Here is a 72,089-nt window from a genome sequence, read left to right on the forward strand (position 1 = left end):
TTACAGAGGGGTAGGGTGTGACATGTTTAAGTGGTGTCAGAGCAATGGTTTTAAAGTGAATTTCGAACTGTGAATTTGAAATCTTTTTGTCAGAACTACAACTGCTCAAATGTTTGATACATATAGTACATTTACATCATAAATGTGAACTAATGGAGAGGAATCTCCTTGTGTTGGTTGTACAGGAATAGAAAATTCTGTGAAAAAAAAATGGAAGAGAAGAATGAGACAATAGAACAGTCTGTGATGGCAGAAGAACAAGTTGAGGCCCTAGCTCCACAAAATGTCGAAGGCTGTTGCACGATTTCTTGGTACAAATTCTTGCACAAATGGCCCAACAAATGGCCACTTTCTTTCAACAAGCGGTGATAATCTGCCCAAGCCCAATCTGAGACCCAACCCCACAGGGCAAGGCGGTGTGAAATGGAAAAGAGGGAGAAACCTATGGGTCAGAGTTCGAACAGTAATTTGGGGAAGAGAAAAGAATTTGAGGAACCCCGAGCTCAGAAATATGATAGAGGCGGATCATCAGGGCAGAGACCACTAAGATCTAGTCGTCGAACAACCAGAAGTTCCTATTCTGCCCGTTTTTGCCATGTTTGTGGTAAGCTACATGGAGGTATTTATCATAAGGCCTCTGGAGGCTGTTACAATTGTGGAAAACTTGGACACTTTGCTAAAGATTGTGCTAAACCACCTCGATCTGCTCTCTGGAGTTCACAGACCGTCAGTCAGAGTCAAGATAAAAATAAAGTTGGTACTCCTCACCACTATAACACAGTGAATCAACCCGAATATAGTAGCACACCAGTCGGAGTGTCCACTATGCGCCAAGTAAAAGGAGCAGAAACTTCAGATGTAGCTGCTGGTAAGTTCTTAATTTTTGAAAGAAACAATTAGTTATTATTTGATCCCATCACTACTTAGTTGTGTGTTAGTGTCAGAACTATATGTTCTGTTGTTATTCCTTTGCATGGAAATGAATTTTGATGTATTAGTGACTAGTCCTTTAGGATAATAACTACAATAACAAGTATGGTTGACATTAATTTTGGAAGAATTGTTAGCTAAAAGTATTTTCTAACATACCGTAAATTATAAAGCTAATTGGCGAGCCTACTTAATGTAAGGCAAGAGGACCTAAAAGTAAGTTACAGTAATAGAATTGCTCTAGATGAGGGCAAAGATGTTACTGTTAATAATTGTCAAAGGAAATTGTAATCAGAATCGGTTTGGGATATTAGTGGATTCGAGAAAGATAAGATGTTAGAAAACCTAGTCCATGAGGTTATAACGTAGTGACTATGTAATGTTCTCGATGTTTGTATTGTAAGCTACAGATTACAGTACCGACACGGGATTATTGTGTAGAGCTACGTACTTCCTCGTGATACAGTAAATTAAGAATATTTGTAAGTGCTACGTACTTCCTCGTGATACAGTAAATTAAGAATATTTGTAAGTAATCTATAAATTGATACAGTTGCACCCGAATAGAGTACTATTACTGGAAATAAATGTGAAAATTTTAGTCAGAAATGTAAAACTTTAGAACTAGCCTATCAAACGACTACACTTGTAAGGTAGCTAGAGTCGTGACTTCGATTATATTAATGTGAATTACCTGTACCACAGTAATTGCTATAAGCTTAAAGATATCAGTACGACTTATCATCCTCAAACGGATGGACAGTCGAAACAAGTGATTCAGGTAAATTTTGAAACTCGTTGAGTTTCTATAAATAATAAAATGAAATGATAATAATAACCTGTAAAATGGCATAAACCCTCGAGAATATACTGAGAACTTCTGTCCTTGAATCCGAGAGATATGAGACAGATACATCCCATTAACAGAATTTGTATACAATAATATGTGTCATGCTAGCATACAAACGGCACCCTATGAAACATTGTAAGGAGCGAATAACTATGGATTTTGTTATGAAACTTCCGAGGACACAGAATAGTCAAGATGCAGATAGGTCATAATTGACAGACTAACCAAGTCTGCTCACTTTTTGCGATCCGATGGACTATAGCACAGAAAGATTGGCGGATTATGCGTATATGAGATTGTAAAACCGCATGGAGTGCGGTATCAATTGTGTCTGACAGAGATCCTAGGTTCACTTCTAGATTCAGGGTAGTCTTGAGAGAGCCCTAGGAACTAGATTGAACTTCAAAGACAAAGATTCCACCCACGCAGACGGATGGCGATCTGAAGGGTAATTCGGATATTGGAGGATATGCTATGGGCTTGTGTGATTGAATTTGAAGGTAGTTGGGATACACACTTGCCTTTGATTGAGTTTGCTTATAACATGACTACCAATCAAGCATTGGAATGCCTCCATATGAAGCATTGTATGGCGGGAAGTGCAGAACTCCCTTATGTTGGGATGAAATAGGTGAAAGGAAGATGATTGGGCGAGAAATTGTTCAGACAGAGGAAAAGATCAGTTAATTAGAGATAGACTCAAGGCTGCATCAAGCGATCGAAGTCCTATGTTGATTTGAAAAGAAGAGATATTGAATATGCTGGGTGATAAAGTATTCCTTAAAGTTTCTCCTTGGAAGAGGATTATGAGATCCGCAAAAGGGGAAAGCGAGTCCTCGTTCATCGGACCATATGAGGTTCTGGAAAGAGTAGGTCCTTTGGCATATCGGTTGGCATTACCTCCAGAGCTAGCAAGGATACACAGTGTCTTCCATGTGTCCATGTTAAGGAGGTACAGATCTGACCCATCTCATGTACTATCAATTGAAGAGATTGAGGTAAATCCAGACCTCTCATATGAGGAAGAACCCATAAAAATTCTGGCTTATGAGGTGAAGCAGCTGAGGAACAAACAGATACACCTGGTTAAAGTACTGTGGAACCATCATTCAGGCCAGGAAGCTACTTGGGAACGTGAAGAGGATATGAAGAGACAGCACCCACAGCTATTCAGAGACTAATACCAGGTAAAATTTCGAGACGAAATTTATTTAAGGGGGGGAGAATTGTAACACCCCTAAGTTCGGTAGTGCGTTCTACTATTCCGGTGACCAGTGTTGTCCGGACAGCTAGGATGCCTAGAACTACACTTCGTTATGAGTGAGGAGACATAAAATAATGAAAAACGAGAAAAGAAAATACAAGAAAAAAAAAAGGAAAAATAATAACAAAGAAATGTAACCAAGTTAAGCGAGCCAAGAACCCTAGCGATGGGTGACCGCACTGGGAAGTCACGGCGTGGACTGTTGACTAGCCCTGGACCGCGGGGAACCCTGGAAAATATTTTTAGGACTTAAAGAGACATCAATTGAAGTATAAATATCATTATAAATATCAAAGAAAAATTAAATAATTAGTACAAAGAAAAGTGAGAAATCGAAAAACGGACAAAACCCGGTGTTACCGAAAAATCGGAAATGCAACCCGAACAGGGGCATTATGATCATTTGACATCCCGAATTGCTTTTGACCTAAATGTCCATTAAAAATAAACAATATTACACTTAGAAAATAAAATGAAGAATTAATTTGGTGGTACCTAATGTAAATAGCCAAAAGTGGAGTGAAAATTTTGTAAATAACACATTTAACATATAAAATGATTAAACTAAAGTGAGTGGACCACTAAGGAATAAACTAAGGATTATAAAATGTGTTAGTGGGCAGATTTCTCCACTAAACACTTCATCTTCAAGCTTGAGAATCATCCATGCCGTAAATGAAAAGCTCCCAAAACCTCCATGGCCATTTTTCTTTAAGCTTCATGCACTCCTTCAATTTACCTCCAATCACCTAGGTAGCTTCACAAAAAATTGTCCTCACATCACAAGGAAGAGCTTGATACCAAAATCAAGAAGTTTAGTGAAGGTTTAACAAGTCCCAACCAAAGGTAAGTTTGTATTTTTGAACATTGCTTTGTTAAACTTTGTATACTTGTTATGGGTGTTTGAATTATGAAGAAAATTTTCAAGTTTGAGGAGTTCTTGATATATCAATTTTGGGCAGCCATGGAGTTGTATATTTGATGATTTATTTTACATATGTTTGATGGGAATTCATGTTGAATAGGGTGAATTGATGTCCTAGTAGTTAATTCCACATGTAAATGGTGATTATGCACTTGGAATGGAAATTGATGAATTATGGACACTTTGGCATGGTGAAGCTTTTCTGTAGCCTTGAGGCTTCTTTGATAAATGTATGTGTTCATGAAGATATGGGCAGAATTGTGACATTGAGGATTGATGAGTGTGTATGTAAATTGGTTGTGTAAAGTATGTGTAAGAATTAGAAATGTCCATGTGTATGTATTGTTTTATTTGGACTTTATGAATTGGAGTTTTATTTGGTTTATTGAGGATGTTTGTAATCTACCCAAAATGACTTTAAGGTAAGGTGGTATATGGTTTTGGTAATGTACCAAAACAGAATTGGTAAGGGAAGTGGACATATAGTAAGGTAAATGTGTCATTGATGTATGTTTAAGCAAGGTAATTAAGGGCAGTATGCATTTTAGCCTATAACTTTAAATGTGTAACTTCAATTGGTATGAGACCAATTGGAGGTGAAACTAGGCACAAAATGTGCCAACTTTCATTAAGAAAGCATACCAAAATTCTGCTTGCAAGGTGACATGAAAAATGACCAATTCGGATTAAGTGCAAGTGAAACCTGAAAACTGACCAATTGGGCAGCAGTTAGTGTATAGGCCATAACTCACTCAAAACAGGTCCAATGGACCTGAAATTTTAACCATGAATAGTTAAGATCCATACCTACAAGTCTTATGAAGACACCAAAGCCCAGAAATGACCATAAGCAAGTCAAACAGCTTGCACAAGTTCGGGTCCAAAAACTGGCCGAACCAAAGTTGACCAAATTGACCTAAAATGACCAAATTTGATGCCATTTGACCAGCAATAGTAAAATGACCATAACTTGGTCTACATAACTCGGATTGACCTAAAATTTTTCCCCGCGTTCTGTAAAACATAGATCTACAAGTTTGTAGTTTTGACCAAAACCCGAAAACCGAGGAAACTAGGTCGTCCGGCTAGGTCAAACTAGTATACCGAAATCTAGCAAGTTGCATTAAAATGCACTAAACAAGGAAATGAGTTTGGTAAAACGTACCAACCCTAAAACCCTATCGAATGTGACATATTAATGACACTAAAACCTAAATTACCTAGAACACATCGAGGGTCGGTATATTAGGTAATTAAGCAAATAATAGCTTTCAGTGAATTATTTGTCAAACATTATCGATAGAGACAGTTTAACTTAGTACTGAAACACTTCAAATTGTGTTTCTCAGTTAGTAAAGACTCAGGGAAAGGGAAGGAAACACTGAGTCCAGACCAGGAGACAGTCATCAGAGGTTTGTGCACAACTAGTTTTTAACTGATTTTGTTTTGAATATTTCATATGATTAAATAACATATTTTCTTATGTATTATGTTTAACAAGCATTAGATTTAATTCAATGATTATTGAAAATTGTTATAGTATGTATGAATTTAGCTTTGTGAAATGGTATTTTCATAAGTATTAAGCATTATTATGGATTGAAATAATTATGTTTTAAAAAATTGTGATAGAACATGTTTTGAATTGTGATGGTAATTTTCATGGAAAAATGCAAATTTATGATTTGAATTGTGATGAGCATAAAAATTATTGGATATTGGAATTGACTTTGAATCGAATTGTATTGTGATTTATGCTCACTGAAAGGATTGTGATATTGTTTTATATCTCACTATAGATGCTTGACTAGGTTATTACCCGTCCCTCTCATTTGTTGAGAAGACAATGGAGTTAGTTGTGTTTTGATTACCATGGTACGTGCACAGACTTAGATTTTCCTCTAATTTGAGGTTAGATCTAAGTTTATTTTATCGTTATGGCCCTTGCGGAAGATTCATTACTGTGATGGTACTGTGCACGATGATTCGACCTCCCCGACCATAGGGAGTTAGAATCACATCGAAGATGGCCCTATCGGATTAGTCTTGCATAGTTAGTGAGATAAAGAATGATTTGTGAGATACAGCATGGGTTTTGAGCTACAGCGTGGTTTTTGAGATATAACATGGTTTTGAGATAAAGATTGATTTTTGAGATACATAATGATTTTTGAGATACAGAATGGCTTTTGAATGGTAAAGAATTGTGATTTCAATTATGGTTTATGTATAATTGATTTTGTTGGAATTACTTAAATGGTTAGTCATGATTTGATAAATTGAATTTTGTGATCAAAGTCATTTATACAAATGATTTACATTATTGGCAATGAATATTTTGAGTTTTAGAATTTGATGAGTATTCAGATTTTCAAATTAATTACTATAAATTTTGTCAATGTATATTTTACTATGTTTTAAATTATAGTTGTGCACCACTGAGTTCACCACTCAGCGATAGCTTTGTATGCTGTCGCAGGTAAGAAGAGCATAGAGCAGTGAGTAAGTTTCTTTGAAGACACTTTTAGACCAGCTCCAGGTATATTATAGGTATACTCATGTACATAGGTCTGATGTATGCATGTAATAATATGTATGTAAATTATTTGAGCAGTTGTAAATTAAAATTGTACATTGAAGTTGTAAAGTGAATTATGAGTTATTTTGACTTGTAAAATTTGTATTATATTTCTTTTATCTCATCCTTTGAAAATACTGAAAAACTGTTGTGGATTGAGTTGAGAAAAATATTGTGTTGAATTTTGTTGGAGTTGAGATTGGGAAAAATATTGAAGTGCTTTTTACAGGTTTTCTGAAGAACTGTTTTATCCAAAATACTGATGGCACTCTGCCAAAATTTTTACAGAAATTCCAAATAAGTCAAATGTGTTAGTTCTATCACTTCAGTTCACAAAAGTTTTTAACACCTGTAAATAGTGCTCACCACTGTGAAAGAAGTAAGAAAAGTTTTTAAAATCCCTTTTAGTGTATTTAATGGGTTATCAGTAGACGGAGTTGATAATTCATTAGGTATACTACGGGATCATGTCATGCCTTACAGAGGGGTAGGGTGTGACAGACAAGCTAGAGGGACAACAATTGGGGCCCTAAAGGCATCAAAAGCAAGTGGGATTTATCAATTGTGCATCAAGAGGTTAGTAACCAAAAACCCCATTTTTAGTTAGGGTTTAATTGAATTAAATGTTAATTCACAATCTTAAATGGAAAATGAAAGTTTAAAGCATGCTATAATGTGATTTAGTATGCAATTGAGCATTGAAAATATGATTAGGACATTAACACACTTGTATGATGCATGAAACCCTAGAAAGGTTTTTGAAATTTCAATGCTTTAAATGCCCCAAATCAATGCTTCTATTCCTATAATTGGTATCAGAGCCACTATATTTGCCATTTAGATTGATTTTGAGGCTTAATTATGTGATTGGGTTGAGTTTGGTTTGATTTGAAGTTGGTTCAAATCAAAGAAAACCAAGAAAACCAAACTGCAGCAAGAAACACGGCCTGGATCGTGTTCTGGGCATTTACACGGTCCAGGGTGTGTTTTCCAGCGCCCACAGGCGTGTTGTCATGCGCCCTACCCCATGTTCCTCTTCGCCCTAAGCCATGCCGAATGTAGCGTTTACAAGGCCCGGGCCGTGTCGGTCCTCGCCCCAGGCCGTGTTCTTTGGTTCTGGTCATGTTGGGTCGTGTTGGGCTTGGTTTTAGGCCCATTATGCAATTGTTGTGTATTTTAAAGCCTAAAATTAAGCCCATACCTAATTAAATTGTTTAATTAGGAATTTTAATTACACAATTAATTTATGAAAATTGTTTTCATAGAATTAAATTTGGAAAAGGGTTTCTAAATTTAAATTTATTTAAATAAGATTCAAATTTGAAATTTAGTTGAATATGTGATATTCAATTTAATTTTAAGCATGTATATTTTTATTTAATTGCTAAATTTTAAATATGTATGATGGATGATCATGGACAATAAAAGACCAATGTGATTGGATTTATTTATTTATTTTAATTTTTCTTTGGGTCGTAAAATAATTAATTTATTTTAATGGCTTGTATCATAAATGTTATGATAACTTAGGATGTAATTTCATTTATTTAAGGACTTTAAGTCCATATTCTTGTAAATTCACCTTGGTATGCCAAGGGTTACAATGTAATTGGATTGCAAGAAGAACAAGTAGGTCAAGAGCATTGGTGGGACCAGTGGGAGGAAATCAAGATCAATGGTTGATTATGTACTCCTTCAGCAACTCTTGTAAAATGAATAAATGAAATACACCTAGGAATGCCCTGATTCAATTCTTGGTGGCTCAGAATTGAATCCCTTAGAAAGTCCATGATCATACCATATTATTTGTTTATCCATGTATGCATGAGATGTGTGTGAATGTATGCAAGTATGTGATATATGCATGCCAATTGGATAATGTGCAAAGTGAGACCATAATAGTAATTAAGCCGACCACAAAATCTTCCAAACAAATAATAAAGTTGGAAATGGTATAATTAAGGTAATTATATCATGACCCTCCATTGAGGCAATTATTTTAAGAAATTTTAAATACTTGCATTATTAGCTTTATGAGCTTGGATATGATGCATTTATTTAAGAGATTTTCTTAAGAATAATTGTTAAGCATAGGATGTTGTAAGTATGTAAATGGTTGGTGGCTAATAATGGATGTGCCTGAGGTCATTAAAATTATTTGCATGCCTACTAGCTCAATGGGATTAACTTAACTAATGCAAGATAAATCAATAATTGATGTGCCTGAGATTTTGAGCATTAGGGGCCAAATAAATGATTGAACCTCACATTAGATGTGATGGGCAAGTAGTTGCTCACTTATAGTTTATTGTAATTCCAATAATGGATGTGCCTGAGGATGATTAATAAGACTGTAAGAATTCAATCACCCACTAGAAATCCATCCAACTAGGATTTTCGTTTCCTATTTTGGAAGTGTAGGATTTGCCAAGTTAGTGGGAGGACCAATTTGATTAAAAGATCATAATCATTTTGGTTAATTACTTGATACATTTACTAATTAATCTTCTTATTTTCTGTAGTTTATTTTCTGATAATCATGAACACACAACAACCACCACTATCCAATATCCTTGCGAGCATACTTGATCACAATAGGTTGACTGAACTTAACCTTTCTGATTGGCTTAAAAATTTAAAACTTGTCTTGAACCTAGAACGTATTGGATATGTTTTAGATTCAAAGATTCCTAGTCCCTTGCCTCCAGGGGCCACTCCAGAGGAATCAGAGACTTTGGACAAGTGGAAGGAGCATAATATGAGAGCCAGATGCTACATGTTAGCTTCTATGACTAATGAGTTACAAAAGCAATATGAGAACATGCAAAGTGCGAATGAGATCCTTCTTCACCTGCAAGAGTTGTATGGTGAGCACAGCAGGAATGCTAGATATGAGATATCTGGGTAGCTATTCCGCATGAGGATGTGAGAGGGACAGAATGTAGAAGATCATCTCCACAAGATGATTCAGCTCATTGAGCAGCTGGAACATCTTGATTTTCACATGGATTTCCAACTGCAGATGGATTTGATCCTTCAGTCCCTATTGGAGTCATTTGGGAATTTTGTGATAAATTTCCATATGAACAAGCAAGAGTGCACTCTGGCTGGGTTACTTAACATACTGGTTATTGCCCAAAAGAATATACCGAGCAATAAAGGAAAAGATGTGGCTTTGGTTGCATCTTCCTCTTCTGGAAAGTCCAAGAAGAAGAAGGGCAATAAGAAAAAGAAAGCTCAAGTTCTTGGACCTTCAAAGAAGATAGCCAAACAAAAGGGCAAGAACAAAGCTGACAAAGGCAAAGGAAAGTGTTTCCACTACCAGAAGGATGGGCACTGGAAGAGAAACTGTCCAGAGTATCTTGCTTCTCTAAAGGACATGAAGAATAGACCTTTAGAGGGTATGTCTGTTTCTTGTTATTTAGATTCTGATGATGTTCATAGTTCATTTACAGGTTGGATTTTAGAAACTGGTGCTAGTTCTTACATTACTTTTGATATGCAGGAACTAGCAAGTTGCAGCAGCTTGCAGACACGAGATGTTAGACTCCGGATTGGCAATGGCTCAACTGTTGAAGCTTTAGCCATAGGATCTAAATCTTTGTGCATGTATGGACATGTTTTTTATTTAAATAATATTTTGTATGTACCTGATGCTTTTAAGAACATCATTTCTATATCTAGTTTGACTAGAAATGGTTATGAATTTCAGTTTACAAATGATGTTTGCAATATTTATTTTGGAAATGAATATATTGGCTTGGGTTATATGCATGATGGACTTTATTATTTGGATAATAATGTTAAATATAAATCTAATGCAAGCAATCTAAATGAATGTAATGCCTAATGAAAATCAACTCAAGTTCAAAATATATTTGGCACTTAAGATTAGGTCATGTTACTGAAGATAGGATTGCAAAGTTGGAGAAAATGGGGATTTTATCCTCATTGGGTTCTGAACCTACTCTAACTTGTGAATCCTGCCTTCAAGGCAAAATGACTAGATCACCTTTTGTTAGACAGGGTTTAAGAGCTGAAAATATTTTGGAACTTATACATAGTGATGTATGTGGTCCATTTAAAAAATAACTAGAGGCGGTTTTCATTATTTTATTACCTTTATTGATGATAAATCAAGGTTTGGGTATTTGTATTTGATGAAATACAAATATGAATCCTTTAAAAAGTTCAAAGAATTTAAATTTGAAGTAGAAAATCAAATAGGAAAAAGTATTAAAACTCTTCGATCAGATTGTGAAGGTTAATACTTAAGTACTGAATTTGATGAATACTTGAAAGAGCATGGCATTATCTCCCAGCTGACTCCTCTAGGAATGCCACAATTAAATGGTGTATCTGAAAAGAGAAATCATACCCTATTAGATATGGTACACAGTATGATGAGCTATACTGATATGCCAGTCTCTTTTTGGGGATTTGCATTAGAATCAGCTTTGCATATTCTGAATAGGATTCCATTAAAATCATTCTCTTCCACACCTTATAAGATATGGCATGAAAGAAAACCCAGTCTTAAAAATGTTAAGATTTGGGGTTGTCTAGCTTACATTAAAAAGCTGAAGACTGATAAATTAGAAACCAAATCAGAAAGGGGTCGATTTGTTGGGTATCCAAAAGAAAGTTTTGGATATTATTTTTATTTGCCTACATCATAAAAGGTTATGGTAAGTAGAGATGCCATATTTCTTGAACAACAGTTTATTCAAGAAGGTGCAAAAGAAGGCAAATAGAGTTAGAATTAGAGAATTCTGACCAACCAACAAATCAGATGGATATAGATCCATCTAGTCAACCTATGCCTGTTGATGAAACATCTATAATAATTCCTCGCAGATCAACTAGGATATCTCATCCACCAGAGAGATATAGTTTTCTTCATGAAGATAAACAAAAGTTGTTTGCTCATGAAGAAATATATCATAGAGATGATCCTTTTACCTATGAAGAAGCTATATCAAATATAGACTCTTCTAAATGGATTAAAGCTATGAAATCCAAAATTGATTCCATGCATTAGACCCAAGTTTGGGATCTTGTTGACCCACCTGAAGGTATTGTACCTATAGAAAATAAATGGGTTTTCAAGAAGAATATTGGTTCTGATGGAAAGGTAGAGACCTATAAGGCAAGGCTAGTAGCGAAAGGGTTTCGCCAAAGGTAAGGAATCGATTATGAGGAGACTTTCTTGCCTGTTGCCATGCTTAAATCAATTAGAATTTTATTAGCAATAGCTGCATACTATGATTATGAGATTTGGTAGATGGATGTCAAAACAGCTTTTATCAATGGAAACATTGATGAAAATATTGTCATGGAACAACCAAGGGGTTTTGAATCTCAGGATGGTTCCAAAGTCTGCAAGTTGAAACGATCCATTTATGAGTTGAAACAAGCTTCGAGGAGTTGGAACATCCATTTTGATGAAGCCATTAAGTCATTTGGTTTTATCAAAAATATGGATGAACCATGTGTATATAAGAAGATTAGTGAGAGTGCTGTCACTTTCCTTTTGTCTTATATGTAGATTACATTCTGTTGATAGGCAATGATATAGGTATGTTGACAACCGTCAAGGTATGGTTGTCAAATACATTCTCCATGAATGACTTAGGGGAAGCAACCTATATTCTTAGAATCCGCATCTATAGAGATAGAGCGAAAATAATAATTGGTTTATCTCAAAGTCTATACTTGGAAAAGGTGTTAAAGAGGTTTAACATGCTTGATTCCAAGAGAGGATTGTTACCAGTAAGATATGGTATCCATCTTTCTAAGGAAATGTCTCCAAAAACACCTGAAGAAAGAGATAAGATGGCCAAGATTCCATATGCCTTAGCTATTGGAAGTTTGATGTATACAATGTTGTGTACTAGGTCAGATATCACGTATGTTGTTAGTTTGACTAGCAAGTTTCAATCTAATCCAGGTTTGGAATATTGGATAGCTGTCAAGAATATTCTTAAGTACTTAAAAAGAACTAAGGATTTATTCTTGATTTACGGAGGTGGCGACCTATAATTGGATGGTTACACTGATTTTGATTTTCAGTTAGATATTAATGATAAAAAGTCTACCTCTGGTTTTGTATTCATTTGTAATGGAGGTGCAGTCAGTTGGAAGAGTTCCAAACAGAGTATGACTGTTGATTCCACTACATAGGTCGAGTACATTGCTGCATTAGATACTGTAAAAGAGGCTATTTGGATAAAGAAGTTCGTGAAAAAACTTGATGTAGTTCCTTCCATTGAGTCAGCAGTTCCTCTCTACTGTGACAATAATAGAGCGGTCACACAGGCTAAGGAACCCCGATCTCACCAGAAATCTAAACACATAGAAAGGCGCTACCATATTATTAGAGAGATAGTTGGGCGAGGCGATGTAATCATGCAGAAAATAGCATCAGCCGAAAATCTAGCTGATCCATTCACAAAGCCTATGTCACAAGCTCAGTTGGACCGACATCTTGAGAAGATGGGTCTAAGATATTGTAATGAATGGCTCTAGTGCTAGTGGGAGATTGTTAGTAGTATGCCCTAGAGCATATCATTTTGTATGTATCTTGTACATATTTTATTAATAAAAGGCAATTTTACTTTTCCATTTACATAATCTATTTATGTGTAATTGAAAAGGTCCATTGATATTTTGTTAGAAATTCTATTCTTAAGTTGTTAAGAATATGAGTGATAGTATTTCTAGAATAAAGTATCCTAAATTGGTTCACAATCGAGGATACTTCACAAAAGACATGACTTATCCAGAAAGATTGTAATCATGTTTGTTTCCAAAGTATTTATATGAGATATAAATAAGATGGAGTGGTGAGTCTCATGCCATATAACAAACATGATAGGCACTTATACATGATAAGTAGGCCAAACTAGTAACGCTTACGACAAGCACATGGAGTTTACTCTTGTCAATGCATTGTCATATATCATATCAATGCATATAATCTTTAGACCTGAGACAACACAGTTATCTTGTATATAGGTAGTTTGAGTTTGATACTGCTTTCATACTTGTACTATGTATGGGTATATGGGCATGTGTTGGCTCCTACTAGTTATATATGGAGATAGGTATTGATCAAGATGGAATCCATTACCCTTAGTAAATAGGGATGAGATCCTTTGTTCATTTAATTATTCTTGATGATTTAAGCTCCTGGCCAGGACAGATAGATTTTATCAGAAAAAGAGTTTCAGACAAGAAAATCTAATTAATCAAGAATTAGAATTAAAAGAGAATAAAATGTTCATAGCAAATGGACTTTGACGTTAACCATGACTCCAGTCAGAATTGAGATTTTATAACGGAGAGATTCTAGTGCATGGTAACATATGATTAAAGGTTCATTTAAGGTATTCCTTATTACTAATTAGGTGGTCATGGCATGCTATGCTTGGTGTCAACCATGGTCTATGATGTGCCTGAAATGATTTAGAGAAATCATTTAAGGTAAGAAATAGTTCTAATGATATTAATGGGATAATATCATTTATCATTGCCAATAAGTAATGAGCCTAGCAAGTCACACAACTACACAAGTTAATCACCAAGTAAAATGTGATTTAATTGATTAATTAAAGAGTTCAATTAATTAATTAAATAGGGTTTGGTTTACAATAAAATTACTAGCTCCCCAGCATGACTTGAAACCAAATCTAGGTTGTTGGATGTATAGTATATATTAAATTTATATTTAAATTGTTGAAATATGAATTTAATTGTAAGAAATTAATTAATAGAGATTAATTAATCAATTAATTTATATTTGACATAAAATAATTTGAAGAGGAGAGATTATTAATTTTGAGTTGAGAACTCAAATTAAAAATTTAAAAAGTAACATTAAATCATATGGTGACATGTGGCACCATGAGATGTTGACATATGGCGCCATATAATCTTGCCACTTGTCTTCCTATGATGGAAGACCACTTTTCATGATTTAAATAGAGCTTGACACTTGGTTTCATAGGATTAAGTCAACCAAAAAGTAAGTTGTGATCTTATGGTGACATGAGGCAAGGGTAAGTGAAGTTTTGACTTTACTATAAAAGGGAAAAAGGAAGAAAGAGAAAACAATTTTTCTCTTCTTTTTCTCACGGTGGATGGCAACATCTCTCTCCCCTTTCTCCTCACTTTTTCATTTTACTTCAAGAAGAAATCCTTGTTCTTCCTTGAATTAAAATTGCTAGAAAAAGTTTATAGTGTTCACTAAACCCTAATTTCAAGTGTTTGAATTGGCTTGGGAAGCCAACTTGGGGCTGCCATACTTGATCCTTGGTGTGCTTATGGTGGACAAGTTAGAGGGACAACAATTGGGGTCCTAGAGGCATCAAAAGTAAGTGGGATTCATCAATTGTGCATCAAGAGGTTAGTAACCAAAAACCCCCATTTTAGTTAGGGTTTAATTAAATTAAATGTTAATTCAAAATCTTAAATGGAAAATGAAAGTTTAAAGCATGCTATAATGTGATTTAGTATTCAATTGAGCATTGAAAATATGATTAGGACCATAACACACTTGTATGATGCATGAAACCCTAGAATGGTTTTTGAAATTTCAATGCTTTAAATGCCCCAAATCCATGCTTCCACTCCTATAATGGGAATGGTGAGATTGACATTAATTAGATTTCTATGGAAAATTAGAGACTTGCTAGGATAGAATTTATTTAAATTTTAAATCCCCAAGATGATAGAAAATCAATGAGAATCTCTTGGCTAAAATTATTGAAATCCAGTATCCTAACAAAGTTAATTATCCACATGGAATGAGTTAATCAGCCAATCCAAGTGCAAGAGGTAATTGTTTGTACCAAAATAATTAATTTTATTTATTCATTATTTTTAGGACTAAGATTAATTAAATTAATTTTTTTATAAAATTAATTTAATTAATTTTATTTCATTAATTTGATTAATTAAAGGCCTAAGGTAGTTATTAAATAAATATGAAGGGAGTTTTCAGGTGTGTGGATGGTTAATTAGAAAAGAAGTTAGTAGAAGTTAGCAAAAGTTATAGGCAGTTTTAAGGAGTTAGAAGGTGGTCGGTAGGTAACTGCCAACACTGACAAAACTTGAATGCGACTTCCAGACTCTCACAAAAGTATCTGCAATGAGAGATATAAATATCAAATACACAGCAACATGAAGACTCCCTAAAACTCAATCAAATAACATAAATCAAACGTCAACAGTTTATTTATCTTTTATTTTATCTGTCTTTAATTTTTCAACTATAACATTTAATTTTCAAAGCCTTGTATTTACTTTTTCAAGTCTTGTATATTCACTGTTCAAGCAATCAAATCAATCCTTTTCATTCAATTACCTGTGAGATTGATAAAACTGTATATAGTAGAGTTAGTTCTCACGATCATTTGATTTCAAAAATCAGAGTGCAATTAGGATGATATACTCCATATCTGGCACGCCTATAAAATGTAAAATGTGAGACAGCCTAGATTATTTTTCAAAGGAAACAATAATAGATATCAACATAAATATAATCATACACTTCAATTTTGAAAACCCCAAATCAAAATTCCTAATTTCGATTTAACTAATGTGCAGAGATTGCTTTTAAAGCAAATATTCTAAAATCACTAAACTTAATCAGCAAGACAGTTTTTGTTATTTCATACTCCATTAACAGCAAATTGAGTGGAAATTCGACAAAAGAACTAAGTTATCAACGAAATTAAACTACAAAGACATTTGTTTTATAATAATAATAATAATAATAATAATAATAATAATAATAATAATAAAGTTTAAAAAAAAAAACTACAGAGACATTTTTATGGTTTTTGCCAGACTTCAAAAGTCAAATTATAATTTATCCTATAAAATTTGAAGGTTTAAAAGTCTACAAATTATTTAAATTTAAAATATTTATATTTAGTACCCCTTAAATTTTACTTTTATGTTTAAACTTAACTCTATAAAATAATTTATTAGATTATCATTAAAAATTACTTCAGCAACTTCAAGTTTTTATCATTTAAAATTATAACATAAAATACATTTAAAATTATATACAAACTTAATAAGATTAACTTCCCATTCAAATTCAATTACAATTCAGTTAAAAACAATTACATTTTCGGAGCCAAATCAATAAAATATATTGAATGCAATTTAAATAACTCATTTACACTAGTCACCAATGCCCACTTCTCCTGCCCAATTTCTATTTAATTAAGTCCCAATTTTGGGTTACGGTTCTCAAAGTGGAACACAGTTTTGCGCCTGATCCAATTGCCAGAGAACCATCATCATTATCATGCCTCAAAATTATATTCTTCTTAACCCCAAATAGTAAAGAACAATTAACCTACAAATTGGTTGCATTAGAATCCTTTCAACCTTAAGCATTTGAATAATTGTGCTTTGAATAACTTTATTTGGGGTCCTAAATAACTGCAAAACTTTATTTTAATGGAAAGAAGTTAATATTAAATTTGATTGGCAGCAAAGAATGATCATCTAAGAATTCATATTATCAACCTCGACAATGTTTTAATAAAATATTAATTGAAAAAAGCCACCAGTCACTTGCATTTCTTTTTCAAGCAATGAAAAAGGTAATAAATCATTTTAAGGAAAATTGCTTCCTTTTTTTCAAAAGAGTTTATTATATGAACTTTGATAATTAATAAAGAGGCCAAAGATTTATATATACATTACATAAATAGATCTCATTAACACTACAACCAAATAATGAAAAATATTTTCATAGAAATTTCATGGAAAACATTTTCTTATAAAACAATTTCCATGAAAAACATTTTCCATTTTACAAAAACGACGGGTCTAGACGAACACTTGGAACATCCTGATAAAATGTTGTCACAAGCGGAACGGTATTAACAAAATAGAAGTATAGTTGGCACTGATACACCTTGGGATGTCTCATTCAGGTATTTTTGTCTCATAAACAGCTCCTATTTTATCTTCTCCATATGAGAATTGAAATTTCTAATACTTTCTGCCTTCGTTTGCTTTCCCTGCACATTTCTTGATGGCTTTGAAATGAAGACTACAACTAAACAAATCCCCATTTGCGGAAAATCCACTGATGCGTATTAGACAAAAATCTTTTCGACTTACAAAATAAACTAACATTTCCAAAGAAACTGAAAAGCTAACCCACTGTCATTCCATCACTTTAAGAGGATTACAAACTCTTGATGCCATTAATCTCCCTTCAAAATAATCTTCACTTAGTCCTTCCTGTAAAATAAAACAATAAGAAAATCACTAAGCTAAATAGTATTATTCCTCGCAAGCATTTCAAACCCAAATGAAAGCCTAACCAAAGCCATCACAAAACACTAGCAGAGTTTCGTCACATTAAAATAACAATATTAGTAAAACATAGGAAAATGATTCACATGGCACATATAATTGCAATGTGTATAAGCTTTGCTGAATCAGCATCCAAACGACTATGCAAGAAAATAGTATTTCAAGAAAACATTAGTGACGCACCATATCCGCACAACCACAATAAGAATTCAAGGACTATATTTTCACCAAGTTCATGATTTGTTCAGATGAAGCCTACTAGTTAGAACATTTGATGCGATCAAGAAGTCAGAACCAGCATTAAACAGAAGAAATATAATGATTCAAAATTAAAATTGTTTGAATAGTGCATTTAGGAAGTTGTGAGTTGTGACTCAGACAAAGCCAATGATGTCTACACTCAACAGTTGTAGGTTCAACGAGGCAGAATGTATTAATAGTATTACATGACAACATATGATGCATGCCAATTGTATTCTGTTACAGATGAATCTAAAACCCAGAGACAAAGTTAAACATAATTGGTCATATGACTCATACGTGCAAGGAAATCGAATAGAGCATATAACATGTTACTGATGAATATATAAAGCTTAACTTCAAAGAATAAGGATGCGTATTATTTGAAACATAAATCATATTAAAACAAGACTGTAACTTATAGTTTAGCATGCTTTGAGATAATAATTGGTTTGATTATTTATTGAGACAGACCAAACTATAAGGCTTACTAATGGGTGTTTTTGGAAAGCCTAATAAAGAAACCATTCAATTCAATTAAATTCAATTTGATCAATTCTCATGTTTGGAAAGATTAAAATTGCTAGAGTTCAATTCATTCAGTAAAAGAGTAGGAGATAGAATTATACTAGTAAAGCTAGTATTAGAAGGAGAAACAATAAATATAGTTAGTGCTTATACCCCACAAATAAGACTAGATAGTGAGAGTAAACAAAAATTTTGAGAAGATATGAATGATCTAATACAAAGCATGCCGAACGAAAAGAATGTTTTTGTTATGAAAAGTCAATCACTATATTATTTCTCTGTATATTCTGTATTCCTATTTAGGATTTCTTATTTAAGATTTATTCCTAATTAGTAGAACACAATTATAGGAATCAATTGTATATATATATACATGTACAGATTAATTGAAATTAAGGGGAATCATCTCGTTCTACATGGTATCAGAGCAGGTCATCTATCTAGGGTGACTATTTATTCTCACCACCCAGCTCAGGAGAGACCTTGGCCACCGACCGGCCGTTTCAACTCCGATCAACATCGCCAGCGTTGCCTCAACCCCCTCATTCCACCATTGTGTGCTGTTGCCTGATCCAGTACACCATTAAAGGACTTCTAAGGTTTGGCTTTCAGATCCTATTTTGGTATTTGCTTGATTTGTGATTTTGGGTTATTTTGCTGCTGTAAGAAGATTAGCTTTTTGGTTAGTTTTCTTTGTCTCAACAAATGGCAGACAATAAGAATGTTATTTCTGATGTGATTTCGGTGATAACTAAGATCACGGAACACAAACTTAATAGTTCGAATTACCTGGAGGGGAGTAAGACTGTTAGGGTCTATTTGCGTAGCATTGATAAGGATGATCACCTTACTAAAGATCCACCTACTGATGATACACGACAAACTTGGCGTCTGTTTTTGCAGCTTCGAAACTTGATTCATAGTGAGGTAATTAGTTTAATTAATCACTGTGAATTTGTTAAGAAATTGATGGATTACTTAGATTTTTTGTATTCTGGTAAATGGAATATCTCCTGTATTTATGATGTTTGTAAGACATTCTACCATGCTGAGAAAGAGGATAAGTCTCTCACAGCTTATTTTATGGATTTTAAACAGGTATATGAGGAAGTTAATGTATTGTTGCCTTTTAGTCCTGATGTGAAAGTTCAGCAGGCCCAACGGGAGCAACTGGCTGTTATGAGTTTTCTTGTAGGCCTTCCTTCAGAGCATGAGATTGCTAAATCTCATATTCTCTCCAATTCTGAGATTTCCTCTTTGCATGAAACGTTCACACGGGTCTTTTATACAGAGAGCACCCTATCTTCACAGCCTGCCAGTAGTGCTCTTATTAGCCGTAATCCAAATGGACAACAGGGTAATAGAAAAAGAAGTAGAGGAGAAATTACAAGCAACAAAAGTAATCAGCGTAATGGAGAGGCTAGTTCTAATCAGGACTCAAGAGGAGTCATTTGTTATTATTGCTATGAGCTTGACGGTACAAAATATAATTTTCCGCAACTTCAGAGGAAAATCAGCGATCACAAATGGCAAATATGACAGCAGAGGATTCTACAGTATCTTCCTCTGAGAAAACAGTTTTGGTATCTGCAGAGGATTTTGCACAGTTTTCCCAGTATCAGGCATCTCTAAAGCCTACCAGTTCCCTTGTCACTGCGATCGCTGAGTTAGGTAAATCCACTACATGCCTTGTGTCTTCCTCATCCAAATGGGTTATTGATTCTAGTGCGACAGATTACATGATAGGTAATTCTAGTCTTTTATCTCCTTTTCAGTCTAATCTCACTTCTTCTACTGTTACTTTAGCTAATGGTTCTACTTCTTGTGTCGTGGGTTCTAGAACTGCGAATCCAACTTCGTCAATTTCTTTGTCATCTGTTTTGTGTCTACCAAAATTCTCTTTTAATCTACTTTCTGTTTGTAAACTTACTCATACCTTAAATTGTTCTGTTTCCTTTTTTCCTTATTAGTGTCTGTATCAGGATCTTACGACGAAGCAGATTATTGACAGAGGACGTGAGTCAGGTAGTCTCTACATTCTAGAAAATCATATACCGCGGTCGCTTGTTTGCTCCAGTACCTTAACACCTGTTGAAGCTCATTATAGATTGGGCCATCCTTCTTTGTCTACCATGAAGAAGCTGTGTCCTCAGTTTCAACCTTTATCAGTACTAGAATGTGAGTCGTGTCAGTTTGCAAAACATCATCGTTTGCCTTCTGTGTCTAGAGTCAATAAACGGGCTTCATCCCCTTTTAAGTTAATTCATTCTGATATTTGGGGTCGTCGTTCTGTTACTTCTAAAACTGGATTTCGTTATTTTGTTACTTTTGTTGATGATTACTCTTGTGTTACCAGGTTATATTTAATGAAGAATCGTTCTGAGTTGTTTTCTATCTTTTGTAATGAAATTAAAACTCAATTTAATATTTCTGTGCGCATATTAAGAAGTGACAATGCCAAAGAATACTTTTCAGCACAATTTCAGTCTTATATGACACAAAAATGGCATTCTTCATCAGTCTTCCTGTGTGGATACCCCATCCCAAAATGGTGTGGCCGAAAGAAAAAATTGACATCTTCTTGAGGTAACTCGTGCTCTTCTTTTTCATATGAAAGTTCCTAAACACTTTTGGGCGGATGCAGTTTTTACGACATATTTTTTTATCAATCGTATGCCGTCTTCTGTCCTTAATGGGGATGTTCCTTATATTGCTTTGTTTCCTACAAAATCTTTGTTCCCTGTTGAACCCGTATTTTTTGTTGTACCTATTTTGTGCGTGATGTTCATCCATAGGTTACTAAATTGGATCCAACGTCTCTCAAATGTGTCTTCCTTGGGTACTCCCAGCTCCAAAAAGGGTACCGTTGTTTCTCTCATACTCTTAATTTTTATTTTGTTTCTGCAGATGTCACATTTTTTGAGTCCACTCAATTTTTTTCTTAATCATCTGTGTATGAGAGTCAGGAGGAGGAGGATGATCTCTTAATATATACTGTCCAACCAATGTCTAGTCCTCTCCCACAGCCTGTTCCTTCTGTCTCTAGACCTACTCGAACACCCGTTGTTCATATTTATTCCAGGAGATTGGAGATTCCTGACTCAGATCCTCCATTAGCTACTTCATTGGGAGATCCTGTACCTCATACTGATCATGATTCTGATCTAGACTTACCCATTGCTCTTTGTAAAAGTAAACGTTCATGTACTTACCCTATCTCTTCTTTTGTTTCTTATAATCAATTGTCTTCTTGTTCTCAGTGTTTTGTTACTTCTTTAGACTCTGTTCTTATCCCTAATACTGTTGGTGAGGCACTATATCCTGGCTAGTGTGCTGCTATGAAAGAAGAAATGGAGGCTTTAAATGCTAATGGTACATAAAAACTGTTGCCTTTGCCTACTGGTAAGAAAGCTATTGGCTGCAAATGGGTATTTACAGTAAAGGTAAATCTTGATGGTTCCGTGACTAGGTTAAAAGCACGCCTTGTAGCAAAAGGATATACTCAGACATATGGGGTTGATTACTCTGACACTTTTTCTCCTGTAACTAAACTTACTTCTGTTCGCTTGTTTATCCCTTTAGTAGCGACATATAATTGGCCCCCGCACCAATTGGAAATCAAGAATGCTTTCCTTCATGGTGATCTTCAGGAGGAGGTGTATATGGAGCAACCACCTGATTTTGTTGCTCAGAGGGAGTTGGGTAAAGTTTGTAGGCTTCGGAAGTCTCTTTATGACTTGAAACAAAGTCCTAGGGCCTGGTTTGGGAGATTCAGTGAAGCAGTACAGAAATTTGGTATGCAAAAGAGTAAGTGTGATCACTCAGTATTTTATAGGCAATCTGAGGCTGGTCTAATTCTCCTGGTAGTCTATGTGGATGACATTGTCATCACTGGAAGTGACTCTGCAGGTATTTCATCTCTAAAAACCTTCCTCCAAACCCAGTTTCAGACCAAAGAATTGGAATTGTTAAAGTATTTCTTGGGTATTGAAGTTATGAGAAGCAAGAAGGGTATTTTCTCGTCTCAAAAAAAATATGTCCTCGATCTATTGACAGAGACAGGAAAATTAGGTGCTAAGCCTTGTAGTGCACCAATGACTTCAAATTTACAACTGTTAGCAGAGGATAGTGAGTTGTTTGAAAGATCTAGAGAGATACAAGAGATTGGTAGGAAAATTGAACTACCTTACAGTCACTCGTCCTGATATTGCTTATGTCGTTAGTGTGGTAAGTCAGTTTATGTCTTCCCCAACTGTTACTCATTGGGAAGCCTTGGGACAAATCTTGTGTTATCTGAAGGGCGCTCCAGGAAGAGGTTTGTTATATGGTAATCATGAGCATTTGAATGTTGAATGTTTTTCAGATGCCGACTGGGCTGGATCTAAGGTTGACAGGAGGTCAACTACTGGATATTGCATTTTTGTTTGAGGAAATTTGGTATCTTGGAGAAGCAAGAAGCAGAGTGTAGTTTCTCGATCTAATACTAAAATCCGAATACAGAGCCATGGCACAATTAGTATGTGAGGTAATGTGGATACTTCAATTTCTAGATGAGACAGGTTTTAAGACCTCCCTGCCTGCGAAATTGTGGTGTGATAATCAAGACTCTCCATATTGCTTCTAATCCGGTGTTTCATGAACGGACCAAACATATTGAGATTGATTGTCATTTTGTTCGTGAAAATATTCAACAACAGGACACATCAAAACTGGAGAGCAGTTAGGAGATATTTTCACAAAAGCGTTGAATGGAGCTAGGATTGACTACATTTGTAACAAGTTGGGCATGATTAACATCTATGCTCCAACTTGAGGGAGAGTGTTATGGAAAGTCAATCACTATATTATTTCTCTGTATATTCTGTATTCTGTATTCCTATTTAGGATTCATTCCTAATTAGTAGAACACAATTATAGGAATCAATTGTATATATATACCCATGTACAGATTAATTAAAATTAAGGAGAATCATCTCTTTCTACAGTTTTCATCGATGAAGATTTGAATGGACATGTAGGAAGTGATAGGCAAGGTTATGAGAATGTTCATGGAGGTTTTGGTTTTGGCAGTCGAAATGAGGAGAGAAAAAGCATCATGAATTTTGCTATGGCATACAACCTAATACTAGCAAATACCTACTTTATAAAAAGAGTCACATTTAGTGACTTTTAAAAATAGGCAACATAGAAGTCAAATTAACTCTCTTAACCAGGAAGACAAATAGAGTTTTATGCAAGGATTGCAAGATCATTCCGGGAGAGGCTTTAATAAGTCAACATCGGTTAGTGGTCTTGGATGTCAAGTTTAGGAACAATTCAAGTAAGATTAGAAGAAATAGTGTAGCTCGAACAAAGTGGTGGGAGTTCAAAGGAGTAAAGCAAGTGAAGTTCAAAAATGAGCTTCTTGAGTCCAAAGCATAAAAGCTGGATATAGAGGCTAATAGTATGTGGATACATATGGCATCAAAGATTAGAGAAGTAACTAGAAAAGTACTTCGAGAGTCTAGAGGACATAGACCAACTTCAAAAGAGAGATGATGGTAGAATGAGAAAGTACAAAATGCAGTGAAAAGAATGAGAGAATGGTATGAGAAATTACCTAAGTGTGATAATAATGAAGTATATGAACAGTACAAGATAGCAAAGAAAGAGGAAAAAAAAGGTAGTTAGTCAAGCAAGAGCGCAGGTCTTTAAAAAGTTATATGAGAAACTTAGAACTAAAGAAGAGGAGAAAGATATTTATAGATTGATTAGCAAAGAGGACATAAAAGAAATTTCAAGATCTCAATCAGTGTTATTAAAGGCGAGTGAGGCGCCCAGGCGAGGCCCCAGGCGACGCGAGGCGCCCTTCTGTTACCTCGACTGGAATGCCTGGCTGGGCTTTGGAGAGGCGACGCCTCAAGCCGGCGAGGCGAGAGGCGACGCCTCATCAAAGCAACGGTAAGGTTTTTTTTTTTTTTTTTTTTTGATGAAAAAACTAATAAACCTACCACTCACCTGATGCCAACAAAAGAGCCGCACCGTGAAGACAGCAGCCCCGCTCTCTCCCTCAACCTCACGCTCGTGACAGAGACAACAGTACCAACAGGTACGCCCTCTCTCTCTCTTCTTCTTCTTCTTCTTCTTTCCTCTCCGATCTCTCTCTCTCACGTCTTCTTCTTTCCTCTCTCCAATCTCTCCCTCTCACGTCGTCTTCTTCTTCTTTCCTCTCTCCGATCTCTCTCTCTCTCACGTCTTTTTTTTCTTGGCTTTCTCCCTCTCCACTTATTCTGTTTTCCCTGCTACGTAGACCACCTGTTTTTTATTTTTCTTTTTTTTTTTTCCGTCTCCTCCCCTTCTTCTTTCAGCAGTCCCTTTTTATTTTATTTTTTCCCCCCTCCCCTCCTTATTATTAATTAGTTATTATTATTTATTTATTTATTGTTAATTTAATTATTTTATTTTTTATTCTTATTAATTAATTATTTAAATTTTATGGGTATTGCTAAATTAATTATTTTACTTTGTATTCTTGTTTAATTGGTTGATTAATTAACATGGGTATTGTTAATTTGTTGGTAATTAGTTTAATTTTTATTTGTTATTCTTGTTAATTTGATTAGTTTTACTTTTTGCCTTGTTAATTAGATATTAATTATTAACTAATTATTTATTTTATATAGGTATTATTAATTTATTATTAATTTGATTTTTTTACTTTTTATTATTGTTAATTAATTGTTTAATTTATATGGGTATTGTTAATTTGTTATTAATTAGTTTACCTTTTACTTGTTATTCTTATTAATTAGTTTTAGTTTGATTAATTTTACTTTTTTCTTATTAATTAGATATTAGTTGTTTATCTTATATGAGTATTATTAATTTATTGTTAATTTGATTATTTTCTTTTTGTTCTTAGTAAGTAATTGTATAATTTATATGGATATTATTAATTTATTGTTAATTAGTTTACTTTTTACTTCTTATTATTGTTAATTTTTTTTTCTTTTTAATATGCTTTTTTACTTATCAAGATGAATATATATATATATATATATATATATATATATATATATATATATATAATTTAAGCAATTAAGGTTATGGCGCCTTACTTCAAAAAGGCCCTCGCCTCGCCTCTCGCCTAAGGCCATAGAGTACTCTATCGCCTTAATGTCGCCTTTCGCCTTAATAACACTGATCTCAATCAAGTTAAATGCATTAAGGATAAAGAAGGAAAAATATTATTAAAAGATGAGGACATTAAAGAAAAATGGAGAAATTATTTTGATGATTTCTTTAATAATAGTCAAAATAGTAATAACGTGAATATAGACTACAAAGCAATAGAAAAGAATGTGAATTATACTATAAGGATTAGATCTTTAGAAGAAAATGAAGCACTTAAGAGAAAGAAAGTGGGTAAAGCTTGTGGACCCGATGGAATACCAATTGAAGTGTGGAAGTGTTTGGGAGATATGGAAGTGGCATGGTTAACTAAATCGTTTAATAAGATTCTAAACTCAAAGAAAATACCTGATAAATGGAGGAGAAGTATTTTAGTACCTATTTTTAAAAATAACGGAGACATACAGAGTTGCTCAAACTATAAGGGAATTAAACTCATAAGCCATACTATGAAGTTGTAGGAGAGAGTTGTGGAACATCAACTATGTCATGATACTTCTATCTCTCCCAATCAATATGGCTTCATGCCCGATCGTTCAACTATGGAAGCGATCTTTCTCATTAGAAGCTTGATGGAGAAATATAGAGATATGAAGAAAGATCTACACATGGTTTTTATCGATTTGGAGAAAGCTTATGATAGTGTTCCAATAAATGTTTTATGGAGAGTGTTAGAACAAAAGAGGGTATCTATTAGGTATATGCAAGTGTTGAAAGATATGCATGAAGAAGCAACTACTATTGTGCGCACAGAGGAAAGGGATAAGAGATTTTCCCATCTCAGTTGGATTACACTAAAGTTCATCTTTAAGCACTTACCTTTTTATAGTAGTTTTAGATGAATTGACGAAACATATACAAGAGAGTATCCCTTGGTGCATGATGTTTGCGGATAATATAGTTCTGATAGATGAGACGCGAGAAAGAGTCAATAGAAAGCTAGAACTTTGGAGAAGTACTCTAGAGTCAAAGGGCTTTAAGTTAAGTAGAACGAAAACAGAATACATGCATTGCAAGTTCAATGAAGGCTGAACCGGTGATAGGGAAGGAGTTAGTATGGATGGAGTGGTACTGTCCCAAAGTAATCACTTTAAATATCTCGGCTCAGTCCTTCAAGTAGATGGGGAATATGAGGAGGATGTTAGTCATAGGATTAAAGCCGGATGATTGAAGTGAACACGTGCCACGGGAGTTTTATGTGATCACAAGATTCTCAATAAGTTGAAAGGAAAATTTTACCGTACAGCCATACGACCGGCCATGTTTTATGGTAGTGAGTGTTGAGCACTGAAGAAGTCGCATGTGTCTAAAACAAGAGTTGCAGAGATGAGAATGTTAAGGTGGATGAGTGGCCATACTAGACTAGATAAATTTAGTAACGAGAGTATTAGAGAAAAGGTAGGAGTGGATCCAATTGAGGATAAGTTGAGAGATACAGAAGCTCCAGTTAGACAAGTAGAGCACATTAGGTTAGAGGATAGAAAGAAAAGAATGGGTAGACCTAAACTGACTTGGAAGAGAGTAGTACAACATGACCTAGAAGCATTACACATTTCCGAAGATTTAACCCAAAATCGTTTAGAGTGGAGAAAGAGAATCCATATACCTGACCCCAAATTTTTTGGATTAAGGCTTAGTTGAGTTGAGTTTATATCTTTAAATATATTAAATTTGACGAAAAATTATATGTTGTAATTAATTTAATTATTAACTTAAATAAAATAGGATAACAATTTAATATAATAATAAGCATTTAGAAAGTATAAATTGATGAAAAATGCTATTTAAGGGTCAAAATGATGAAACAATATTGTGTGTAAATTGGTTTATGATATTATATTCATTTGAACTTTGTTCTTTTATTTTAAATAAAATAAATTTGATTATATTAATCTTTTTCAATAACTTAAAACTAATGAATTTTTTGTGCATTGAGGCTGCATTAGTTAACATAAAAATTATTATTATAAAATTAAAACTTATTATATGAAAAGGTTTTGCAAGAATTTTTCTATAGAATTAGGAATATATTATTGGAAACACAATTCAAAGAAATAGAGAATAAATAAATTAAGTGAATAGAAGAAAGTGAGATTTATTAATTTTATAATAAAATATAATTTTATAATTTTATTTTTTAAGTAAATAAATTTAATTATGTTTCTTCTCAATTCATATATTCTCCTATATAATTTTATAAAACATAGGAGAAATGATAAAAAGCTAAACATAAAATAAATACTTTTAGTTTATACTTATTTAATTTATTGTAGTTTTCTATTTTAAATTTGCAATAAATAAAATTAATAACAAAGTTTAAATATTATTAAATTCATTAACAATATATATTTAATCTTTTTAACTTAAAAAACAAATAATCATATGTCTTTAATATAATTTTTAACTAAAATAATAACATTACGTAAAACATTATTATTATTATTATTATTATTATTATTATTATTATTATTATTATTATTATTATTATTATTATTAACTTCCATAATTCTATTATAAGCTTTATAATAATATCAAAATAATTCATTAAAATAATTAGTTTACTTCGTCTTTTTGCCATAGTTTGGGGAAATTAATAAAAAAAAAAACACTGAACTTTCAAAAAATTTGCAATGCTACCCTAAATTAAAAGAAAATTACTAATTAAACCTTGAACTAATGAAGATTGTGCAATTCTACCCTGAACTAAAAAAAATAAAAATAAATAAAAATAAATAAATAAATAAATTTGCCAACTAAACCTTGAAATATTGAGGATTGTGCAAACTAAAAAAATAGCCAATTAAAATCAGCTCTCGATTTTTAACTCCCCGTCCCCAAAATCAATAGCTTTCTTCCTCCCTTTCATTCTTCTTCTGTTGTTGCATATCGACTGCTTCTCCAACCAACCTTCTTCATCCCTTATTTAATTCAAACCTCAAAAAAAAAAAAAAAAATGTCTTCCATGTCTATAGATAATGTCTCCCCTGCTCAAAGTTAAGAAGTGACATCTAAAGCAATTGGCTTTTGCAAACATGGGGTGAGAGCTGCATTATATACATCATGGACAATTGAGAAACCAAGACGTATATTTTTCCCATGTAGAGCTTAGGAGGTAAATATAATTGTTTTTGTTTATGATTCTTTCATGGTTTTTAATAGTTCATATGATTAAGGTGTAATTGTGTAATTTTCAATAGTGCATAATTCAATTGGTAATTTTTTTTAGTTCAAGGTGGAATTGTGCAATCCTTAATAGTTTAAGGTTTAATTGGTAATTTTCTTAGTTCAAGGTAGAATTGCAAAAATTTTAAAAGTTCAGGTTTTTTTTTGGGTAATTTTCTCTAATTGTTTGTATATATATTATACATAAAAAAGATATATTAGAGAAATAGAATATATTTTTCCTGATAATAAATGAAAATGTATTTATAATGCTATTTTCTACACTTTTGTATGTAAAATGTATATTTTTTAACATCAACTGTGAATCTAACTGAAACAAACTGTATCATAAAAGATTGGTCCAGTCTGGATTCTATGTTAAATTGGTTTGTTTTGTGATGACAAAAAAGCAAAAAAATAAAGCCAAATTAGAATAAGCACATCCCCTACAACGGGTACTAATGTACACAACAAACACAAGCAAAAGCACAGACAAATTAAAAGGGGAGACTAGTTAAGATTACCCATAGAGTTCTTCCATTGTGTCCTTCAAGCGTCCAACATCTGCACCAACAATTTCAGCCGCGTTTTTGCCATTTTCAAAGAAATGAAGAGTTGGCTGGAGAAGAATATGGTACACATCAGAAAAAAACTTTTATCTTGTTTGCATTCCTCTAATGATAAAAATACTATGCATGTCTGGACAAAGCAATTATAATATAAATATTTGTTATGGAAAGTCAATCACTATGTTATGGAAAGTCAATCACTATATTATTTCTCTGTATATTCTGTATTCTGTATTCCTATTTAGGATTTCTTATTTAGGATTTCTTCCTAATTAGTAGAACACAATTATAGGAATCAATTGTATATATATACCCATGTACAGATTAATTGAAATCAATGAGAATCATCTCTTTCTACATGGTATCAGAGCAGGTCATCAATCTAGGGTGACTATTTGTTCTCACTACCCAGCTCAGGAGAGACCTTGGCCGCCGACCGGCCGTTTCAACCCCGATCAACATCGCCGGCGTCGCCTCAACCCCCTCATTCCACCACTGTGTGCTGTTGCCTGATCCAGTATACCATTAAAGGACTTCTGAGGTTTGGCTCTCAGATCCTATTTCGGTATTTGCTTGATTTGTGATTTTGGGTTATTTTGCTGCTATAAGCACTTTGGATTAGCGTTTTGGTTAGTTTTCTTTGTCTCAACAAATAGCAGACAATAAGAATGTTATTTCTGATGTGATTCCGGTGATGACTAAGATCACGGAACACAAACTTAATAGTTCGAATTACCTGGAGTGGAGTAAGACTGTTAGGGTCTATTTGCGTAGCATTGATAAGGATGATCACCTTACTAAAGATCCACCCACTGATGATACACGACAAACTTGACTAAGGGAGGATGCTCGTTTGTTTTTGCAGCTTCGGAACTCAATTCATAGTGAGGTAATTAGTTTAATTAATCACTGTGAATTTGTTAAGGAATTGATGGATTACTTAGATTTTCTGTATTCTTGTAAAGGAAATATATCCTGTATTTATGATGTTTGTAACCGTGCTGAGAAAGAGGATAAGTCTCTCACGGCTTATTTTATGGATTTTAAACTGGTATATGAGGAACTTAATGTATTGTTGCCTTTTAGTCCTAATGTGAAAGTTCAGCAGGCCCAACATGAGCAACTGGCTGTTATGAGTTTTCTTGCAGGCCTTCCTTCAGAGTATGAGACTGCTAAATCTCAGATTCTCTCCAGTCCTGAGATTTCCTCTTTGCATGAAACATTCACACGGGTCCTTCGTACAGAGAGTACTCAATCTTCACAGCCTGCCAGTAGTGCTCTTATTAGCCATAATCCAAATAGACAACAGAGTAATAGAAGAGGAAGTAGAGGAGGAATTACAGGCAACAGAAGTAATCAACGTAATGGAGAGACTAGTTCTAATCAGGACTCAAGAGGAGTCATTTGTTACTATTGCCATGAGCCTGGCCATACAAAATATAATTGTCCATAACTTCAGAGGAAAAATCAGCGATCACAGATGGCAAATATAGCAGCAGAGAATTCTACAGTATCTTCCTCTGAGAAAACTATTTTGGTATCTGTAGAGGATTTTGCACAATTTTCCGATGTCGTGCATCTCTAAAGCTGCGGTTCCACATCGCGATCGCTGAGTTAGGTAAATCCACTACATGCCTTGTGTCTTCTTCATCCAAATGGGTTATTGATTCTAGTGCGACAGATCACATGACAGATAATTCTAGTCTTCTATCTGCTTTTCAGTCTAATCTCACTTCCTCTACTGTTACTTTAGCTGATGGTTCTACTTCTTGTGTCATGGGTTCTGGAACTGCGAACCCGACTTCGTCAATTTCTTTGTCTTCTGTTTTGTGTCTACCAAAATTCTCTTTAATCTACTTTCTATTAGTAAACTTACTCGTAACTTAAATTGTTATGTTTCATTTTTTCCTGACCAGTGTTTGTTTCAGGATCTTACGACGAAGCAGATTATTGGTAGAGGACGTGAGTCAAGTGGTCTCTACATTCTGGAAAATCATGTACCGCGGTCGCTTGTCTGCTCTAGTACCTTAACACCTCTTGAAACTCATTGTAGATTTGGTCATCCTTCTTTGTCTACCATGAAGAAGCTGTGTCCTCAATTTCAGTCTTTATCAGTACTAGAATGTGAGTCGTATCAGTTTGCAAAACATCATCGTTTGACTTCTGTGTCTAGAGTCAATAAATGGGCTTCATCCCCTTTCGAGTTAGTTCATTCTGATGTTTGGGGTCCTCGTTCTGTTACATCTAAAACTGAATTTCGTTATTTTGTTACTTTTGTTGATAATTACTCTCGTGTTACCTGGTTATATTTAATGAAGAATCGTTCTGAGTTGTTTTCTATCTTTTGTGCCTTTTGTAATGAAATCAAAACTCAATTTAATATTTCTGTACACATATTAAGAAGTGACAATGCAAAAGAATACTTTTCAGCACAATTTCAGCCTTATATGACACAAAATGGCATTCTTCATCAGTCTTCCTGTGTGGATACGCCATCCCAAAATGGCGTGGCCGAAAGAAAAAATCGTCATCTTCTTGAGGTAACTCGTGCTCTTCTTTTTCAGATGAAAGTACCTAAACACTTTTGGACGGATGCAGTTTCTATGGCATATTTTTTTATCAATCGTATGCCGTCTTCTGTCCTTAATGGGGAAATTCATTATACTACTTTATTTCCTACAAAATCTTTGTTCCCTATTGAACCCCGTATTTTTTGTTGTACCTGTTTTGTGCGTGATGTTCGTCCACAGGTTACTAAATTGGATCCAAAATCTCTCAAATGTGTCTTCCTTGGGTACTCCCGGCTCCAAAAAGGGTACCGTTGTTTCTCTCCTACTCTTAATTGTTATCTTGTTTCTGCAGATGTCACATTTTTTTAGTCCACTCCATTTTTTCCTCAATCATCTGTGTATGAGAGTCAGGGGGAGGAGGATGATCTCTTAATATATACTGTCCAACCAATGTTTAGTCCTCTCCCACAGCCTGTTCCTTTTGTCTCTAGACCTACTCGACCTCCCGTTGTTCATGTTTATTCCAGGAGATTGGAGATTCCTGACTCAGATCCTCCACCAGCTACTTCGTTGGGAGATCCTGTACCTCATACTGACCATGATTCTGATCTAGACTTACCCATTGCTTTTCGTAAAGGTAAACGTTCATGTACTTACCCTATCTCTTCTTTTATTTCTTATAATCAATTGTCTTCTTGTTCTCGGTGTTTTGTTACTTCTTTAGACTCTGTTTCTATCCCTAATACTGTTGATGAGACATTGTCTCATCCTGGCTGGTGTGATGCTATGAAAGAGGAAATGGAGGCTTTAGATGCTAATGGTACATGGGAACTATTACCTTTGCCCACTGGTAAGAAAGCTATTGGTTACAAATGGGTATTTGCAGTAAAGGTAAATCCTGATAGTTCTGTGGCTAGGTTAAAAGCACGCCTTGTAGCAAAAGGATATGCTCAGACATATGGGGTTGATTACTCTGATACTTTTTCTCCTGTAGCTAAACTTACTTCTATTCGCTTGTTTATCTCTTTAGCAGCTACATATGATTGGCCCCTGCATCAATTGGATATCAAGAATGCTTTCCTTCATGGTGATCTTCAGGAGGAGGTGTATATGGAGCAACCACCTGGGTTTGTTGCTCAGGGGGAATTGGGTAAAGTTTGTAGGCTTCGGAAGTCTCTTTATGGCTTGAAACAAAGTCCTAGAGCATGGTTTGGGAGATTCAGTGAAACAGTACAGGAATTTGGTATGCAAAAGAGTAAGTGTAATCACTCAGTATTTTATAGGCAATCTGAGGCTGGTCTAATTCTCTTGGTAGTCTATGTGGATGACATTGTCATCACTGGGAGTGACTCCGCAGGTATTTCATCTCTTAAAACCTTCCTCCAAACTCAGTTTCAGACCAAAGACTTGGGATCGTTAAAGTATTTCTTGGGTATCGAAGTTATGAGAAGTAAGAAGGGTATTATCTTGTCTCAAAGAAAATATGTCCTCGATCTATTGACAGAGACAAGAAAATTAGGTGCTAAGCCTTGTAGCGCACCAATGACTCCAACTTTACAACTGTTAGCAGGGGATAGTGAGTTGTTTGAAGATCCAGAGAGATACAGGAGATTGGTAGGAAAATTGAACTACCTTACAGTCACTCGTCCTGACATTGCTTATGCCGTTAGTGTGGTAAGTCAGTTTATGTCTTCCCCAACTGTTGCTCATTGGGAAGCCTTGGAACAAATCTTGTGTTATCTGAAGGGCGCTCTAGGAAGAGGTTTGCTATATGGTAATCATGGACATTTGAATGTTGAATGTTTTTCAGATGCCGACTGGGCTAGATCTAAGGTTGACAGGAGGTCAACTACTGGATATTGCGTTTTATTGAAGGAAATTTGGTGTCTTGGAAAAGCAAGAAGCAGAGTGTAGTTTCTCGATCTAGTGCTGAATCCGAATACAGAGCCATGGCACAATCAGTATGTGAGGTAATGTGGATACTTCAATTACTAGATGAGACAGGTTTTAAGACCTCCCTGCTTGCGAAATTGTGGTGTGATAATCAAGCTGCTCTTCATATTGCTTCTAATCCGGTGTTTCATGAGCGGACCAAACATATTGAGATTGATTGTCACTTTATTCGTGAAAAGATTCAACAACAGATCATCTCAACAGGACACATCAAAATTGGAGAGCAGTTAGGAGATATTTTCACAAAAGCTCTGAATGGAGCTAGGGTTGACTACATTTGTAACAAGTTGGGCATAATTAGCATCTATGCTCCAACTTGAGGGGGAGTGTTATGGAAAGTCAATCACTATGTTATGGAAAGTCAATCACTATATTATTTCTCTGTATATTCTGTATTCTGTATTCCTATTTAGGATTTCTTATTTAGGATTTCTTCCTAATTAGTAGAACACAATTATAGGAATCAATTGTATATATATACCCATGTACAGATTAATTGAAATCAATAAGAATCATCTCTTTCTACAATATTAAACAATCAACTAAATAGTGAATTAACAGCTAAATGAGGAAAACCAATTCATTCATATAAATTAGCAATTGTAGGCACCACCAAAACCTATCACAAAAGCATAATCAAATTGCATAAAACAAGAAAGATGACATAAATAAAATTGTACAGAAGAACTAGGGCAATCACTATCCTTCCGAAGCACAAATATCAGTAAAAAAACAACTTATTATGCTAGTTAGTTAAATATCTACCACAAGTTTGCAAATAACATAATACATATTATTTGAGATAATAATAATAATAATAATAATAATAATAATAATAATAATAATAATAAAAAGTATAAAATCACACATTTAAGATTCTCAAAAACTATTATGAAACACAATTTTCCTAATTGTTCATGCTTAAAATAATATCTTGGATGAAAACAAATTTTATATCACAATTTTAGTTATATATGTAGTTATCAATCACATGTTAAATCAATTTTACCAATTGCTGCCTTCTCTTCATTAGAAAAATAAAATCTGCCAGATTTTGGAATATGTGGCCAAAAATGAGAAAAAAAGGCCAGAAGATACAATTATGAAGCTTGGCGATAGCAATTTGTTGGGTTTGTGTATGGTAGGGTAACAGAAAGCCCATCCTAGCTATTCTGAAGAGGTAGGCGTCCTTCATTGCAGCATTGTGGTAAGAAATAATAACTCCATTTCCCAAAGACACATAGATTCATCTCACTTGATAGAAATCAGTTCAAAATCTATAGAAGAAACAAAAATGGAACTTGATCAACCTCAGGCTTTAATTTGGTGAGAGGGTGGAATGGGGGATTCCATATAGGAATTGGATTGACAAATTGTTACAGAATTCAGCGGGAGTACTGAAATTTTGTTAATTCTGGGTGCTAGTTTTATGGGTCTTAATGTTATTTTTGTTTTGATGTGTTATAAACCCAGTCAATAAAGGAGTCAAACAAAGGATTCTATTTCCAAATTTCACATGGAATGCAAGTCCTATGTTGAGGATTACTATTTGGGTCTGCAAACACCTACACTAAAAAAGAATTATCATAAATTTTTTCAAACGGTAAAGATCGAGCAATTTGTGCTTTTTCTTTTCAGTTGTGTGATGCAATTATTAAGCCTGCAAAGTTCAATAGTTTTTTATAGGAGCAAGTCTGACATGCGGTAGGTTGACGACTAACATGAAACTCAGTAAATTCTCATGAGTATATATCCTTTTGATTCAAATGTGATACGAGCTACATCGGCACCCAGATGTAGCATTAAATGAGAAATAGGTTTCAGCACATTGCCACCTAAGTGTATCAAAGCATAGGCAAGGGTTCCCACATCATGGACCAATGTGGATAAAGAAGTTAGTACTGCCACATCGGCTCTCAGATGTAGAGCAAAATAAGCAAGAGTTGGAAGTTAGCACTGCCACATCATAACAGACAAGTGTGGGTAAAGAAGCATGTCCAAGAGAATAAGGTTTGCATAGGTAGTTGGAATATAGCTTGTAAATACTATGAAAAGGAGAAGGATTGACATCACTTGTCTTCAAAAAAAAAAAATACTAAATGGACGGGGGAAAAGACTAGAGAGATTGGTAACACAGATAATAAGTTGTGATACTCAAAGGTTGAGAAGAACAAAAATTAGTAATCATATTAAAATCTGGACTCAAAAATAAGGTGGTGAGCATGAAGAGAATTGATGATAGAACGTTATTGAAATTAGTGTTGGAAAAGGAGACTATTATTATCATTATCAGCGCATATACACCTCAAGTAGGTCTAGATGACAAAGCTAAAAGCAAGTTTTAGAAACATATGGATGCATCAGTTTAAGGGATTCCCAATTATTACAAGATTTTTGTTGGGGGAGATTCGAATAGATATATGGGTAGTAGCAATGACCATTTTGAACAGATGCATGGGGTTTTGAATATCAGAGTAGAAATGAGGAGGAAAGACCATTCTAGATTTGCTTCAGCTTGTAATCTGATTTTGGCAAACACCATTTTCTAAAAAAGGGGTCACACTTGATTACCTTTAAGAGTAGAGGTAACCATACCCATAAAGATTTCTTTCTCACTAGAAGAGGGGACAAAGCTCTATCTCTATATTAAAATTACAAACTTATCCCTGGTGAGGCTCTAATTACTCAACACATTCTAATGGTTTTAAATGTGATGAACAAAGAAAATAGATTTATGCAATCTAAAACTCAATGGTAGAACTTAAAAGGCACAAACCAAGCTTTTAAGCAAAAGCTATTGATAGAAGGTATATAAAATTTAGAAGATAACATTGATACCTCATAGAGAGCAATAGCAAGCTGCATTAAAAAATTAGCAATGGATATACTAGGCGTAAAGGACCATGCCCACAAAAGTCTCAATGGGTGGAGTTATGACATCCAACAAGCGATTAAGATTAAAATAGAATTGTACAGAAAGTTACCAAAGACAAAAGATGGAGAGGCCTTTGAGAAATATTGGTAAGGTGTCGAGATAAGAAAGTGGTTAGAGAAGTTCATGGTAAATCTCTAGCCAATTTGTATCAAAACTTGTGGACATAGGAGTGAGAGAAAGAGACATACAAGCTAGCACACTAAAGGAAAAGAGGGATAGATATCTAAATCATGTAAAGTGCATTAAAAATGATAATCAACAAGTTTTGTCAGGGCATAATAAGATCAAAGAGAGATGAAAATGCTTGTTTGATTAGTTGTTCAAGTCATGAGGATGACTTTACATACCTTAATGTTCTCATCAAATCAGATTTGTTGAAGTTAAAGAGGCATGGAGAATAAAAAGATAGGAGAGCCTATGGCCCAAATGGCATCCCTATAAAAGTATGGAAGTGCCTTGGTGAGGTTTGAGTAGCTTGGAATCCATACTATTTAATGGCATAGTAAAATCTAGAAAAATGCCAAATGAGTGGAGGATTAACACTTTGGTTCCTATCTTTAAGGACAAAGGAGGCATCCAAAACTGTATAAACTATCATGGCATTAAATTGATGAGTCACATGATGAAACTATAAAAAAGAGTGATTTCACATAGTCTTAGGGACACTACTAAGATATCAAAGAACCATTTTGGCTTTATGTCTAATAGATCTACAACAAAGTCTATCTTCCTATCAAAAATATTAATTGAAACTTATATGGAGAGGAAGTAGGATCACCACGCAGTATTTATTGACCTAGAAAAAACATATAATAGAGTAACAAAGGAAGTTCTTTGGTGGAGCTGGAAAAGAAAGGAATTTATATCAAATATATAAATGTTATTAAGGAAATATATGATAGAGCACTCACAAGTGTAAGAACAATAAGAGGACATATGGACGAGTTCCCCATAATAATGGGTTTACATCAGGGATCAATTTTGAGTCCATATATGTTTACCTTAATTATGGATGAGCTAACCAATCATATTCAAGATAATGTTCCATGGTGCATGCGATTTGCGTATGATGTTTTCTTAGTGGATAAAACTAGTGGAGTTATCCAAAAGTTGAAATTGTAGAGAAGGACTCTTGAGAGTAAGAGTTTTAAGCAAAATAGAAGTAAGACAAAATACATATATTGTGAGTTTAGCTCTCATTGAAGGAATGGAGGTGAGATTCAATTGGATCGAGTTTTGGTGCCAAAATGTAATCAATTCAAGTATGTAGGATCTATCATCCAGAAGAATGAAGTAATAAATGAGGATGCAACTCATATGATCAGATCAAGATGGATAAAATGGAGAAGTGCAATGGGTGTGCTATGCGACCCATAGTTACCAGGATTGTGGTATTCTCGAGTCATGGTACGGATATAAGATATGCGATATGGTACTTTATGAAATATAACATGCGTAGGGAGTAGGCTTAGTTAGTACCCCAATTGAGTTCGTACTACGCTAATTCAGTTCGTAGTATGCACATTATATTGTTTAATATGTAAATTATATTTATACAACTTTTTAAAAAAAATTTACTTAGCTAGTGTGTTTATAAAAAATGAAAAATATTAATTTAATAAAAATGAAAAATATTAATTTAATAAAAATAAGTAATTAATATAATATTTTTACATTAATACAGATATTATCCATTCAAAATTTAAAAATATTTTATTATTATGATTAATTATTAAAATAATATAATTTTAAATATTTAAAAATTTAATTAGTAATTACTAATATTTATATTTTCTAAACACCCTTCCCTTTGAAATAAAAAATTAGTCAACAATATTTATTATATATTAAAACTTTCTCAAAATCCAAAGTCCTACCTACCCATTAAAAGAGGAATTAAAAGCGGAAAGACCAATCTTTCACATAGCGACAGAAAGGAAAAAGTTACAAGAGCCCCATTTTGTCTCTAACGCCCTTTCTTCTTTCTCTTGCACCAGCCCGTGATTTTTATTTCTTCTCATTGCATCACTACTTCTGCTGCTACTTTCTCTTCTCGTGCATATGGCTGCTGATTTATTCACCTATGTCTACCCTTCTCTGTCTTCTCCTTTTTTTCTTTCCTCCTTTACTTTCTTGCTAGAACCCCAATTTTAACGTCTGAGATCTATTCTCTTAGCGATTTGGGACGCAAACATTCCGCGAATTAGAACACACAACCCATATTGCAGTATCCATAAAAGGTGAATGAATCTGGTGACCATGACACACCCATATGATCCCTGACAAAGTGAAAGGTAAGTTCTATAGAATTGTGATTAAGCTAGCTATATTGTATAGGAGTAAATGTTGGACACCTAAGGCACAACATACCCACAAAATGAGTGTGGTAGAAATGTGACTATTAAGATAGATATCTAGTCACATGATGATGGATAAGATTAGGAATGTCCATATTCGCTAAAAAGTGCATATAACACACATTGGGGATATTGAGACCATCGATTAAAATGTAATGGCCATGTCCAACGTAGAGTATCAAATGCTCCAATAGGGAAGTGTGATAAGTTGGTTGTGAAAAGAGTGAAAAGGAAAAGGAAGAGACCTAAAATGATGTGGATGGAAGTAGCATTGAAAGATACACAATTTTTTACTATTGATGTGAAATTGATTTTAAACAAAAATTGACTAGTTCAGGATTAAGCCTTAATTGTTGTTATCGCCGTTCTAAGAAAATTAGATCTGTCAGGATATCTTTCAATCTTATAAATTCAATATCACAGCTTTAGGCACACAATAGTCAATACATGCATGCAAGCACATATAGCAATCCCTGAGTATCCTATTAACCCATAAATACAACAAAACAACTTTAGGATGCAACAGCTTTCTGCCTAAACCCAACCCAATTCATGCTTTCGAGTCTCAAAGCCCACAAACAACTTGTAAGCCCATTTAATCAAGTCATCTAGAGGAATCATATGAAATCAGGGAATTATCATCTCCAGTGAAACCCTCATTTGTCTGGCAGTACGTGAAGAATCTTACCCCTTTTCATAATAGGATCATGGAGGATTTTTTAAACTTGATATGTGAAGAAAATAAAGGGCAAAGCCTGAAGACTTAAAATTGATGTTCATCGTTTAAAAATATTTGTCAACTAGCATCTAATAGTGCAAGATAAAGAGCAACAAGACAAATAATAAAGATACCAATCAGTTTAAGAGCAAATTGACAAGCTAACTATCCAGTATTGGCCCTAAAAAAAGTAGGGTTCAAAGGCAACTGCACAAATAGTCTTGAAATTCTGCACTGTTTTATGAAGTAGCTATTCTTATTTCACTGGATCTGCAACCATTGGATTCCAAGTCACTGTAGTCCTTTCAAATTTAAAAAATAAATTATACAAATATAATGTTTGTTGCTTTGCTTCCCAAGGCTAAAAGTTGAATAACAGCATAAAAAAAAGCAGAAAAAGAAAATAAGCTTACCACAGCAGTAATATATAATCTACTCAATAAGCTTCCAAGGCCATCCTGCAGAAAAATTAAATACATTAGTTCCAGCCATTTTTCAACGCATGGCAACTTATAATATCATTAAAAAAAAAATTTTTACTCTTAAAATTGACAGGTATCTTTGTATCTATCAGACTATGACAATAAAAGAGAATCTAGCATTTTCATTAATCTGGAACTTAAAATTCCACATGTACCAGTATCACTGAATGCAACAATAGTTACAGGGAAAATAAGGGTATAATTAAAATTTATAAAAATAAAAAATAAATAATAAATAAAAAAAAACTCTATAAAACAATCATTAAATTTCTTCATTTTTTCTTCCAATCTGTTACTAATCTTTATTTATTTTCATTTTTCAGTTCACGTTGTTCAACATTTCTAACCTAATCTTAAAAAACTTGTGTTGTCCCCAAGGCACACCTATTTATGATCAGGATTGTCTCAGGCAAACAAGTAGTCCATAACTTGGACAAATTGATGTTTAGTTCAATCCTCATAATATCTCAAAAATCAGAAGTACAATTCTCATTCACCCCAATCAAAGAGCTATTCCACAGTATACAAGTGTCATTGTTCTCATTAATACATTTTGACGTAAGATTAGAGCAGGTATGCTAAGAGGATTTATTGTATAAAGTACCATGGCAGTAATCTTAAATGATAAAGCAGCATTACAGCAGTGTAGCATAGCACTAATGCTTATGAATTGTGATACTGTAGCCAACTAGCTACTCTTTTTGTTCCCCGAACTGCATTATGTTGCTTCCTTGGCTTTAGACTACATGAAAATTTGGAATATAATAGCAGAAATTATGTTGAAGGGCAAGGCAATCAACAAAAATTGAATAGTTTAGATTCTACCCTACTGCTCCAATTTCTACAAACAACAGTTTTTGTCTCCATGAGTGCTATTACAATTTTGAATTGAATGGTGGAAGTGAATGAATGGACTACAAGCAAGAGTCCATGAAGTATGAAGAGTGGGCTTACTTGGGCTTGGATCAACCATTGCTAAAAGGTTAGAACTAACCAATTAGTTAGTTGGCCCTTGACAATTATAAACCTCTTTAAACTTGATGTTTCTTTTAGATGTGGAACTCTTTAAAACTCCTCCTCAAGTGGCAACTGGGACATTAGGTTGACACTTGAAACTTGAAATCCTCCCCTGAAACCTAAAACTGAAATGAAATGTAGCGTCAACACCGAGAAATTGAACTTGAAACTGAACTGAAACTAAAACTGGGCCCTGACATGTTCTGATGCCATTTCACAATTTTGAATTGAATGGTGTAGGTGAATAAATGGGCTAGAGGCAAGAGTCCACGAAGTATGAAGATTGGACTTACTTGGGTTGGGCTTGGATCCACCATTACTAAAAATTTAGAACTAATTAGTTAGTTGGCCATTCATCCTCATAAACCCCTTTAGACTTGATGTTTCTTTTAGATGTGGGACTCCTAACAAGTGCGAAAGAGCTCTCTCTCTCTCAAAAAAACAAAAAAAAAAAAAAATAATAAATCATTTTAAGAAAAGGCCACCAATCAAAACTGTATAGTGAAGATTCTCCCTTATTGCTTCTTAAGGACTGAAACTCTATGCAATGCTAAGAACACCAATCTATAAGACAAAAATTTCGGTCTTTATGCATGCTAAAGACTCTCTCTCATAAGATTGAAACACGAGAAGCTTAGGTTTCTATCAGATGAATGACGACACATTTGACGAGTTAGAACTTTGGAACACCCCACAACCTTTCTTTCCTATCAGCATATTTCAGTTTCTTGCAGCTTTAGGTTCCTCAGTACTGATTCAATCTTCTTCTTTTTTATTTTTTCCTGAAATGCTTTTTTTCCCTTAGAAAAGGCATCTTTTGCAAGCTAGAAAAATGTGTGCTTCAATAATTCATTAACAGAAGAGTCAAATAAAAAAATTAAATAAATTTTTAAAAGCAACTGTGAATAGTGTTGGCACATTCACGCAACAGTTATAACACCAAAATGACTATTAGTTCTCACATACTAATTTGCATCAGCATAACATGTATACTTCATGACACTGATTTGACAATTTCATTACAATAACTCAATAAGACATGTTCCACCATTTCCGATTTGAAACCAGTAGCAAATTGATGAGGTAAAATCTGTGAATAGACTAGATCATTTCTCCAAAACAATTCTGGAAAATAAACCAAAGAGACTTTACATTACACTTCTCTCTAAAGAAATTTAGAACAAGTGATCCCATATGCAAAAACTAGATATATTATATTGCTGCTTCCCAGGAAACAGTCCATTATGAAAGGAACATCATAATTCATGAAACAGGCATCCTAGAATAAATATATGAATCTCAGAAATAAAGACATTTTTAGTGGTTTCTTTTGACTTTAATATTCACAAATCAATAGAACATAAATCATCACATCATATGTGCTTCATACCTGGTCAATGTCAATCTTATAAGTTGTAACATGAGGGTATTTCTCACTTAGCTCTGCAAGTATAGGAGATATAAACTTGCCTGCACAAGATGGATGTTCCATAGCATAAATTAATCAGGAACATCCCATTCCCATTGATAACAATCTCCAATAAATAGGAAATGTAGGAAAGTACAGCAATAAGCGACCAACTTACAGGGTCCACACCATGCAGCAGTGAAATAGAATATTGCTGGAAGAGACTTCTCTGTTGCAATGAATATTAAGAAAACAAGAAAATTGTAAGCAACAACTAGTCTTATGCACTGAATCAGTAAAAAAATCAAAAAGTTGCAAAACAATAAGCTATATACGAAAGGGAGTATACCTTGAATATTTTTCATTGAGCCATTGAACTCTTCTTCTGACTTGATAAGTATAATATTGGATGAACCTGAAAGTATTTCAGTCAAAAAAATTCATAAAAAGTCAAGGTCAAAATGTCTCATTCCTTCATCTCATTTAAGACAGTGCAAGACATAAATCTCAATCAGAAGAACAACCCATTATAAAAATATGAAAATAGAAGTACCTGGGGACGAGCAAAGAGTTCTTTGAAATTGCAGAGAAGGGTTTGATAAGTGAAGTCTTGTAGTGGCAGGAATGGAGGAAACATCGCAGAACGATGATTTCAAAGGAATGGAAGAATTGGGTGGTGATGAGACAATGATGGGTGTTGAAATTGGGGATTCATAGAGACGTGAGAATGAACGAATTGAACAGATATTGATTCCACCACGGCGATCAAAAATTCGTCGAATCAAACAAATTTCCCTCATTCTCTCTATCAATATCTGATTGTTCTTGCTTGCTTGCTCTGAATTTTTTTTCCCGGATTGGGCTTCCGTCGATGCAGTTTCGGTCGTACCGGAGTTTAAGCTTTGAAGCGAAGGGTTTAGGCAAAAACGCCTATTTAAGCCCTATGTTAACATTAAGCCCCATACTTTGCATTCTACATTTTAATTCTTTAAAATTATAAATTTGTTGACTGTACACCCTTTTTTAACTGTCTGTTTGCGCGTGTGGCTCACTTATAGTGTGCAACGAATTAAAAGGAAAAAGTACTCTAATTAAGAAAGAGTTGAAGAAACGAAAAAGAAAAACGACTTGTAGTTTTATTAAAAAAAAAAAAAAAAAACAAGAAAAAAGGGTGCATATATTATTAGAAAAAGAAACAAAGGTTAACTTTCTGACGTTATTATGTTTTCTTCTGCCTCCAAAGAATCTCATTCTGTTCCCCTTTCTTCCATTTTCAAACCCTATAGAGAGAACAATAGAAAATTGCAAAGCTTCAAAGAGAAACTAATAAGAATTGAAATTCATTTTAAATTTGAGAGAAAAATCAACCAAATCAATAAAAAAGAAAAAGAAAGGAAATTTATCATATTTGCAATGTAAATTTCTTTTTCCTCATTCAGTATCCTTTTTCCCTCATAAATTTATTTTTTCCTTGATTTATACAAATGTTAGTGTTCTACATTGAGGATTCTATATTAGAGATCAGGGGACATATTGGGCGAGAGTGTAAAGGGTTATCCATTTGCTGAGATGGAATTTCCTCTACTCTCAATTAAAAAAGGATATAATGTCAACAAATTTAAAATTTCAAGGGACTACACAAAGTATAGGTGCTTAATGTTAATATGAAATAAAGTTCAAGGTTTTTATGGTGCATATTTTCATATGTTAAAATGGGCTAAGGACCTTGGAGCTGGGAGCACTCATCATCCATAACGTTCAAACCTATGACATTGTCTATGGGTTTACCTAATTATAGGGTCATTTAAATTTCATTTAATTTTTTTTAATATTAAGAAAGACTAATATTTGGTAAATATTAAACTACTTTATTTATGTAATAAGTAGGGTAAAGGTAAAGCAATTATCTTGATGCCTTTGAATTTTGTTCCGTTTTCCTATTATTGTAACACCCTCTACCTGATCTACTGTGAAACCGAGCAAAGGAATGCCACATTCTGTACACGAAGTACATAAACTTGTATTAAAACAATTTCCTTTTTTAATGTTTACTTTTTATTTTTAATAAAATTTCAAATAGAAAAACATCAAGAGTTTCCCCTAAATATTTAATATCCACCTATTAACAACAATATTTATAATTTTCAATTGCAACAATTATTGACAATCAATTCTCATCATATTTTATTCAACTTCATTCCTTCATCATATGTAAATAATAGCATAACATATGTTCATACATAAACTTCTAAATGTAACAAAATGTGTTTATACTTAAATTACAGTCATCCAAAATAAATTTACATCCAGTGTTTTTAGTACATGACAATTAGGCATACAAAAGTGAGTGACCAAAATGCATCTAGTATTGGTAGTTCATCTACCACAAAGTCCAAGTATGAGGTAACTTCAGACTTTCCTGTAAGTCCACTCTTTCCTCTCCTGTCTGGCTATTTACTCTTTACCTTTCGTACCTGGGCGAGGAAAAACATACGCGTTAAGCTTTACAGCTTAGTGGTACACTCTAAATTTAAAACAAAATAATGTTCAAAAATAAAGAAAATACAAAATATTAAATCTATTACTATTTCCAAATGCAAATATACTCAATCGATTAAATGATACAATGATTATATGCAATCTTTAAAATTCAAGGTTTAACATAATTCTCATTATATTTGTCTATATTTTCTTAATTAAATCACATTTTAAGATTTGTTATATACTCACAGTAACCTATGGCAGAACTATATAAATTGGATATGGGACTCCCGGTACTGAACACTCGGTGTCTCTGACCGGTTTAACAATGGGCACTCGGTGCCTCTATATAATTATTAACATGTACCATAATAAAATTCGACACTAAAAGCCATGGATAAAGGATCACTAACTAGGCACTCAGTGGCTCTAATAGTCATTCATAAAGCCATTAATATAATTAAGGCAATGCTACTAATAATGTCCCTCTATTGGTATGTCAATATATCCAAACCTATAATTTACTGTTTAGGTTTACTCGGGCTTAATAAGGTAATTATCATTTTTATTTTCACATGTTATAATCAACAATACTTGTATGCACATAAAATTTTGCCATTACCATGTTTTTATATCGCACATATTTAAATTTCATACATCTATACAAAATTTATACATATAATGACCATTGTCAAAATTAAAAAAAAAAAAAATCAGACTTTATGCATTACATTTTGACCTAGTAATTGTAGGAATTAAATTTAACTTTCTTCATAAGATTTTTAAATCTATGTCTTAACTTTAATATAGTTTTTGAATCACTTAATTTAGATTCAAAGATCAAAAGTTATGATCAATTAATCAATAGCTATCTTTAAGCAAATTTTCAACTTTACCAGTTACAGGGTAGGTTCTGGACCAATTTTGGAGTCCAGATTTGAACAGGTTGTAATCAGATTTGAATAGGGTAGTTTTTCCCCTAGATCTTAGCTTTCCAACAAAATAAAAATCACCTTATTTGGAGTTTTTTAGGGTAAGTTATACCCCTTTTACTCCGAACAATCTAGAATGCACTCCTGCCAGGTTTCAGATTTTATGCCCTATCTTCTAACTAATTTAAAGGTCACTTACACATAAATTTTGGACAACATTCCTTCATGAAAGTTTTAGCTCTATATCTTAACTTTCATTTGCTATAAATTTCATATCATTTAGAATTATAAAATGCAAATTATAGGCTTATGAATCATTGTTGTCCTAAATTTCTAGTCAATTCAGGTAAATAGGGCAGCAAAGTTAAAAATCCACCAAAAATTCTAGCAATAAGGCTTTCATAGAATCTTTTTCAGAATTGAACTCGCCTGTATGCCTCTTCCCATAATGGCCACATGTGGCTAGGGCTGGTCCCCTCACTACGAACCCTAGAGTACTAGCTACTGAAATTGCTGATTGACCCCCTCCTGAATATAGACTCCTGTCCCTGTCTCTGGGACTGTGCCTGTCTTTGTGGTCCCTTGGGCCTCTCACTAGCTGTATAGGTGGAACTAGGCTACCTAAAACCTCTCTTTTACTGCTCTCGAGTCCTCCTGCTCTACTTTCTATCTCTGACCTGCTCAACATTCACAGCTGCAGCAACTAGCTAAGTAAAGTCCTTAATCTGTAGTGCTGTGATATGAAGCTTATGTTAATAGTATGCCTTAGAGCATATCATTTTGTATGTATCTAGTATATATTTTATTAATAAAAAGGCAATTTTACTTTTCCGTTTACATAATATATTTGTGTGTAATAGAAAAGGTCCATTGATATTTTGTTAGAAATTCTATTCTTAGGTTGTTAAGAATATGAGTGACAGTATTTCTAGCACAAAGTATCATAAATTGATTCACAATCGAGGATACTTCACACAGGACATGATTTATCCAGAAAGATTATAATCATGTTTGTTCCCAAGATATTTATATGAGATATAAATAAGATGGAGTGGATTCCACATAACAAACATGATAGGCACTTATACATGATAAGTAGGCCGAACCAGAGATGCATATGACAAGCACATGGAGTTTACTCTTGTCAATGCATTGTCATATATCATATCAATGCATATAATCTTTAGACCAGAGATAACACAGTTATCTTGTATATAGGTGGTTTGAGTTTGATGCTGCTTTCATACTTGTACTATGTATGGGTATATGGGTATGTGTTAGCTCCTACTAGTTATATGTAGAGATAGGTGTTGATCAAGATGGAATCTGTTACCCTAAGTAAATAGGGATAAAATCATATATTCATTTAATTGTTCTTGATGTTTCAAGTTCTTGGCCAGGATAGACAGATTTAGTCAGAAAGGAGTTTCTGACAAGAAAATCTAATTAATCAAGAACCGGAATTAAAAGAGAACATAATGTTCACAGCAAATGGGGTTTGACATTAACCATGACTCCAGCTCGAATTGGGATTTTATAACAGAGAGATTCTAGTGCATGGTAACATATGATTATAGGTTCATTTAAGATATTCCTTGTTACTGATTGGGTGGTCATGGTACGCTATACTAGATGTCAACCATGGTCTATGAGATGTCTAAAATGATTTAGAGAAATTATTTATGGTAAGAAATAGTTCTGATGATATTAAAAGTTAATATCATATCTCATTGTCAATTAGTGATGAGCCTAGTGAGTCACACATATACACAAGTTAATCACCAAGTTGAATATGATTTAATTGATTAATTAAAGAGTTTAATTAATTAATTAAATAGGTTTGGTTTGCAATGAGATTGCAAAGTCCCTAGCATAGTTTGAAACCAAATCTAAGTTATTGGATGTATAGTATAAGTTAAATTTATATTTAAAGTGTTTAAATATGAATTTAATTACGAGAAATTAATTAATGGAGATTAATTAATTAATTTATATTTGATATAAATTGATTAGAAGGGGAGAAATAATGATTTTGGGTTAAGAATTCAAAATTAAAACATAAGGGTAATTTGGTTATTTTACATGGCGACATGTGGTGCCATGAGATGGTGACACATGGCATCATATAAGTTTGTCATTTATCTTCCTATCATGCAAGGTGATCAAAGTCAAGATTAAGTATAACTTTGACACTTGGCTTAATGTGATTAAGTCAATTAAAAATAAAGATGCAATGTGGTGGTGACATATGGCAAAGGGTTTAAGTGATTATTTGACCTAATTATAAAAGGGAAAAGAAAAGAAGAAACACATAACTCTCTCTTGTCTCTCAAAGGTGGCGGCACCTCTCTCCCATCTCCTATTCTTGCTTTCTTCATCAATTCAAAGAGAAACCATTCATTCCTTTTGAATTAAAATTGCTAGAAATTGTTTCTAGTGTCCTAGACACACATATAATCTCTCTAAAAGCAAAACCCCAAATTATAATTGGTTGGCAAGGCTTGAGAAGCAAGTTTAGGGGTTGCCCATTGGTGATCTTAGTGTGGACAAACTAGAGGGACAATACTTGGGGTCCTAAGAGTTTCCTAAAAGTCTCAATTGCATCCATAGTGCATCAAAGAGGTTAGTGCCCAAATTGCTCTTTCAAATTAGGGTTTAATTGAATTAATTTGTTGATTTACAATCTTGAATGGCAAATGAAAATCCTAATACATATTAAAAGTGTTTTAATATGCAATTAATCATTGAAATTAATTAGGCACATAAGAGATATGGCATGATGCATAAAACTCTAGAAGAAAATTTTTGAAATTCAATGCTCCAATGCACCAATTATCATGCTTTTGCTCCTTCAATTGGTATCAGAGCCACTATATTTGCCATTAGGATTGAATATGATATTTAATTGTATGATTGGATTAAATTTGGATTGATCTAAAGCTATTTGGGTGTCATATGTGTAGCGGCATGTATGTTGATTATGCTTCAAGAGGTGGCGGCATGGTTGAGTACCCCAAAGGTGCGCATGGTTTTGGGCTTTTGGGCTTCTATATACAATTGTTGTATATCTTAAGGCCCATAATTAGGCCCATACCTAATTAAATTGTTTAATTAAGAATTCTAATCATACAATTAATTTATGAAAATTGTTTTCATAGAGTTAAATTTGGAAAAGGATTTCTAAATTTAATTAGTTTGAATGAGATTCAAATCTGAATTTTTTTGTTGAATATGTGATATTCAATTTTAATTTTTTAGTATGTATATTTTATTTAATTGTTAAATTTTAATATGCAAGATAGATGATCATGGACAATAAAAGACCAATGTGATTTGATTTATTTCTTTTATTTTTCTTTGGATTGTAAAATAATTAATTTTATTTTAGTGGTATGTATTATAAGTGTTGTAATAATTTGGGTTGTAATTTTATTTATTTGAGGACTTTAAAGTCCATATTCTTATAAATTCGCCTTGGTATGCCAAAGATTATAATGTAATTGGATTGCAAGAAGATCAAGGAGGTCAAGAGCATTGGTAGGACCAGCGGGAGGAAATCAAAATCATGTGTTGATTATGTACTCTTTCAGCAGCTCTTATAAAATGAATGAATAAAATATACCTAGAAATGCCCTGATTCAATTCTTGGTGGCTTAGAATTGAATCGCTTAGAAAGTCTATGATCATACCATATTAATTGTATATCCATGTATGTATGAGATATATGAGAATGTATGTAAGTATATGATATATGTATGCTAATTGGATAATGTACAAAGTGAGACCATAATAGTAATTAAGGCGACCACTAAATCTTTCAAACAAATGATTAAGTTGGAAATTGTATAATTAAAGTAATTATATCATGGGCTCTCCATTGAGGCAATTAGTTTAAGAAATTTTAAATACTTGCATGTGATGCATTTAATTTAAGAGATTTTCTTAAGAATAATTGTTAATCATGAGATGTTGTAAATATGTAAATAGTTGATGGCCAATAATGGATGTGCCTAAGGACATTAAAATTATTTACATGTTTACTGGCTCAATGGGATCAACTTAACTAATGCAAGATAAATCAATAATGGATGTGCCTGAGATTTTGAGCATTAGGAGCTAGATAAATGATTGAACCTCATATGAGATGTGATGGGCAAGGAGTTGCTCACTTATAGTTTATTGTAATTCCAATAATGGATGTGCCTAAGGATGATCAATAAGACTATAAGAATTCAATCACGCACTAGAAATTCATCTAACTAGGATTTCCGTTTCTTACTTTGGAAGTGTAGGATTCGCCAAGTTAGTGGGAGGACCAATTTGATTAAAAGACCATAATTATTTTGGTTAATTACTTCATACATTTACTAATTAATCTAGTTATTTTCTGTAGTTAATTTTCTGATAATAATGAGCACACAACAACCACCACCATCCAATATTCTTGTGAGCATACTTGATCACAATAGATTGACGAGACCCATCTTTCTTATTGGCTAAGAAATTTAAAACTTGTCCTAAAACTAAAACGTATTGGATATGTTCTAGACTCAAAGGTTCCTAGTCCCTTTGTAACACCCTCCCTGTCGCAACTCCGTACATGCTACTGTTCCGGTGACCGGTGTTGGTCCGGACAGCTAGAACGTCCAGAAAAATATTTAAACTAAAGTGAAGAACCATAAATAACTCAAATATTAATAAGAAAAATTTAGAAAAAATTTTAGAAATAAAATACAACCAAGTTAAATGAGCCGGTGCCCAAGCAATGGGTAACCCAGAGGGAAGTTGCGGTTCTCGCAACTAGGAGCCCTAGATCCGAGAGAAAATTTATAAAATAATTTTTGGGACTCCAGAGAAGGGTTATTGAGGTTCCTATGGCATTAAAATGCCAAGAAAATATTTAGAAAAATTTTTCAATCGGTACAGACAATTTTGACCCGTTAAGCCAAGCGAAGGGCATTTTGGTCATTTCGCCTTCAGAGACGATTTTTGGCCGACTTGTCCAGTTAAGTAAATAATTATTATGATCTAAAATATGAATAAATATTGCTAAAAATTAAATTGAAATTTGGTAGAAAAGAAAAGAAAAGAAAAATGAAGGAAATTAGGGATAATGACATCACATGATGTCATTTACATACCCTCGACCAATCACCATTCAACAAGCCTTCTTAAAACAATTAAAAGAGACAAAATGGACCCAAAAATTCTGGTGTTTTCTCCTTCTTCTTCAGCCAGCCATGAGTTTCTCCTTCTTCCTCCATAACTCTCATTCTCTCATACCTTCAATCTTTGATTTCTCACCCCAAAACCCTTAGGTCCCTTCACTAAAATTTGTCACCCAACCTTGCTAGAGTGTTTGGCAGCCAAGAAAACAAAAGAAAGTGGAAGAAAGGGAGGTGTGAACAAGCTTAGAAAATCACCAAAGAGGTTAGTGCCATAACTTTTGCTTTTACATCTTTCTAACCATGAATTTGAGCTAAGTTAAGTTAAAAATTTGACAAAAATTGAATAAATGAAGCATGGTTATATTCCATGAAGTTTTGGCAGCCTTGACATGAGTTAGGGTTAGGAGAAATCTTTGGTTTAAAGTGACATATTGCTGCCCCTCTTATAAATTATATGATTAGTATAGCGAATTAGGAGTGTGATGCATGAATTGGAGCCTTGGTCAATTAGGGTTAGGGTTTTGGGGGTGAAACTTGGACTTTGCTCATGAAATGGTGAGTGAATATTCTAATGGTCAATTAGTGACCATTTGAGGTAAGTTGACCATAATTTGAAGTGAATTAGGGTATTACAAAATGAATTGGTATGTTGCCTAGTGAGGGCAGCAGGTGAGGCTGTGAGTCCAACCTGTTTGGACTGCCATAACTCTGGTTGTGTAGGTTCAATTGGTGTTTGCCCAATTGGACATGAAACTAGACACATAATGGCACAATTTTGGTGAAGAAATCATGCCCAAAAGACCAAAGCAAGTGGACCAAAAACTGGCCCCAATTCGGATGTCTTGAAACCAGATTCTGCAGAATGACCAAATGAACAGTAATTGTTCATTTGGCCATAACTCATTGTAGAATGGCCCAATTGACCTGAAATTTTTACAGCAACAAGTTAAGATATAGAAAAAAAACTTTCATGAAGAAACCTACCCCAAATTATGAGTAGAACATATCCAACAAGGCAGTTGCAGTCACTATTCATTGCACTGTAGATATGGTCAGTTCTGTAATTTTTCAATCCGGCCAGCTGTGGTTTTTGGACCATAACTGGAGCTACAAAACTCCAAATGGAGTGATTCAAAAAAAGAAATTCAACTAGACAAAATAAGGAACAACTTTCATGTTTATCATTTTCTCAAATTCTCACTGCAACAGCAACTAATGGAACAGTAAAGTTTAGGTATGAAAACTGAAAAATTCTGCTCCCTTAGTTTAAGCTTAGAAATGGTATTGGTGATTAATGCCAACAAGTTTTGAATGCAAAATGTGGTATGTTGGGAGTGTCAAAACCAATGTACCTATTTTCTATCAAAAGTCAACATTTTTGTTGACTAATGAAGTGAATAGTAACATCAAAACTTGAAATTCAAAAATTGAAGAATTCTAAAGTATCAAATGCCCTAGTATACCTAACAAGATTGGTTTGGATAGTTTGGCATGCCAATAGGGTTCAGTTAGCAGTACTGCACATGGCATTATGCCATTCTGTGATTTTATGGCTTTTAGCCATTTTAACATTGTGTTGAGACTTGGCCTCGTGCCTCATATTATTCTGACTTGTTATTTGTTACATTTGCCGGAGATACATATGTGACCGATGGTGTGGCGGCACGAGGTACTTGATACCCAAAGGCGGTTACCCGTTTATCCAGTCCAGTCATTCAGTATAGGTTACTTGGGCAACCAAAAGAATGAAAGTGGATAAAATTAACGAAATAAATGATTATAACGAGTACAAAATAAGTAAAATATCGATACATTCAATGCATATTTATTTCTGTTATTTCCTTTTTTTTTTATTATTGCACCACTAAGCATTATTGCTTAGCGCGTTGCTTTTGCCACGCGTAGGTTCTGGAGATACTGACCGAGAGCCCAGTAGACCGCAGACTGGGTGAGACCTCCTGCAGCTCTGCATAGTATCCGTGTCACCTCACCATCTACAGTGCATTGGTAGGACACTAGGTTTCATTTTGGTATTTTGTAACTAACTTTTATTTTCTCATATGTAATTGAACTTATGTAATGTATTTTGATGTTCATGTATATAATAAAAATTGTGGTTATGAATGGAAAATTCGAGTATTTATTTATTGTTTGTATATGAGTACCATGAGAAATGAATGTTTGAGTAATGAAAATGTTGTTGAAAATCATATTGAGACTTTGTTGATGAAATGGAGTTTGGATTGTTTGGAAATGATTTTGGAAGTGTTTTTCACAGGTTCCGAAGAACTGTTTTCTCCATTTTTAGCCGGTACTCTGCCGGATTTTCTATAAAATTTTCGGAACCTCAAATAAATTATAATTTCAATAAATGACTTAAATGAATTATATTTCACAAGTTATATTCAAAACTATGATAAAAATTAATTAAGATAAAATAGAGTGTTCCGGTACACCGTGTGACATAACTTACTCGGATATACTGTAGACGGGTAAGGGGTGTCACACCCTTACCTCCAGAGGCTGCTCAAGAGGAACATGACACTTTGGATAAGTGGAAGGAGCATGATATGAGAGCCAAATATTACATGCTTACTTCTATGAGTAATGAGTTACAGAAGCAGCATGAAAATATGCAAAATGCAAGTGAGATCCTCCTTCACCTGTAAGAGTTGTATGGTGACCATAGCAGGAATACTAGGTATGAGATATCTAGACAACTATTCCGTATGAGGATGTCTGAGGGACATAATATAGGAAATTATGTCCACAAGATGATTCAGCTTATTGAGCAGCTAGAACATCTTGACTTTAACATGGATTTCCAATTACAGACGGATTTGATCTTTCAGTCCCTACCCGAGTCATTTGAGAATTTTGTGACAAATTTTCATATGACTAGGTAGGAATAAACCTAGGCTGGTTTACTTAATATGCTGGTTATTGCCCAAAAAAATATGCCGGGCAATAAAGGAAAAGAGGTAGCTTTAATTGCATCTTCTTTTGCTGAAAAGTCCAATAAGAAGAAGGGCAATAAGAAAAAGAAACCTCAAGTTCTAGGACCTTTCGAGAAGATAGCCAAATAGAAAGTGAAGACCAAAGCTGATGGAGGCAAAGGAAAGTGTTTCCACTGCCAGAAGAATAGGCATTGGAAAAGAAACTACCCAGAGTATCTGGCTTCTCTGAAGGACAAGAAGGATACACCTTCAGAAGGTATGTCTATATCTTGTTATTTAGATGCTGATGATGCTCATAGTTTATCTACAGCTTGGGTTTTAGATACTGGTGCTAGTTCTCATATTTCTTATGATATGGAGGAACTAACAAACAGTAGCAGCTTGCATGCTAGAGATGTTAGACTCCGGATTGGCTATGACTCAACTGTTGAAGCTTTAGCCATAGGATCTAAATCTTTTTATATGTGTGGACATGTTTTGTTTTTAAATAATATTTTGTATATACCTGATGCTTTTAAGAACATCATTTCAATATCTAGTTTGACTAGAAATGGTTATGAATTTCAGTTTACAGATGATGTTTGCAATATTTATTTTGGAAATAAATATGTTGGCTCGGGTTATGTGCATGATGGTCTTTATTATTTGGATAATAATGATAAACACAAATTGAATGCAAGCAATCTAAATGAATGTAATGCCATGATGAAAATCAAATCTAGTCTAAAATATCTTTAGCACTTAAGATTAGGTCAGATTGCAGAAGATAGGATTACATAACTGGAGAAAATGGGGATTTTATCCTCAATAGGTTCTGAACTTAATCCAACTTGTGAATCTTGCCTTCAGGGCAAAATGACTAGATCACCCTTTGTTGGACAAAGACTAAAAGCTGAAAATATTTTAGAGCTAATACATAGTGATGTATGTGGTCCATTTAAGGAAATGGCTAGAGGTGGTTTTCATTACTTTATTACCTTTACCAATGATAAATCAAGGTTTGGGTATTTGTATTTGATGAAATACAAACATTAATCCTTTGAAAAGTTCAAAGAATTTAAATCTGAAGTAAAAAATCAAACAGGAAAAAGTATTAAAATTCTTTGATTAGATCGTGGAGGTGAATACTTAAGTACTGAATTTGATGAATACTTGAAAGAGCATGGCATTGTTTCCCAGCTGACTCTTCCAGGAACGCCACTGCTGAATGGTGTATTTGAAAGGAAAAATCGTACCCTATTAGATATGGTACGCAGTATGATGAGCTATACTGATATGCCAATCTCCTTTTGGGGATTTGCATTAGAATTAGTTTTGCATATTCTGAATAGGATTCCATCAAAATCAGTTTCTTCCACACCTTATGAGATATGGCATGGAAGAAAACCGAGTCTTAAGCATGTTAAGATTTGGGGTTGTCCAGCTTATCAAAAAGCTGAACACTAATAAATTGGAAATCAGGTTAAAAAAAGGTCAATTTGTTGGATATCTAAAAGAAAGTTTTAGATTTTATTTTTATTTGCCTACATCACAAAAGGTTGTGGTAAGCAGAGATGCCATATTTCTTAAATAATAGTTTATTCAAGAAGGAGGCAAAGGAAGGCAAATAGAGATAGAATTGGAGAATTCTGACAAACCAACAAATCAAATGGATATAGATCCATCTAGTCAACCTATACCTACTAATGAAACATCTACAGTAATTCCTCTTAGATCGACCAAGATATCTCATCCACCAGTGAGATATGGTTTTCTTCATGAAGATGAGCAAAAGTTGTTTACTCATGAAGAAGTAGATCATGGAGATAATCCTCTTACCTATGAAGAAGCTGTATCAAATGTGGACTCTTCAAAATGGATTAAAGCTATGAAATTCAAAATTGATTCCATGCATAATAATCAAGTTTGGGACCTTATTGACCCACTTGAAGGTATTGTACCTATAGGGAATAAATGGGTTTTCAAGAAGAAAATTGGTTCTGATGGAAAGATAGAGACCTATAAAGTAAGGCTAGTAGCGAAAGGGTTTCGCCAAAGGCAAGGAATCGACTATGAGGAGACTTTCTCACCTATTGCCATGCTTAAATCATTTAGGATTTTATTAGTAATAGTTGCATACTATGATTATGAGATTTGGCAGATGGATGTTAAAATAGCTTTTCTCAATGGATACATTGATGAAAACATTTTCATGGAACAACCTAGAAGTTTTGAATCCCAAGATAGTTCCAAAGTGTGCAAGCTAAAGCGATCCATTTATGGGTTAAAACAAGTTTCGAAAAGTTGGAACACCTGTTTTGATAAAGCCATTAAGTCATTTGGTTTTATAAAAAATGTAGATGAGCCATGTGTATATAAGAAGGTTAGTGATAGTGATATCACTTTCCTTGTTTTATATGTAGATGATATTCTATTGATAGGTAATGACATAGGTATGTTGATAACTGTAAAAGTATGGTTGTCAAATACATTCTCCATGAAAGACTTAGGGGGGGCAATCTATATTCTTAGAATTCGCATCTATACAGATAGAGCGAAAAGAATAATTAGTTTATCCAAAAGTCTATACTTGGAAAAGGTATTAAAGAGGTTTAACATGCTTGATTCCAAGAGAGGATTGTTACCAGTAAGACATGGTATCTACCTTTCTAAAGAGATGTCTCCAAAAACACCTAAAGAAAGAGATAAAATAGCCAGGATTCTATATGCTTCAACTATTAGAAGTTTGATATATGCAATGATGTGTACTAGGCCGGATATCGCATATGCTGTTAGTTTGACTAGCAGATTTCAATCCAATCCAGATTTAGAATATTGGATAGCTATCAAGAATATCCTTAAGTACTTGAGAAGAATTAAGGATTTATTCTTGATTTATGGAGGTGGTGACTTGCAATTGGATGGTTATACTGATTCTGATTTTCAATCAGATATTGATGATAGAAAGTCTATCTCTGGGTTTGTGTTTATTTGTAATGGAGGTGCAGTCAGTTGGAAGAGTTCCAAATAGAGTACAACTGCTGATTCCACTACAGAGGCTGAGTATATTCTTTGCATCGAGATCTTTGTAAAGAGGTCATTTGAATAAAGAAGTTCGTGATAGAACTTGTAGTAATTCCTTCCATTGAGTTAGCAGTTCCTCTCTACTGTGACAACAATGGAGCAGTCATACAGGCTAAGGAGCCCCGGTCTCACTAGAAATCCAAACACATAGAAAGGCGCTACCACATTATCAGAAAGATAGTTGGGCGAGGCGATGTAGCCATGCAGAAAATAGCATCAACTGAAAATCCAGCTGATCCATTCACAAAGCCTATGTCACAAGCTTAGTTAGACTGACATCTTGAGAAGATGGGTCTAAGATATTGTAATGAATGGCTCTAGTGCTAGTGGGAGATTGTTAGTAATATGCCCTAGAGCATATCATTTTGTATGCATCTAGTACATATTTTATTAATAAAGAGGCAATTTCACTTTTCCATTTACATAATATATTTATGTGTAATAGAAAAGGTCCATTGATATTTTGTTAGAAATTATATTCTTAAGTTGTTAAGAATATGAGTGACAGTATTTCTAGTATAAAGTATCATCAATTGGTTCACAATTGAGGATATTTCATATAGGACATGACTTATCTAGAAAGATTATAATCATGTTTGTTCCCAAGCTACTTATATGAGATATAAATAAGATGGAGTCGTGAGTCTTATGCCACATAACAAACATGATAGGCACTTATAAATGATAAGTAGGTCGAACCAGTGATGCATATAACAAGCACATAGAGTTTACTCTTGTCAATGCATTGTCATAAATCATATCAGTGCATATAATCTTTAGACCTGAGATAACACAGTTATCTTGTATATAGGTGATTTGAGTTTGATACTGCTTTCATACTTGTAATGTGCATGGGTATATGGGCATGGGTATATGGGCATGTGTTGGCTCCTATTATTTATATATGGAGATAGGTGTTGATCAAGATGGAATCTGTTACCCTAAGTAAATAGGGATAAAATCTTATGTTCATTTAATTGTTCTTGATGTTTCAAGTTCCTGGCCAGGACAAACAGATTTAGTCAGAAAAGAGTTTCTGATAAGAAAATCTAATTAATCAAGAATTGGAATTAAAAGAGAATATAATATTCATAGCAAATGGGGTTTGACATTAACCATGACTCCAGCTCGAATTGGGATTTTGTAACAGAGAGATTCTAGTGCATGGTAACATATGATTATAGGTTCATTTAAGGTATTCATTATTACTGATTGGGTGGCCATGGCGCGCTATGCTAAGTGTCAACCATGGTCTATGAGATGTCTAAAATGATTTAGAGAAATTATTTATGGTAAGAAAGAGTTCTGATGATATTAAGAGTTATATCATATCTCATTGCCAATTAGTGATGAGCCTAGTGAGTCACACACATACACAAGTTAATCACCAAGTTGAATGTGATTTAATTGATCAATTAAAGGGTTTAATTGATTAATTAAATAGGTTTGGTTTGCAATGAGATTGCAAAGTCCCTAGTGTCCTAAGGGATTTTGCGGTCGCCTGGACGAACACTCACCGAAGTGGGAAAGAGTGAGGAGTCGCCACTTTAATTTTGAGGGAAATTAAAGAAAACCATTTGTGAAATACAAATTAAAATGAAACCACTTCAAAAACAGAGATTCTAGGTTTGGGGCTCGTAAATGGGTGGGGAAGTGTTAGGCACCCCACCTCGTCCCTCAATGAGGGGGAGCAGATTTAACCTTGCGTTCTTTATAAATTAAAATCGATAGTTAGGGGGGTTTGAATGGAAATGTTAATCCTTTTGATAAAAAGGAATATTTGATTTTTCACTAATTCGGATTACCCAGATACATAAGTAAATGAGACAACCTTAGTGAATTGGTGTTGTGTTGCGGTTCTCGTTTGTGGGATTACTTCACATATTTGTTAGAATTTAATTTGAGAATCGGATAAGAACTCTCCTTCGATCTCTTTTAGATTAAAATTTCGATTGGAGATCGGATAAGAACTCTCCTTCGATCTCTTTTAGATTTTTTTATGAGAATTTTTTAGTGAGAATCGGATAAGAACTCTCCTCCGATCTCTTTTAGATATTTATGAGAATTTTTGATTGAGAATCGGATAAGAACTCTCCTCCGATCTCTTTTAAATATTTATTAAAAATTTTGGATTGAGAATCGGATAAGAACTCTCCTCCGATCTCTTTTAAATATTTATTAGAATTTTGGATCAAGAATCGGATAAGAACTCTCCTCCTCTCTTCTAAATATTTATTAGAATTTTGGATGAGAATCGAATAAGAACTCTCCTTCGATCTCTTTTAAATATTTATTGAAATTTTGGATGAGAATCGAATAAGAACTCTCCTCCGATCTCTTATTTGGTTTGGATGAGGATCGGGTAAGAACTTTCCCCGGACCTCTTGAAATTTAATTACTATCGTAACGCACAAGGACCCTAGCTTAAGCTAAGGGTTTTGGCATCTGAGAACATTGGGGACCCAGATTAAGCCCTTTTTCAAAGTCATCGGTACCTTATGACTAGATAGGGGATACCGGACTGAACTTTTGCCAATCTCTTATGTGATTGGCCTACCAGTACCCTTAGACAAGCAACATCCGCTCTCTTTTATTTGCTAGTCTGAAATTCAATCTTACTCTGACTCTCCACCTTACTTAGTCATCCTCTGGAGATAGTCTAGTGGTTCGACTTCATGATTCTCTGATTTATTATCCTAACGTTTATCCCTTTTTTTTAAAAAAACTCTTACGTTAAGATATTGCTACCAACACTTTATCAAACTACATATACGTTTTCCGTAACCCGAACACCCATGTTGGAAGATAAATAAAGACCAAGAATAAATAAATAACATGAACTGTTGTATCGAAAGATAGACTCATGAGGATAACCTCCTACGTGGGACCTTCTGACACAAGACAAACTTTAACGAAAATTACGAGCATAAATAGAAAGAAAATAAAGACGAACACTGGATGAGGCAACGGTTCAAACACTCACCTGCAGGAAGTTGAACCTATTGATCTAATTATGGAGTCACGAATGTTGCAGAGTCTCGGGCTAATAGTCTGGGGACTAATGCTTGCCTTGAAATGACGAATGCCTAGTTAGCATATAATCGAACCGGAATAATAATGAAAGAGATTGAACTCAGAAAATAAAAGTGAATATAAAGGTGGTGAAAACAGAACTGAAACTTAAGAAAGGGTATCACAAAGTAATGAACAAACTGAAAATCAGGAGTTTCAGTGTCTAATACTTCTTCAAAGAAAATACTTGAGAAAACTGGTTTCTAAAGTCTTTCTAGCTTAAAAATAGTAGAGTAGCGAAACTGAATTAATTTTCAGAGCCTTTCCACCATAATCACCACCCTTTTTCTTTTCGTCCTCCTTTGAACAGTTTTCATGCAGGTATTTATAGGGACCGAGTGCTCCCCATGAAGGGTCAGGATTTATTTTGAGGGAGATGGAAGGTTTGGATTTTGAAGGACATGATCTGACACTTGGGAATTAAAGAGAATCAGAATGAACGGCTGAGATCCTTTTCAGAAATTTTGTCCTTTTTCTCTTCTAATCTGACGGTTCCAAATTTTCTTGTCCAGGGCGATCCGAGGGCTGGGAATAAAAGGCGCTGGTCTTGTCGTCTTCTTCTTTGATCCAAGGGCTCCGGGCTCGTGCTTACAAGTAAAATCAACGGTGGAGATTGGGATGTACAGCACTGTCATGACATACTCTGGCATCTGTCAGTAATGTGGGCGATTCTGAGGCGTGCAGTGGAGATTTCGTCTGCAACGCTTTAACTACCTTGGCTCTGATTATGACGACAGTTAGCGGAAGTTGTCTTATTCCCTTTGTTTTCCGACCTCCCCTCCCTTCCGATCTTTCTAACATGATCCTTTTCCGGTCTCTCATGCCGAGCTCCCCCCTTCCGACCTCTCCTACTCTGATCTTCTCCTTTATTCGGTTCGATTCAGTTAAAGCATTTATTCCTTCGATTTCCGAGGCATCTGCTTCATTTTCTGCTCGCAATAAATGCCCAGACTTTCCCTATATATATACCTTCAATGGGAAACCCCTCCGCATTTGATTTTCTCCTCTTTCCTTCTCACATTTCCTGTTCTAACTGCCCCGGCAATAATCCCGGCCATGATAGTTGCTTTTGATCTTTTTCCGATTGTCCTCTTTATTCCCCGACTGAAAATTTACGATCCTGGTGATCGGAGAATTATGATAACCTCATTTGATGATAGTGAGAGAACCGGACTAATTTACCGACCTGGATCGAGGACTTCGATCGTGTCGATCTCGAATCGTTCGACCGATATAATCGGCGAACTGATTTCGGGCGAGAAGACTGCTAATATTCCTCTTAACATCGGTGACTGCCCCTTGAAGTTCATTTGGCTCCTCACCACATTGGGAGTCCCGACTACAGCTCGGTTCTGGTCGATGACAGTGGAGATGACTCTCCATCCTCATGAGAGTCATAATCACCCCATCTGAGCTGTACGTCTATCCGCTGTCTATGGCCGGACAAATCTTTTGATTTAGCCACGAGACTAGGCTTTGACATAGGCCTTTATTAGATAGGATGTTCCACCGATCTCTAAAGATCGCCCCTATGATGTAATCAGACCTTTAATGTAATCCGATCTCTAGAGATCGCCCAAATGATGTAATCCGACTTTTAATGTAATTCGATCTCTAGAGATAGCCCAAATGATGTAATCCAACCTTTTTGGAAATAAAATTTTATTTTGACGACTATCATTTTATTATTATTACATTGATTATTTTCTGATCTCTGATGTGTTTATCCGATCCGGTTCCTAACTGAACAACCCTTAACCGATCCGCACTTCCAAACATCCGCCTTAATTCATCGATCTGTAACTAGTCGATCTCTTTTATTATGGAATTTCTGGAATATTAGTGGGACGTGTCAGAAAAAGTTGGCGAATCTCGCGAACCGATGCGCCGCTTGGGACACCGTGAGCATTAAATGCTCAGACGGGTATAAATAGGGGACAGGTCAGCCAGTTGCTTCCTTATGTCATTTTCAGCCTTTCGCGAGCAATTCCAAAATTCTCTCATTTTTTCAAGTTCTTCCGACACCGATCACACTCTGGTAAGGGTTTTGATATTTCTTTTAGTTTAAATTTCCTCTTTTCTTTGAAAATGAGCGGCGCCGAGGGTCAGAGAGCGACAAGCCCCCTTTCCGTTCAGGTCTCATGGTCGTCAGATGAGGTAGAGGTAGTCGGAACAAGCGGGCGATCTGAACCCCCTAGGACCTCCATTCCAGCCCGCGGTCAAGCAGCATCCTCGAGGCAAACACATTCTTTAGGGAGAGAAAACCTTCCCATGGACGAGCTGCCATCAATCCTTCGAGAAGCCGACCTGCAATCGTTCAGCCAAGAGTATAACATTAAGCCCGATTCATACAAACTCATTAAGTGTCACGGCAATCTTTGAGCCGATCACTTCTTCGAAGAGAATGATATGATCATGGTATACGAAGAGCAATTAAAAGCCGGGCTGCGGTTCCCTCTTGACGACTTCTTCAAGGAAGTTTTAAAATTTCACCAAGTGTGCATAGCCCAAGTTCACCCGAACTCATTGCGGATCTTAGTGGCCTTCAGAGGCCTTTACCGAGCCAAAGGACTCAGTCCAACGGCGAAGGTATTCGCCAAGCTATATAGGCTAACTCGCTGAAAGGACGATGAGTACTGGTTCTTTCAGGCGAAGCCACATTGCGGGCTCTTTACCGATCTGCCCTCCTCCCTGAAGAATTGGAAGAATCACTTCTTTATTCTGAGGAGCAAAATTTCGAAAGGCTTTGAGGGTTTCCCACGCAGCTGGTTACACCAGGGCCCCTTACTTTCGAAGCGCATCACCCTGAATAGGGAAGAGGCCTAATGGTGATGAAACTGAAAGATCAGGCGGCCAGACATAAATTCTCTTGTTTAGATGCAGTGACAGCCGAACTGCATCATTGGACTATGCAGCTTGTCACCGGCCAAGAACGCGGGCTTCAGCTCTTTGACCTCAGCTTCGGTACTTTCTATATCTCTGATCTTTGGGCCTTAGCGATCTCACTGACCTTTTCTCTGTGCAGTTATGGCAAGCGGTGAGGCTTCTAAAGAGAGCTGAAAGCGGAAAAGAGAGGTCTCCCGAAAAGTGCGGGAAATGAAGCGGGCCGAGCTGCTTCAGACGCCCAGGCATGAGCCTGGGGAAATGCAAGGAGGCTCATCTCAACCCTCGGGACAGCTGATCCCCAACATAGAAGTGGTCCGATCTACTCCTCATCAAGAAGAGCTGCCACCACCCCCTCCAGTTGCTTCGAGTGCGGAAGGGGGTCCTTCCCAACCACCTGTGAGGACCCTTTCCTGCGGTGCCCAAATCCTGATCCACTCGCTGGAGAAGAGCCGCACGGTTCGAGAGAACTCGGGTTTTGCTAAGGTCCTGGGGTCCTCCATCTACCTTCGGGAGGATCAGGATAGGCTAACCCCGAATAGCTTCGACGATATCTTGACACAAACTATGAGCCTGAGCGTGGAGAGTCTGGTGAACCAACATATTATCCAGGAGAAGGCTCATCGCTTGAGGCAGGATGTCGAGAAGGTGGGTCAGGAAGCTGCTTCCCTCCGATCTCAACTTTCGTCCGCCCAAAACTACATATCTGAAATTGAGGGGAGGATGAAATTTTACGAGGATAAGCTGGCCGAGCAGGCTCATGTTCTTGAAGAGGTTCGGGCGCTCCGAGCTGTTGAAGTCGCTCGCCTCACTGAGGAGCTTAAAGCAAAAGAAGAAGAGGCAGTGACGAGGGAGGCCGGTGCTTATGTGAACGCTCATGGGGATCTCTTGGCCGAGCTCAAGAAGCGGTATCCCGAGGAGGACTTCTCTTGGATGGTGGATCTGGCTCCCCAGGACGAAGAGGATAGCGAGGAGGAGGCTGAAGGTGAGAGAGGAAGCAAACAAAATGTAGAATAGGCTGGGGGTGATCCTCCAGCCGAATGACTTGTATAAATTTTCGCTTTGAAATGAAATGAAATTCCCTTTTTGTTCAATGAATGGATGGGATCGGAAAGTATCTGAATTGCATAAGCACTTGATTGTCTGAACATATTACAACAACTAAAAGTGATTATTAATCCAAGTGTAAGAGGTCGGAAAACATTGTAAGCATGAGATCGGCTGAGAACAAACGCTAAACGGGACTTGATTAAAATTGAAAATTTAATTTGAACACTTAAGATCGGAATCATCATTAAACCGGATTGGAACCTTAACTTTATTAGACGATTATCCCCAAACTTTTAAAAGGGAGATCGGCAATAAGACTGGTGACATAAAGGTCTAGTGTTGGTTCAATTTCATTTGACAAGAGAGATCGAAAATGTAATTGACTAATCAGGAGACTTGACAATTGGTTTGAGAGATCGGTGAGGCTTTAAATGATATGGGGACTTAGCATTGATTCGATTCCTTTTGAGAAGAGATCAGAAATGTGATTGACTGGTTAGGAGACTTGATAATTGGTGAGGCTTTAGACTTAGTATTGATTCGATTCCTTTTGAGGTGAGATCGGAAATGTGATTGACTGGCAAAGGGAGACTCAGTGCAGGGGATCGGTTTCAAAGTTTATTGATTTCGGGGATCGGCCAAAATATGGTGTCGACAGCTGCCCCTCTTTACATAATTCCTACTGGAAAGAATTTTCCGTGTAGGGATTATGTAAAGATTCAGACCCATATTTTGGACGATTGGGCATTGAAATGTTAAAATTGGTAACAGGAATTTAAATGCTGAAAAATTAAAGTCAACTTGGATCAAGGAACCAGAGATTGATTAACAAGAAATTTAAAATGCAGGAAAATTAAAATCAACTTAGATCAAGGAACTAGAGGTTGATTGACAGGAAATTTAAAATGCAGGAAAATTAAAATTAACTTAGATCAAGGAACCAGAGGTTGATTGACAGGAAATTTAAAATGCAAGAAAATTAAAATCAACTTAGATCAAGGAACCGGAGGTTGATTGACAGGAAATTTAAAATACAGGAAAATTAAAATCAACTTAGATCAAGGAACCAGAGGTTGATTGACAGGAAATTTAAAATGCAGGAAAATTAAAATCAACTTACAGAGCAACTCTAATCTCGACACGAGAAGTTCCTCCACGACGAAGTATACTTAACAAGATCTCGAAGGTCAATGATTAATGGAGGACGAGTTACAAGACTTGACCTACGACCTTATTTCTTCGGATGCCCCTTTTCTATTCTCGACTTTCTTCTTATTTTGCGAAAAGCGCCCTTGCGGGTTTTCACTTTCCTTTCGCCCATTTAACTAGAAGCGCCCTTCCAGGTTTTCACCTCTAGTTTTTTTTTTTTTTTTTTTTTTAGGCCATTTCCTGCAAATCTCATAGCAAAGTACGTGAGGTTATCAATTTTCAAATCCTAATCTTATGGCAAAATTTTAACTGATTAATAGCGCATTAGATAAAGAGGTTAAAGAAAGACAATATTAAAGAGTGAGTATACGGGAAAGATAAAAGCGAAGAAAGTATGACTTTATTATGGTTTTAAGAAACAAAGGTACAGTTTCAAAGAAAAAGGGTACAAGGATAGATCTCACATAGTTTTTGTAGTTAACTTTGAAGTCTCTTAACTGCCATTATTTCAAGTACTCTGAAGCCTCATGCCATGACGGTTTATTTCCATCCTCGGTTTCATGCCCCTTTCCTTATTTCTCCCTTTTGGTTCTTGGGATGCCCTTTCGGGTTTTCACCCCCCCCCCTTTTTTTTTGGCTCGCTCTTTCAGGGCGCCCTTTTGGATTTTCATCCCTTGCTCATTTTACAGAAAGCACCCTTCCAGGGTTTTCGCCTTCCTTCGCACATTTTGCTAGGAGTGCCCTTTCGAGTTTTCACCCCTTCTTTTTTTTTTTTTATTTTAGGCATAGTATCTTTTGACGGTGTCGGCATTCACAGGTCTTGGAAATTCTTCACCGTCCATGTGGGTCAAGATCAATGCCCCACCAGAAAATGCTCTTTTAACCACATAGGGTCCCTCGTAGGTCGGTGACCATTTACCCCGGGGATCGTTTTGATTCGGAAGCACCTTCTTCAGGACTAGGTCCCCTGGTTGAAATTCACGTGGGCGAACACCTTTGTTAAATGCCCTGGCCATTTTTCTTTGGTATAACTACCCGTGACATGCCGCCGCTAGCCTTTTCTCATCTAGCAAATTTAATTGGTCCAACCTTGACTGGATCCATTCCGACTCATCAATCCCTGATTCTTTCAAAATTCTTAGAGAAGGAATTTTTACCTCAATAGGTAGTACAGCTTCCATCCCGTAAACCAGTGAGTATGGGGTTGCCCCAGTTGATGTCCTTACAGAAGTTCGGTATGCGTGAAGGGCGTAGGGAAGCATATCATGCCAATCCTTATAAGTGACTGTCATTTTTCATATTATTCTCTTGAGATTTTTGTTTGCAGCTTCCACTGCTCCATTCATCTGGGGACGGCATGGTGAGGAATTGAGATGTCGAATTTTGTATTGATCACATAATCTTTGGATCTTCGGACCATTCAAATTCTTGGCATTGTCAGTGACGATTTCATTGGGGAGGCCATGCCGGCAGATGATATTATTTCTGGGGAATTTGAGAAATGTGTTCTGTGTAATGTGGGCATATGATGTCGCTTCGACCCATTTAGAAAAATAATCGATAGCCACCAGGATAAATCTATGCCCATTGGATGCCTTAGGGTTGATGGGACCAATCACATCGATGCCCCACATTGCGAAAGGCCATGGTGAAACGAGGTTGAACAATTGGTGAGGTGAAACATTTATCGGATCCGCGTAGATTTGACACTTATGGCACTTTCGGAAATACTTGACGCAATCCTTTTCCATGGTAGTCCAAAAATATCCTTGTCTCATGAGTTGCTTAGCCATCATATGCCCATTGGCATGGGTTGCACAGTTTCCCTCATGAGTCTCGAAAAGGATTCTCTTCGCTTCTTTTGCATCCACACATCTCAACAATTCGCCGTTGGAGCTCCTTTTGTATAGAATTTCTCCACTGGGGAAGTATCCCAACGCTAATCTCCGAATCATCCTCTTTTCGTTTTTGCTCGTCCCTGAGGGGAATTCTCTGGTTCTGATGTAAAGCAGGATGTCATGATACCAAGGTTTACCATCAGGTTCTTCCTCGATCATAAAGTAGTATGCCGGCTCACTCCTTGCTTTAATCTTTAATACCTGAGTCGTTTGCCCTTCTTCCATTTGAGCCATAACAGCCAGGGTGGCTAAGGCATCTGCAAATTGATTCTTGTCTCGACTAAAGTGAGTGAAAGATATTTCTTCGAACTTCTTAATCAGCTCCAGTCAGTACTTCTGATATGGAATTAGCTTCGGATCCTTAGTTTGCCATTCTCCCTTGACTTGATAAATGATCAGGGCTGAGTCTCCATATACCTCCAACTTCCTGACTTTCATTTTGATGGCAGCCTGTAGACCCATCACACAAGCTTCATATTCTGCGATGTTGTTGGTGCAGTCAAATTTCAACTTGATAGCTATCGGGAAGTGTTTTACATCCGGGGATACCAATACAGCTCCGATTCCACTACCGGACAAAATGACAGCTCCGTCGAAATACATTTCCCATACATCAGCCGACTCTTCTTCTCCGCAGTCTACTTCGTTAATATGCTCATCAGGGAACTCAAAATCCAGAGCTTCATAATCCTGGATAGGGTTTTCTGCTAGGAGATCAGCGATCACGCTACCTTTGACTACTTTTTGGGTCATATAGACAATGTCATATTGGGAGAGTATGACCTGCCATTTGGCTATCCTTCCTGGCACGAATGGGCTTTCGAATACATACTTAATAGGATCCATCCTAGAGATGAGCCATGTCTTATGATTCAACATGTAGTGTTTAAGGCGATTTGCTGTCCCAGCTAACGCGTAGCAAGTTTTCTCTAGGAAAGAGTATCTTGACTCACAATCATTGAATTTTTTACTCAGGTAATAAATAGCCCTCTCTTTTCGGTTGGTATCATCATGTTGCCCCAAAACACATCCCATTGAGCTTTGTTGGACTGCCATATACAGAATCAGCGGCCTTCCTGCCACCGGTGGAACCAATACTGGTGGGTTAGACAGGTACTGCTTGATTTTCTCGAAAGCCTCTTGACAAACTGAATCCCATTGAGTGGTGTTGTTCTTTTGGAGTAGTCTAAAAATAGGCTCAGCTTTAGCGGTGAGATTCGAAATGAACCTTGATATGTAGTTCAACTTCCCTAGGAAACTGTGCACCTCCCTTTCTGTTTTTGGGGATGGCATCTCTTGAATGGCTCGGACTTTGTCTGGATCAACTTCTATTCCCTTCTCGCTCACTATGAATCCCAACAATTTCCCAGATCTAGCTCTGAATATGCATTTGGCAGGGTTTAGTTTCAGCTGATATTTCCTGAGTCTCTCGAATACTTTCCTCAGTACCTGCACATGACTTTTTCCTCCCCTGGACTTGATGATCATATCATCCACGTACACCTCCACTTCTTTATGCATCATATTGTGGAATAATGTGACCATAGAGCGTTGGTAGGTGGCGCCAGCATTCTTTAACCCGAAAGGCATGACCCGATAACAAAATACCCCCCATTGAGTGATAAAAGCAGTTTTCTCCTTGTTTTCCTCATCCATTGGGATTTGATTGTACCCTGATGCCCCATCGATACACGAACACCTGCCCAATCCCGCAGCATTGTCTACTAACACATCAATGTGAGGGAGAGGGAAATCATCTTTCAGGCTTGCTTTATTAAGATCCCTGTAATCAACGAACACCCTGACTCTCCCGTCCTTCTTCATCACCGGGACAACGTTAGCTATCCATTGGGCATATTTAACTACTTCTAGAAATCCAGCATCATACTGCTTCTTGACCTCATCCCTAACTTTGAGCAATGTGCCAGGATTCATTCTTCTTAATTTCTGCTTTACCGGGATTGTCCCCGGAATTAGGGAAATTTTGTGCTTCACTATATGAGGGTTCAAACCAATCATATCATCATAGCTCCAAGAGAATACATCTAGGAATTCCTTGAGCAAACTGATCATGTCTTCTAATTCTTCACTCTCCATAACCTTAAGTTCCCTTTTCACTTCTTCTATGCCTAAGTTTACGGTGTGCGTTTCGTCCCCACAAGGCACTAGGGAAGGTTCATCTCTTTCATCCCTTTCTTCTGTGAGTTCCACCTCAGAATCACTTGAAGTAGTGGTAGTTATGGGGATTTCAAAATTAACTAGAGGAATTTCTGAGTCTATTGAATTATTAGGTGTTAATTGAGGAATGGTTCTGAATAAATGAAAATGGAATATATTATAAGGATGGATTTCAAAAAAGAAAAAAAAAAGAGAATTGGATATAAAATGCGCTTTTAATTCATTAACATTTATGTCATAAAAAAAGGGTCCATTTACAATATTACACTTGCCACCATGGACAAAATGATAAAGTGTAGATAACCAAAAGTACTTTACTCGAAATTGAGTACAGGGATGTCCTCTGCTGTCCAGTTCTTGCCCTTCAGCTATTGGCGAGACTAGAGCCTCATACAAGGAATCAAGATGGATGACATCGATGGATGTTTCATCGGGTAATTCTTCAATCTCTGCCGGATTTTCAATGACCGGTTTAGTGAAGACCTCCGTGATTCTCGGGACTACCTTCATTTTCCCGATTTTCTAATCAAATCTTTGATCCCGAAGCATATTCCTCATCCAGAATCGCCCATCCATGAGGGCATCTTCCTCGTATCCCAAACCGCAACGGCCTACCTTCTGGATAGCCGGTATAGGTTCGACAATCCCTTGTAATGCGGCGCCTAAACCCTTGCCCTCTTCATACCCATTCCTCAACATCATCTTGGCTACCATAGCCATAGCCCCTTCATTTCCTGAGATGGTTTCTTGTAATTCAAGAGCCTGAAAAGAGCTTTCCAACGACTCCTCAGCAGCTTCCACATAAGGAAGTGATTGTGGCTTGGTGACCAATATGGCTTCTTCCCCTCTCACAGTGATGATTTTGCCGTCCATAATGTATTTAATCTTCTGGTGCAAAGTTGAAGAAACGGCATTCGCTGAATGGATCCAAGGCCTCCCTAGCAACATAGTGTATGCAGGTTCGATGTTCATCACTTGGAATGTGACGTTGAAAGTGCATGCACCAATTTGGAGGGGCAAGTCAATGTCTCCCAGCACTTTTCTTCTTGTACCGTCAAAGGCCCTTACCACCATAGCACTTTAACGTATATTGGAACGGTCAATCGGTAGCCTAGCCAAAGTGGCATTAGGCAGTACATTGAGCACGGATCCATTATCAATAAGGACCTTGGCCACTATACAACCTTTACATTTCACCGTCACATGCAGAGCTTTAGTGTGCGTTAAGCCTGCAGGGTCTATTTCTTCTTCTGAGAAAGTGACAAAACTAGATGCCTGAATTTGTCCTACTATCTTCTCGAACTGCCCCGGTGTGATGTCGGGGTTCACAAAGGCCTGATCCAGAATTTTCTGCAGGGCTTGACGGTGCACCTCAGAGCTCAGAATTAGCGACAACAGTGAAATTCGAGCAGGTGTCTTTCTTAACTGTTCCACCACTTCGTATTCACTTTGTTTCATTATTTGGAGTAATAGTTCCTCCTCTTCTCTTGGACCGGCAGGTTCTTCCTTCTCCGCTTTCTCAGCCTCCTCTTCCGTATTTTCTTCCCATTTTTACTTTCCCTCTCTTCTTTTCCTTCTCCTCATTCCCGTAACATCTCCCACTTCTGGTTATAAACTCAACTTCTGGCTCAAGCGGGGAAGATTTTGTGGCAGCGACGGGCTGAGGATTAGCTTGGGGAGTAGCACTGCTGGTAGGTCCGACATAAGTCATCTTGAAGTGTTCATGAGGAGTGAAGCACGGTTTAGGAAGTGCCGAAGGTGAAGCAAGACTAGGAGCTGGTATACTGCTTGACGCTCCTTGGGTGAAAACTTGGAAGTTATAATTCCAAGGTATAGCATGGGTGTTTGTGACAGGGAGCTGAGGCGGGGTTCGTATGATTATTACTGGTGGTGACGATGCTGGGGGTGAGAAAGTGATTCTGTGGTTAGGGGTAGAGGCGTTTTGGCTGAGTCAGGCTGTATTTACTCCGCCCTCCATTTTTGACTTTGCCTGGCATCTCAGAACTTTGAGGGACAGTAGGTTCTGGACCTCTTGTTTGAACTCTTCATAATTTTGCAGTTCGTAGTTAGCTGCCCTTCCATGATAAGGGCATCTCGTCTTATCTTCAGGTTCTGTTATTTAGGGGTGGAGGCTGAGCAGGCTCTGCTTGAGCTGGCGGAGCAGGTTCTCCCATACCCCCAGTCTCAGCTGCTGCAGGTGGAGCATGACTCTCCACTTCCTCCTCAACTGCCCTCTGAGATGTAGGGTCCATATCCTATTCAAAATAAGGAAGATAAACAGATCTGCATTAGTGTCACCTCGACTCTTACAAATGC

General features: G+C 35.5%; 1 protein-coding gene across 2 annotated transcripts; it reads right to left on the reverse strand.

The window, feature by feature from the left end:
• Positions 1-17,303: 17,303 nt before the first annotated feature.
• Positions 17,304-43,933, reverse strand: LOC110636617 (thioredoxin O2, mitochondrial). Of its 2 annotated transcripts, XM_021786407.2 has the most exons (7): positions 43,496-43,932; positions 43,292-43,357; positions 43,121-43,171; positions 42,925-43,004; positions 40,449-40,493; positions 29,518-29,612; positions 17,304-17,818 (listed from the first exon to the last, which is right to left on the reverse strand). In XM_021786407.2, exons 1-7 carry the CDS (start codon positions 43,740-43,742, stop codon positions 17,809-17,811), a joined length of 594 nt encoding a protein of 197 aa, XP_021642099.1. In that variant the 5' UTR covers positions 43,743-43,932; the 3' UTR covers positions 17,304-17,808. The 2 variants fall into 2 exon arrangements, with proteins under 2 accessions (XP_021642099.1, XP_021642108.1); XM_021786416.2 differs by lacking the exon at positions 29,518-29,612 and having other exon boundaries at positions 43,496-43,933.
• Positions 43,934-72,089: the final 28,156 nt, after the last annotated feature.

Source organism: Hevea brasiliensis, chromosome 4, assembly GCF_030052815.1.
Source record: "Hevea brasiliensis isolate MT/VB/25A 57/8 chromosome 4, ASM3005281v1, whole genome shotgun sequence".
Taxonomy (NCBI): domain Eukaryota; kingdom Viridiplantae; phylum Streptophyta; class Magnoliopsida; order Malpighiales; family Euphorbiaceae; genus Hevea; species Hevea brasiliensis.

Bases quoted from the DNA above. Each gene is read 5' to 3' on its own strand.
- LOC110636617 (XM_021786407.2), bottom strand. From the start codon at position 43,742: ATGAGGGAAATTTGTTTGATTCGACGAATTTTTGATCGCCGTGGTGGA. The intron at 43,358-43,495 runs GTACTTCTATTT...AAATACTTTCAG, and splicing joins AACTCTTTGCTCGTCCCCAG to GTTCATCCAATATTATACTT. The intron at 43,172-43,291 runs GTATACTCCCTT...TCATTGCAACAG, and splicing joins CTCAATGAAAAATATTCAAG to AGAAGTCTCTTCCAGCAATA.